Source organism: Triturus cristatus, chromosome 3_2, assembly GCF_964204655.1.
Source record: "Triturus cristatus chromosome 3_2, aTriCri1.1, whole genome shotgun sequence".
Lineage (NCBI taxonomy): Eukaryota > Metazoa > Chordata > Amphibia > Caudata > Salamandridae > Triturus > Triturus cristatus.
The window spans coordinates 203,848,414-203,920,502 of record NC_140584.1 but is presented as its reverse complement, the minus strand read 5'-3'; the positions used below and the strand labels follow the sequence as shown (position 1 = coordinate 203,920,502).

At 45.2% G+C, this 72,089-nt stretch overlaps 1 protein-coding gene across 1 annotated transcript; it reads left to right on the top strand.

Annotated features, from left to right (window-relative positions):
• Positions 1 to 15,998: 15,998 nt before the first annotated feature.
• On the top strand, positions 15,999 to 55,209 carry LOC146857023 (nicotinamide N-methyltransferase-like). The gene is made up of 3 exons (XM_085646789.1): positions 15,999 to 16,203; positions 51,211 to 51,418; positions 53,271 to 55,209. Exons 1-3 carry the CDS (start codon positions 16,056 to 16,058, stop codon positions 53,713 to 53,715), a joined length of 801 nt encoding a protein of 266 aa, XP_085502915.1. The 5' UTR covers positions 15,999 to 16,055; the 3' UTR covers positions 53,716 to 55,209.
• The last annotated feature ends 16,880 nt before the right edge of the window (positions 55,210 to 72,089 follow it).

Genomic DNA, 72,089 nt, shown 5'->3' with positions numbered 1-72,089 from the left:
ACAATTGATGTTAATGCAGCCGCGAACTGTCGCGAGACAGTGCAAAATGGCTACCAACAATCCAACATCTCGTGGAGAACGCGACCGGGTCGGGAAAACTTGTCGGCAAACGCGGGGATTCAGGTAAGGCGATCGCGCGAACGTATTTTTTTACAGCGCGAGCAAGAAACAAATTATCGCTAAGCTGCGGAATGCGGACATTTTGACATTTTCGCGCTTTCCGCGGAACGCGAAAATGCCAAAATATCGCAATTTCCGCGAACGGAACGGAATTTTGGCCCAGGCCTAATGAATACCAACCGTCAGCCAGAGCGAAGCTCTGTGATGTCTCTAGTGTGATGCAATGGCTTATAAGTGGCCTCAGTGGTGAGTGCAGCTGTTCTGCATTTGTACAACACTTGGTTTCTCATGTGTTTAAAACCATGACCCTTGTCATTGACAGATGAGATGTGGCCTTGTGACATATGCTGCAGTATGAGTGTCATAGACATCACCTGGCAGTCAACAACAGTGAGCATTATGTTAGTGTGCATTCATAGATGTGTGCTGTGCACAACAGATACATTTTGACATCTACACAGCTGACACCAATGTACAACTGTAGTTGTGCTTCAAAGCCCAACATGGTGGATATCAGGGGCTTGTAGCCACTGCAAAAGGAAATTTTGGAGTTTGTATCTGTGGTGTCCCCTTAGAGAGACTCCATATGTGACAGAGACAACATGATTTGATGTATAGGTATCTCACCTACAGGCATGTAGGTATGCTTACAGACAATAGTATGTGTGGTTACAGGGAAGTACAGGGCCAGCTCTTTGGCGGTGTCAATGCCCCATGGAGCCTTACTATCAACTATGCATGTTTCCATGCATCATCTGATGTTTGCATAAATGTAGCACATGCTGAATGTACATGGAGGAGTTCAACATGGGAGTATCATTTTCAAGTTTTGTGCTTTGCTTGCATATGATGTTTGTGAGTATGGCACTATACTGAACTCATGTCTCTGTCTCTTTGAGCATCTACCGAGGGCAGGGAAGGACGGGGGACTGACACCAGTTTGGAAAATACTGGCACGACTGCTGCACATGAATTCACTGACACTGAGGGGACCAGCACCTCGGAGGGGAACGGAGTGCCCTAGATGATTCATGCCCGGAAACACCAACCTCCACATCTTCAGACTCCAACAGTGACTCCTCGATGTTGGCTGGCACAGGAAGTTCCAGATCTTCCTCTTCTTCAGCCACACCTCGCCCACTGCCCACCCTCCCGGATGCTCACACAAGTGCTGTCCATGCACGCAGCCCTGGGAAGGGTAGAGTCTTCTTCCCCCAGGCACCTCTGCCCCTGCCCCTGTCTCAACTGCTGGCCTCAGTGTGGAAGCAGAAGACATTTTGCACCAGGTGTGTGTGGGTCAGACTGCTCTCCTGAATGCCTTCCAGGATCATGACAAGAAGTTGGCACAGGTAGTTGCATTCACGGAGGGCATTCATTCGGACGTGGGTGGCCTACACTGAACAGTCCAGTCTTTGTCCTCCACAGTGACGGCAGCCATTTAGCAGTCGCAAGCTCCCAGTCCAGCTCCTGTCCCTTCATCAACCACCCTGCCAGTTGCACCACATGTCGAGAGTGCCCACACTCCAAAGCCCTCAGGCACCAAGTCCTCCACACACAGCACACAACAGCAGCGCTTTAAGCATACCAGACCACAGACACCATCACCACAAAATGGGCACACATGAGGGAAAAACCAAAAGCCCATCATGTGACACTCAGGGGCATCAGACCATAAGATAGGCATCAACATCACATTCATCAAAATCCCCACCATCCAAGGGCACTCCCATCGCCACACCTGCTCCCGAAGACCCACAAACCCTTGCCCTGTCTGCTGTGAACCTGGTGCCTGCAACGTCTAAGCCCAAACACATTTCAAAGGCAGATTAACCTAAAACGTCAACTCCCACCCACACCCCTGTGAAGCAGGGACAAGAGAGGAAAGTGGGGGGTTTACCTCAACAGGGGATGCAGGGGAAGAGGCAAGGCCACCCCAAGCGTACCACCAGGTCCAGCAAATCCCCACGGGAGAGCCACCTACACCTGATACACCTTTGGTGGAGAGTGAGGCTGTTGTGCCCACCTCACTTCCCACTCCAGCCAAGACACTTGTGGGCTATCGGATCCCCAAACAGTTGAGCTCCAGCCCTCAACATTCACCCTCAAACACTGCGCCTCCACGCAGCATGTCTCCACCTACCCGTGCCAACACTCCACCAGGTCCAAGCAGCCCTCAGGCTCCCACAGCCACAGATGCCTCTACCTCAATCCCCGGTCCAGTCCTCAAACTGACCCCGACATTCAGCCCCCTCCCAGGTCAACTTGAACCCAAATTTTAAGCCATGTCCTCCTCCCCACACCATTTCTACCACAGCGGTGCCTGGACTGCCCATATGTAGCCCCTGAGCTGTGGTGATTCTCATGGCAGTGGATGGTGTTACCCATTTGATGTGCAAGTTCTCATGCACACATGTGCGGACTAGAAATATGGACTGGCCAATGGCCTTGTTGTTTGGTACTTTTGATGCCCATTTCCTGTGCAGTTTCTCATGCACACATGTGTGGACTAGAAATATGGACTGGTCAATGGCATTGCTGTTTGATACTTTTGATGCCCATTTCCTGTACAGTTTCTCATGCACACATGTGCAGACTAGAAATATGGACTGGGCAATGGCCTTGTTGTTTGGTACTTTTGATGCCCATTTCCTTTGCAGTTTATCATGCACACATGTACATACTGGAAATTTGTACTGGCCAAAGACCTTGCTGTTTTGTACTTTTGATGCCCATTTCCTGTGCAGTTTCTCATGCACACACGTGTGGACTAGAATTATGGACTTGCCAATGGCCTTGCTGTTTGGTACTTTGATGCCCATTTCTCATGCAGTTTATCATGTACACATGTGCATACTGGGAATTTGTACTGGCCAATGTCCTTGATGTTTTGTGCTTTTGATGCCCATTTCCTGTGCAGTTTATCAGGCACATATGTGCATACTGGGAATTTTAACTGGCCAATGGCCTTGATGTTTTGCACTTTTGATGCCTATCCGGATATTATGTAATAAAGACTGTAACTTGTGTTGTCTGCTTTGTTGCTGCCCTAGCTAAATTAAAGTTTAATGTATGGGTATATGTTCATGTGACACATGCTCTGTATGCCACTTTCACATTGGCAATAACTTGATTGACTTTTTCAGAGGTGACAAGCACTTTTGTTCTTCTTGACTCTGAGGCTTGAGGGTGAAATGATGGTTGTTTGTGATGATCTACTCTTATCCTAATCATCAAAAGGCTAATAGCTAGAACAAAAATATCAACTGCTACCACCCCACCTACCCCCAAAACTTTAATTGAAATTCACATACCACTTGAACTCACTGTAACTCATAATGAAGAGCAATTTCTTCTTTATGACAATAAATCTAACGACAATAGGATTACAATATTTGCAACTCCCACAAACTTACTTAAACTACAGAATTGTGAGACATGGATGATGCACGGAATATTTAAAATATGTCCCTAACCAATTAACCAATCAGACACAATCCATGGACTGTATCACAATACCAACATCCAGGCATGGGCAGTGTGGGCAGCTGCCCAGGGCCCCATCTTCACCCTACCCACATGGTGGCCCGCATCATTGGGTCACAGCCCACAGCACGCTTCCCACATCCATGTCTGCCCATGCTGTGTGCCCTTCTTGTGCCCCCCCAATGTACTATTTAGCAGCCAGGTGTGGCCCGACCTCGTACCTCACACTTCAAAGGGCAAGGTAGATTGAATGTGAAGGTGGTGGTGAAGATGAACACCCCGCACAATAGGTCAGGGACTTGACAACCCTCCTCCTCACACCTACCTTCCACTCATGTGAATCAAACTGAGTAAATGAAGAAATCAAGAGTCACTCTGCATATGAACAACCACTGAATTGTACACACTGCATGTCAAGTTTCTCACACAGATCCCACACTGAAACTCTGCCACATACACATACTATAGGTCAGCATCAATGTATGACAATAAATGGACTAGCCCAAAGTGGAGGGCACAGTGCTGGAAAACCATGGAGCAAGCCACATAGCATTTGTACATGACATGCAGGGGGGACAACATATCACACCAACCTTAGGCCATCAAAGCAGACATGGGTGGCACAGTGATTGGAATTTTAAATAAAGTGACATCTGTGCAATATCTTTGGGATACAGCAATGCAAGCTATGCATAGGCATAGATATGATAGGAAGTGCCAGGAGCCATACAGTGACCAGCCCCACATCTGTTTCAACTACCTTGACATGTGTATGTTGTCACACTCCCTGACTGCCAAACCCAAGTAGGACCTTCACACATACCCATCGCATACCTGCAACACTCAACACCTGTGATAAACACACATAAAGGTGTAAATAAGGTCCTGTGAGTTTCCAGACAACCAATAACACACCCTGGTGTGTAGCTACAAATGTCAGAATCCCACCCAGGGATGTCTGAACCAATGCTGATCAAAAACCAATAGCCAAAAACACATCTCACAAACATCCAAAGAAGTCCAACAAGCTCAGCCATGTGCAAGTAAACAGTGGATAGGCAATGTGACCCTAGACAGAACAGGAATACACAACATTTCACTCTGGACAAATGCACAGGTACCATGCCCCAACCCAATCAAAAATTACAATATCAAATGCCAATCATGAACACTAACTGTGATCAATATGACAAATCAGCTAATACAGGCATATACACCACACCAGTAATCAAGTGAGCATGGTGTCAATGTGTAGCACAAGCATGCACATGCATAATCCTGATAAGTGACTATTCAAATATTCAAGGACATAGCACAAATGTGCACTCAAAATAACCTCATAAATAAGAATCCACATTGCTGCATGTGGCATTCACACAAGAAATGCACACTAGAAATTCAGCACACATCAGGATGTATGACATTGCACAAACCACTCTCACGCAATGTCATGCAAATGTATGTTTGTTTGTTCAAACTTTTATGGTCTTTGAAGCCGAATAAAGTTTATTTGTCTTGACTTGTATAATCTTCAAAATAAAATTGTGTTATTCTAATACTTATTAATATATAAATAATGATGATTTTCAAATGTTATGCTTTTTCACCACACCAATGCAATTACTACTTTTATAAATAATTGAATGCTACAAACAAAACACATACTAGTCCCTTTTCAGTACAAACAATGTAAACACCTTTCTATTACATTAAGGGCCTCATTATGAGTTTGACAGTCCGAGGACCACAAAACTCACAGTGGCACAGCCGAAGTGGTCTGGCCACCGCTACACCAGTGATCCAACTGCCGGATTACAACTTGTACGATCTCTAGTTCCAGGCGGTGGTGCTGCGCTCTGAGGGCCAAATTATGCTTGATGGTGCTCTGCATTGCAACTTTCCTCACCGCCAGGGCTCTCATGGACGTTCTTCTCCATGAGGCTGCTGGCGGTGAGGAAAAAAGAGGGTCCTGTAGGGCAGGGGCCTCTAACCAGTAGCTCATGAGCTACTGTAGCGCTCAAGTTACCTCTTAGTAGCTCACCTGTGTGCAGCCCAGCTTATTTCATTAGAAAGCTTCTGCTTGGATGAATTAATGTACAAGTAACAAAATCGAAATTATACAATACTAATATTATTAGTTGCTCTCAATGCGTTTCATTGGATATAAGTAGCTCTCAGTACAGAAAAGGTTTGAGACCCCTGCTATATGGCCTCTTTTGACCATGTGCATGGGGGTGCATGCACATGTTGTGCCCGTCTGTGTGCCTGCACCCCATTCTTCCACGGCATGGACTACACAGTCCATGCCGTGCATGAACATGCACTGGTGGTGTTCTGGCAATACAGTTGAAGGCTCAAATATGAACCATTAAACTGCACTGCCGTGGGACCGTCATGCTGCCAGCCTGTCAGACCACGATAATACTCGTAATCTGGCAGGCGGGTGGCAGTCCTGTTTGACAGTGTGGGAGAGGAGAGGTGGCGTGGCAGCCCACTCCCACCCAGCTAAACTCATAATTGGGCCCTAAATAGTCAAAGTAGTCTATGTCCACTACATTACAACTTACCACAAAGAAGGTTTAGGACACTAACAGGGGCAAATATATTATTCCTACCCCTATATAAAGTAAGTCAAGGACGGTGTTGGACACTAAAGGGGCAACATTTATTATTCCCACTCCAATCTAACTTAACCCAGGGAAGATGCTGGACACTGAAAAGTGACTTGAACCATTCCCATTGCAATAAACGTATGTCAGGGAAGAACTTGGACACAAAAAGGGTTAAATATACTATTCCCACTAAAATATAAATCAAGGAAGCTGTTGGACACTTAATGGATAACATTTACTAATCACACTCCAAACTAACGAAACTCAGGGAAGGTGCTGGATACTAAAGAGGCAACATTGACCATCCCAACTGCAATAAAACTTACCGTAGGGAGGTTTTGGACATAAAAAGGCTTAAATACACTTTCCCCACTCCAAGATAAAATACATCAGGGAAGGTGTTGGACACTAAAGGGGCAACATTTACTATTCCCACTCTGATTTAACTTACCTCAGGGAAGGTGCTGGACACTAATGAGGAACTATTGTCCATTCCCACTGTAATAAACCTTCTGTCAGGGAAGGTTATGAACACAAAATGTGTTAAATATACTATTCCCACTCCAAAATAAAATAAATCCGGGAAGGGTTTGGACACTAAAGGGGCAACATTTACTATTCTCACTCAAATCTAACTTAACTCAGGGAAGCAGCTGGATAATAAAGAGGCAACATTGACCATTCCAACTGCAATAAATCATCTCAGGGAAGGTTTTGGACACGAAAAGGGATGAAATATACTATTACCACTGCAGGATAAAATAAATCAGGGAATGTGTTGGACACTGAAGGGGCAACATTTACTATTCCCAATACGATATAACTTGTAACAATGAAGGTGTTGGACACTCAAACTAAAATTACAATACCCCCACTACAACCAAAGAAGAACCCAAATCTCAAAGTCCTTTATTCGATCTTACTCATAAGATCATAAAAGTGTTTACAGTAACAGTTTATAAAAGACATAATAAAAATTTTCATAAACCCTGGTATAAAAAAATAATGCAAACATTCATTATATCAAAATCGAATTCATCAATATGACTACAATAAAAACATGATAAGGCATCCTGCTATATCTTAAGGGCCCAGCTGCTTTCTCTTTTTCAGATATGCCTAGAGAAATAAGGCTTGGGAAAACAGACATAAGGGTCCTGCAAGGATTTGAGGAAGAACAGAGCTACACAGCAAAATTTAAAATTATGACTCTTGCAAATTGGTACAATAAATTTGTGTCATTCTTGACAATAAAAACCACAAAAAAAACAAAACGTGGAGATCATGTTGTGGGGACTTGTTGTCATAAGGACATACTGAGAGATCGGAATATTTATATTGCTTCCCTGGAAATCCTATCATCAACGGGATCTTTAAGTGAAATCTCAGTAAAATGTATTTGTGGTGTGAGAGTGTGACATCAGCCAAATCCATCAACACTGGCGTTAGTTCATACAGGCGAGTTGTCTGGGTGTGGGAGCTTTTTTCCTTTCTCAGATATTGTGCCCTCAAAAGGAATATCTCAACCAGTTTTTGCTTAGACATGGACTGACAAGTGGAGGGGTTTTTAAAAAGGCGGCTTAAACCAATGGCAGATAATTCTGACTCCACATACTGTAGTCACTTAATCCTACTGTAATTATCTGACTTTAGAATGAGAGTTATCAAGTTTTGCATGAGGGGAACTGCCACCCTGCTCCAGTTAGAGTGCCACAGTAGGAGTGGTGCCATTTTAATCATGTCAATGATGTATGGTAAAGCCAATTTCATATGTAAAATTGTTCCCTATGGACTGCAGAGTATCGCAGGGAGCCATCCCCATATCGCTGCACCATATACTGCTGCCGCCTTAGTTTTAGCATGGTAAATTGTTTTCATTGGGATCAGAGGTTTGACTCCCAGCCTTTTAGAGAATGTTTTCAGTGCCATAAGGTTTCTCTGCATGCCCAATGCTCTTCCCTCTAGTAATTTAGACCATGATTGGTTTCTATCAAAAAGGACTCTTAAATAGGGGAACGAGTTCACGACCTCAATCTTACAGGAGTCAATAAAAAAAGAAGAGGTCTGTCATGTGTTCCCCCCCCCCCTCCCCCCGCAATGATAATAAAAGATTTGCTCTGGTTGACCTTTAAATCTAATGATTCCATGAAAGTTGCATAGGCAGATATAAGATATTGGAGCCCCCTCCCAGTTCTCGCCATCAATACGGCATAGTCCACATATGATAGCATTGATAAACGCTGATGGTTAGCAAGCTCAGGACATCCAAGGCTGCGCCCTTGAGATGTTTTCCCACACCATTAGTGTAGATGGAAAATAAAAATAGTGCCAGGACGCAGCCTTGTCTTACCCCTATCAAGATCTTAAATGAGATGGTACACTCCCCGTTCCTCCCATAGCGGACTGAGGAGGAGGCATCAGAATACACTGCCTGATGAAGTCAACCAATGCCTGATCTATTCCCATCTCCTCCATTATCTGCCAGAGTCTAGGGTGGGACACGCAGTCGAAAGCTGTGGCTAAGTCCATGAAGGCAAGATAGATCTTCCCACCCTTGGCTCTGACATATCTATCCATGATCAATGACAGATTCAGGTATTGGTCTATTGTTCCTTTTCCCTCTTGGAATCCATATTGGGACTCCATTAAGATGCCTCTAGTCTCGTTAAAAGTAGGCGGCTCATAAGTTTGGCCGTCTATTGGTCGATAATGTTTGGGATTATTTTTGTCTCCCTTTTTATGAATGGGGACAATAAAACTTGTTTTCCAGAACTTAGGGGGGCCCACTATGGTGATTTTATTAAAAACATTAGTTAAAAAGGGAACCCATATATCCATGTTCTCAAAGAAGAAATCCATTGGGACACCATCGGGCCCCGGGGCTTTCCCACTGCTGCATGCCTCAATCCCGTTCCTGACTTCATTATAATTGAATGAAAGATACATTTCTGGGGTAAAGGTTACTGATGGTGATATGTAATCAGTTGGGGAGAAAATGCCTTTGAAATGAGCCACCCAATCCTCCTCCCCCACATTAACATTAAGGACTGAGTCATTTGGAGTTTTAAAATGCTGCCCATTTATTATTCCCCAGAACTCCTTTGAGTTGCCTGAGGCCGAGGCCAGTTCTAAATTTGTCCAGATTTCTAATTTTAATTCCTTTTCCCTGTTGTTCCTCACCGCTTTATATTCCCTTCTAAGTATAGAAATTTCTGAAATATTTCTAGGTTAGAAGAACCCAAAAATCTAGCACAATAAAAAAATAGAAGTTACCCTTAACACCACAATATCAACAAAGTAAACAAACATCTAATAAAAACATTTTTATCACAAATTAAATCAAACATCATCATTTTAAATGTTTATGATCCTTGTAAAATAAAAAATATATTTCATTCAAAATTTTATACAATGGTTATACATAAATATATTTAACTCCTGCATCTGTGATGGGAAAGCCAGAGCCGGGACTTGGAGGCAGTCCCCCCAAGGTTCCCACCGTCCAGATTACTGTCTGCCCTTCCTTCTAGCTTTACCTGACAGGGACACCGCCATGCGTAAGTTGGCAGAAAGGTACAAAAGAGGGGAAAACTCACCTTTTTTCAGGATCCCACTCCGGAATCTGTGTCGGACACCATTGTCCAGGTCCCGCCTGTGCTTCTGCCACCAGATCACGATGCACTGCATCCCGATTGGCGACAGATGCAAAGGCAGGCTTTTTTGTTACTTCTCCTATATAGTGCATTGTGACAGTTTGTTAGAATTAACGTGCAAAAAAACATACAATACACATGGCCCACATATACATTACAACACATACACAAGATATATGTGCTTTCAGATATGCACATATTGCACTTAACTCTCCCTGCAGCAGTGAAATGTCACTCCATCAGGACACCACCACCAAGAGACGGCCAGCCCATCAGGCACATTGTAATACGGTGGGTGGGAGACCACAGAGCTGGCTGTCCCAGTGGTCCGGTGGTGAGACCATCAAACTTGTAATCAGGCCCTATTCCAGATTTGCATCCAAAAAAATGGAATATCCGACTTCCCTCACACACGTCCAGGAAACTTAAACCTTTAACAAATATATAAAACACCCTCCCGCACAAAACACAACATTTGCAAATATATACATACATAATGTTTAACTACACAAAACTAATCACTGTACATGCACTATGTCGTAAGCCACCTACTTGGATCCCAGATGAATCCAATGGGGTGGCAATTCTAGTTCCAGAATCTTCCAGAGACTTGTCCTTGATTTACAGAAGGACACACTATTCCGGTAGCAAATCCCAAGGGAAAGTGGGTTGGGATGGAGAGAGTGGTTAGAGTAAAAGATGCTGTGGCTCGTCTACTCAATTGCAACACCGCAGCAGGTATTCACACCAGTCTGATGAATGGTACTGGCAGATATGGTACCTATAAAGAACAAATAATAAGGCTTTAGTCTAATATTAACTCTATCTCTTAAGGTATAACCTCAGAAACGCTTTTCAAATCTTAACCAACCTTTAGTTTTGTTGTTGTTTTGTTTTCATTTCGATTCTCCGTTGAGGCCCATTCTCCAAAGTTCTCAAAACTGTAGTGAGTATGATTTCAGCATCAAACCCACAAGCAAATTTGGATGGGGTTAGCTTCACCTAAGTCCTTTCTGGCAGAGCCCTGCCAAGAGTATGTACAAGTTGAACAAAAACACTGGTTACCTGGTTTGCAGCACGATGTTGCGACTACGCTCAGTCAAATCCAGTCTGTTCATGCGTCTCTCCTTTTCTTCTTATTCTTTTTTCCATCCAGGTGCGAGACTAATGCGGGACATTCTTTGCAGTGAGGTCAAAGTGGGAGGATCAATGGAGCTGGCAAGACAAGGTCCTGGAAGCTGGGAAACAGGTAAGTGGCAGGTGAAGAGGCTAAGTGAAGGGGAGGAGTGTGGCGGCTTTAAACAAGACTGCTTTAGAACTTCATAAAGGTCACATTCAAATTGTTGTTACCAAGAAACAGGTGCAGATAATCAACTTGATGAGGCTGCCTTCTGGAAGGTGTAGTAGAAGGTTCACAAAGGTCGCATACTAATTGCTTAAATCAAGGAACAGGTGCGGATGATTAATGTGATGAGGCTGCCTTCTAGAAGGTGTTTTAGAATGTTCACAAAGGTCGTGTTCCGATTGCTTTATAGCAAGGAACAGTTGCAGGGGATTCATTTTATCAGGGCTGTCTTCCTGAAGGTTCACATTGAGGTCATCTACGCTGGTTGCTTGATGCTTATTCTGGTGGATTTTCTGTATGTTTCCGTTTGCCTGAAACTTGACCTTGCATATGCATGGTAAACCATTTGTAAAAGCTATTAAGCCTTTTCAAACAAACCGGGGAACACCAGCTGCAGCTAGGTATTACCAACAGCATGTAATATGGTCAAAAGTCAGGGTACAAGACATCTATTCATTCATAAGTGTTGGGAGGAATTATACGAGTCATGGCAGTATATTGTGATAGTCAAGAGAGGTGAGCTGTGGCAGAACTCCTGACAAACTACACATAACTTACATTAAAAAACACATTACTTCCTAAAACACATATTAAAGCTGCGCAACACCAAATAGTATCCCCCAAAAAATAAAGCACACAAAAAACTTACCAATCACTTCACACATATCATATGCACAACCTTCCTACGTCCCCCCACCTTACAAACACCTTAAAATTTGGTAAAAATGAACTTACCTTTACCAATGAACAGCAGCACCCAACCACTACTTCTTTCTTCCACAAACGACCTAAAAATAACACCAATAGACTACTAAATTTACTAAGCGGTAGAAAAAATGGCCGCTTAATAAAAGTAAAATAAAAATGTTGACTAAAATGTTTAGAAATATAACACATGTACAACAATGTTCCAAACATTAACACAAACATTGTAAAATGTATAATAAAAAATATTATAACATATATAAAATTATCTAATATATACTAAACATATTTATATTAGATACACTTTTAAAAATGTATGTAAAACATGTTTACATTTTTTTATATTATTGAAAATATATTCAGAAACATTTGTTCTCAATTTTTTTACCAACTATAAAAAAAGCGTTATATATTCAATACAAAGTTTACAATTTTTATTTCTGATAAATATATAACAAAAATAGGAAAAAGTTGCAATGAGTGAATATTCTTCAAAATAAAATGTTTAAAATAGAATATTGCTTGTGCATTGTGTTATTCTAATACTTATTAATATGAAAATAATATTGACTTACAAATGTTATTTTTTTTAACACAACAATGCAATTACTACTTTACTAATTATTTAATGCTACAAACATAACATATACCAGCCCCACTTCACTAAAAAGTATACACCCATCTATAACACTAAAGGCCTCATTATGAGTTTGACAGTCCGAGGACCGTCAAACTCACAGTGGCTCAGCCGCGGTGGTCCGGCCTCCGCTGCACCGGTGATCTGACTGCCGGATTACAACTTGGGCGGTCGAACCGCCATGGCACCGCCGCAACCGTCGTGGCACTTCGCTCTGAGGGCCAAAATATGCTTGATGGTGCACTATGGCACCACTAAGCGTATTACAACTTTCCTCAAAGCTAACGGTCTCATGGAAGTTCTTCTCCATGATGCTGCTGGCGGTGAGGAAAGAAATGGGTCCTATAGGCCAGGGGTCTCCAACCAGTAGCCCGTGAGCTACTGTAGCGCTCTAGCTACCTCTGAGTAGCTCACCTGTGTGCAGCTCAGCTTATTAAATTAGAAATCTTTTGCTTGGATGAATTAATATACATGTAACAAAATTGAAATTATACAATACTAATAATATTAGTTGCTCCCAATGCATTTGATTGAACATAAGTAGCTCTCAGTACAGAAAAGGTTTTATACCCCTGCTATAGGGACTCTCTTGGCCATGTGCACGGGGTGCATGCAAGGGGGCACATGTTATGCCCATCTGTGTGTATGCATCCCATTCCTCCACAGCATGGATAACACAGCCCATGTCGTGCAGGAACATGCACTGGTGGTCCAGTGGCAGTGCAGATTAAGGCTCAATTATGAGCATTTAAACTGCAATGCCGTGGGACCGCCATGCTGCCCGCCTGTCAGACCATGATAATACTCGTAATCTGGCAGGCGGGTGGCATCCCTGTTTGGCAGTGTGGGAGCGAGGCAGTGGCATGGCGGCCCACTCTCACCCAGCTAAACTCATAATTGGGCCCTAAATAGTCAAAATGATCTAAGCCCACTACATTACAACTTACCTCAAAGACGGTTTAGGACACTAACAGGGGCAAATATATTATTCCCACCCCAATATAAAGTAAGTCAAGGAAGGCCTTGGACACTAAAGGGGCAACATTTACTATTCCCACTCCAATCTAACTTAACCCAGGGAAGATTCTGGACACTGAAAGGTGACTTGAACCATTCCCATTGCAATAAACGTATCTCAGGGAAGGTTTTGGACACAAAAAGGGTTAAATATACTATTCCCACTCAAAAAATAAATAAATCAGGGAAGCTGTTGGACACTAAAGAGGTAACATTTACTATTCCCACTCCAATCTAACATAACTCAGGGAAGGTGCTGGATACTAAAGAGCCAACATTAACCATTCCAACTGCAATAAAACTTATCTGAGGTAGGTTTTGGACACAAAAAGGCTTAAATATACTATTCCTACTCCAAGATAAAATACTTCAGGGAAGGTGCTGGACACTAAAGGGGCAACATTTACTATTCCCACTCTAATCTAACTTACCTCAAGGAAGGTGATGGATACTATTATCCATTCTTACTGCAATAATCTTTATGTCAGGGAAGGTTATGGACTTAAAAAGTGTTAAATATACTATTCCCACTCCAAAATAAAATAAATCCGGGAAGGGTTTGGACACAGCATTTACTATTCCTACTCAAATCTAATTTAACTCAGGGAAGGTGCTGGATACTAAAGAGGCAACACTGACCTTTCCAACTGCAATAAATCTCATCTCAGGGAAGGTATTGGACACTAAAAGGGATGAAATATACTATTCCCACTACAAGATAAAATAAATCAGGGAATGTGGGGACACTAAAGGGGCAACATTTACTATTCCCAATCCAATATAACTTAACTCAGAGAAGATGTTGGACACTAAAGAGGCATTATTCACAATTCCCAATCCAATATAACTTGTAACAATGAAGGTGTTGGACACCCCATAACCTAAAATTACAATAAGAGCATGAAAAGCAGTATTTAGTAGTTTTCCATTTCGGCCTTACTTGCATGGTTAAAAACATCCTGCAAGGTGTGTATTGGACCTATCTGTATCCACAGAGATTGTGTACTCAGGAGCTGCTCCAAGCCCCTCTGCACACCAGTTTCTGCCTTACTGATTGACCCACAGGGCACCTACACAGGCCTCTGCCCACCCCTAACTCCGGCACAGCCCCATACATTTAAGGTCACATGATCTTTTGTTAGATTTCTTATTGGCTGTTGCACATGTATTTTGATTGGCTCCTTGGGCCAGTGTTTATATTCGACCTAAGACTCAGGGTTTGATTACTGATTGGCTGATAGGGTTAGGGCTCTGATTGGTTTCTAGGGCTAGGGTTTCTATTTGACCTGAGGCATAGGGTTTGATTTCTTATTGGCTGATAGGACTAATGTTCTAATTGGTTCCCTGGGCTAGTGTTTCTTTTTCACCTAGGGTTTAGGATTTGAATTCTGATTGGCTGATAGGGGTAGGCTTCTGATTGGCTCCTAGGGCTAGAGTTTCTAGTGGACCTATGGCTTATGGTTTCAGTTTTGATTGGCTACTAGGGCTAGGGCTGTGATTGGTTGATAGGGCAAGGGCTCCCACTGGCTCTAGGGTTTAGGCTAGGGTTTCCATTGGCTAAAGGTCACCTGATCACAATGGCTTTTTTTAGTGCTCGGGCGTCAAGTCTCAGGGCGGAGAGGACACGGGCAGCAGCCTGTTTGGGTCTGTTCGACCCGGGCCAGGCCTAGGGCCAGAGATTATGCCTTTTTTCCATTTACCAGCCACCACCTTAAGCCATCCACATCTTCAAACATACAAACACAATCTCAGCAAACACACACTGCTCATTTACAACAACCAAACTCTAACCACATTTCAATATCTCAGCAGCAAATACAAAACCTCACAAACCAAATCTATACACCTTTCTACCTCACCGCCACATAAAGCTCACAAAACCACCAGTCTGTGCACATACCACTATCATTTCCACACATCCTCAAAACAACACAAACCAAATTATACATAAACCTAATCCCTTCAAACACATGATCCCTGCTCATACAAAACACCAGCCCTACCCTCTACTTACTCATAACAGACCCCTTTCCATCACCACCAACACTATATTCAACCCTTCACTTATATTATCTACCAACAACATCCTCCTCCTCTTTTTACCAAAAACTTACACCCAAACAATCCTCTTCCTGCAACCAAATCTAATAAAAATGCTCATATATTTTACATAAAAAATTTAATTGTATTATATTACCATAATTAGATTCTCCACTTGCCCAGCACAGCACCCATCAGTATGTTTACCACAGTAAAGTGCCCAAGGGTGTAAAACAGCATTATGCAGGTGCCAAAGCTAATATTTAAGCTAACTAAGAGTAGCACAGAAAAGTCATCTGACATGACAATAGAGACAGTAAACTGAAAACGCAATCATCTCAAATTGCACCTGTGGAATATAAGGGGCAAAAATGCTCAGAATACACAGAACTGGCAGAGGGTCATTCAGAGTCACAGCCAACCAACAATCCCCTAGTCAGAACATGGAGCCATCTTTAACATGGACATCTCAATACCAGAAATATTTTGATTCTGAGAAGGGTGTGAAAGAATACCATACAGCAGAATCTGAATTCACGGATGATTCAGTGATACAGCCAATGAGACAACTCGAGCAATTATTTGCTTCTGGTAGGTATTGCACGTATTGCTATAGGATTTACTTGACTTGGATTCTGTGTTGTGAGCCCGATGTCCAAGAGAAGCTATTTTCAATTAAACTAAATTGAGAAAGATGTATGCTGTTTTAAGAAAAGAGCTAAATCCTAGAGGACTGGGTAGTTATGAGAGGAAGGGGCAGTGTGGGTTATAATCTGGTAGAGGATGCGTAAGTGCTGCAAGATACATTAAGTAAGAAAGATATGTGCAAGGAGAGAGAACCAGTAATGTGAGATAGAGAACAGGGAAAGTTAAATGAAAATGAAATGAAAAAATCTTTACTATGTATGTTTTTTTAAATCTTGTACAATACAAAATAAAAATGTTTCCTTTTTTAAATACAAGACAGACAAAATGATAACCAAAGAACTAATTTACTACTCAGAGTCTTCCAAGGTTTAGCATTCCCATGGCATAACTGCTAGATTGATATATTTCGTAATATGTCCGACATGTTTCGGGGTAGTGCCTTGAAGCTAGACAAAATAGCCTGTGTATCTTTAGCAATAGGCACAATAATTTGTATGTCATCAGCATACAATATGGTCTCTGGGCCAAAGGACCTTATAAACGTTGATAGTGGGGAAACATATATGTTAAATTGTGAGGCATCCAACAAATCGTGTTGTACGAGATTTGTCGTCAACTGTGAGGTGCTTTTTAAAGATTTTGGCAGGAGTAGTCAGAAGAGAAATGGGACAGTATTTTTTAAAGTCTATTGGATTCAAATTGTGTTTTTTAGCAGCGGCTTTACCACCATCAGTTTGCAAAGGGGAGGGTAGCAAGCTGCACTGTTATATTATATTAATGTAGTTGTAAGAGGTAGAGCAATAGTCTTGGCAGCCACCTGAAGAAACTTCAGAGGGCAGGATTCAAAAGGAAAACCTGACTTCATGCTGAGGAGGGAAAGCTCTGCTTGCTCAGGTATAGGATGAGTAAAGCAAGTGCTGCTGTCTGATTCTTAGTAGCACCCACAAGTTCTGGCCAAATGTGTTTGGTCTGAACATCCACAGGGGACATACTATGAGGCCCTGTGTTCAGAGAGTCCAATTCTTTATAGATATTAAGGATTTTGGATTGAAAAAAATTGCTAATCGTTTTCAAATGTCCTGAGATCCCTCTATACCACGTGACCCACAAGGTAAGGAAAGTTGATTAACTATTTTGAAGAGTTCTCTCAAGTTGGCAGACTCAAGTCTGTTAGTACAAAAGGGAGATTTATCTTCCTTAATGGCAATTTTATAATCCCGAATAAAGGTCCTATATAGGTGTCTTTTCTGCAAATTATAATGCCAGGCACTTTCATGGCATTGGCATGCCTGTCTTAAATAATCTAAGTCATTCTGTGAACCACAGGGAAGTAGACTTTTTCCTCTGCTTGGTAAGCTAAGAGGAGAACTCTGCTCCTGCCAATTTGGCATTCTCATGGTTCGTCCAATTGCTGTTTCTGAGGGCCTGTGATAAATATTCTTCAGAAAGTCCTCTCCAATTCCTTTTACTGACTTACAGCAGTAAGCATTCAAATCTATGTCAATATAAGGCGCCAAGAGGAGAAAAGACAACAGCATAATGATCAGACCAAATTAGTGGCACTGTTTCGTGAACCTAAGATAAGCATCACCAGAAAAGATACAATCTGATGTGTGTCCCACTGCAGCAGGGAGAGGATGTGGTGCAGTGGCCGGAGCTGTCGACTCCGGAGCTGGTGAGCTGGGTTTGAGTCTCAGCATTGGCTCAACATCCTGTGATTCTGGGTGAATCACTCAATCTCCCCTTGCCCATGGACAGCCTTACACAAGGTACATTTGAAGAATCCAGTTTTGGCATTAAGCCAGGTTTTAACACGCCTGATTTCTGGACTACTACTCACTAATGTATTATGCATCGAGCGAGCTTTCCTAAAAGTTATGTTGGGGGAATTAGTCAGGTGACTACCAAGGATGGGATCATTTTGGATCAGTGGCCAATTTCTATTGATGATCTTACGTGATGATCAGTGATGTCATTAGTGATGTCACTGACCATGTCATGAGTGATGTAATATGCGACGTCATCAGCAGTGCATTGCGGGCGCGCGAGTTATAGTTAGCTGAACTAACTATAACGGGGGAATTTCAATGGTTTTGTACGAGTGAAAAGTCCGGCTAACTATGATGCCCCTGAAACCTATGGTTTTTTCAGTGAATTTCTAAGGTTTTTTTTTTTTTTTTTGTAATGTATATTAAATTTTATCTAAATAATTGAAATTCGAGTCTCTGGTTTAATCAAGCAAATAGATCATCATAGTTACCTGTTCTGGCTAAAAGTCGCCCTTTAAGTCAAAATCTTGGTCATCTGTTCATACTGTCAGAGTCTTAGGAAACAGCTGTCCTGCAGTGTCACCGTCCTCTCCGTCAGCATAACGTCAGGAAATCGAAAATCTTCTGAAGGGTCTCGCTAAACCAACCTCTCTAGTTTACCATTTTTTTTTTTTTTTCAAAAAGTTTATTGTGCAGAGAAAAAATGTACAAGCACGGGCCTACAACCTCCTGGGCCGGCCGCTAGGATTCAGAAATGATCAAGCAGTTCAAAAGACAATGACTGGCCCACAGGGGCTCCGCTAAATTACAGGAGAGCAGACTGCACATAAGGGACGTCAGGATACACCCTTTTTACATAAATAGCAACAAAAGTAAAAGAAAAACAAAAAGCAAGGCGAAAAACATTGAAAGGGCGTCTAACCACGGCAGGGGAACTCCACACCCGACCACCCTCGGGTGGTCAATAAAAAGGGGGTCTGAGAGGGAGGGGGGGGCCTCGGGAAAACCAAATCTATACTCAGATGAACAAATTACGCAAGGAACCCTCAAGGATCAGGGGGACAAGGCAACCTCAGACGTATCCACCAGGGGGGAGAACAGATAGTCCCTCGATACACATTCCACTGACCCCAGATTCTACCCCACGCCCCCGGTTTACCACGAGCCACATACACCGTCTTCTCCCTGAACATGCACCAGTCCATGTTCTCCTTCCATACGGACACGTTGGGAGGCCGTTGGGAACCCCAAAGCTGCGCTATATCTCTCTTTGCAATCATGTTCCCCAGGGCCGCCCACCGAGCCTGGGCCGCATTATAGTCATTGGGCTCCCACACATTCAGAACACATCGGCGCACCTCCGGCAGCAGAGCGACCCCAGTGACTCGTCTCATAACATCATGCACCTGGCGCCAATATTCCGCCACCTCGCGGCACTCCCAGAGGATGTGGAGAAAGGTGGCACTGAGCCCGCAGCCACGCTTACAGAGCCCGTCGTCAGAAAACCCCATCGAGACCAGACGGGGACCCGTCACATAGACACGATGGAGAATCTTAAGCTGGACCAGACGGAGACGGGCCGGGACGGCAACCTCCTTAGGGGATGACAGCGCAGACTGCCAGTCCTCGTCGTCCAACTCAACCCCATCTCCCGTCCATGCCTCCCGAAGACGCACCAAGAGATCTGCCCGATTATTTATTAGTTTTTTATAAATCAGGGAGATAGTACTGTCGGGGACGTGTCCGTCGAGTATGCGGTCCTCGAGAGGCGAAGAAACAGGGACCGTGGTCCCCTCCCCAAAGACCGAGAGTAGGGCGTGCCGAACCTGGGCATAGCGGAAGAACTCCCTTTCACTAAGCTCGTACTCGCTCTGAAGCGCCGCGAAGGATTTTTTTTTTTTTTTTTTTTTTTTTTTTTTTGAAAAACCTTTATTTGTGCATAGTAAAAGAACAAATACGGGCCTACAACCATCAGGCCGGCCACAATACGGTTGAGCACAGAGACAAACAGTACATCCCCTGTGCATCAATGGTCAAGATTAGCAACGATTCAGGATTTATACACTGGAGAGATCATGGACACCAGGGGAAGGAGAAGTGAAGGTTAATTTTAAGGTTTTCAAAATAATTTTGTCGAGAAAAAAGTCAGTAGAGGATAGAACCAAGGAGATTCGAGTCCGCGAAATGGCTTCACTACACGGGAGAGCAGCAGCATCATTAAAACAGCCATAGAAAATCTCATACAGTGAGGCAATGCAGTTAGATAACAGGATAATCACATAAGTAAATACGCACCCCCTCAAAGCCGCCCCCACTCAATCCACCCCACACCCGGACCCCGAATCGAAACAAGTATAGCGCAGAGACATGAAAGAAAGAGGCCCATAGAACTAAAAAGGAAACAGTGAGTTACCCCCCCACCCTACACCAATGCGGAGGCTACGGCCTACCCCCCCCCCAGCATAGTGCCTGTCGCCCAATGAACCCGAAATATAGACGAGAGAGAAAGTAGGAATAGAGTAAAGAAAATAAGAAAACAAGAAAAGAGAAGGCGGGGAGGAGCCCACGTAACCCCGGAGCGCCCGACACCACCGGCCAGCCACGCCTCCACACACTGAAACCCCACTACACCCAAAGGTGGTCGTGTGAAAATAACATGTAAGAACAAATAAATGAAGGCAGACAGATCGCGACGAGTGCGCACAACATATGCAAACAGTTCCAGTCCCAGTCCAGCCCGTCCGTGAAACCATGGTGATATAAATCAAGCTAGCCCTGGCCCGATCGCGGGCTTAAGATTAGACCCGCCCCCTCGTGAAGGCCCCGCATCCCGAGCAGACAAAGACAATATGGCCGCTTGGAAGAAGATGGAGCAGTAGAGTCACAAAATGGCCGCCGATCATCTATTGAGGTCCCCTTGCACACCATATAAAATCCCGACCTGGCCTTTAAAGTACAGGAGTTCCACATAAAAGAAGCCGTAGGCCACCGTAAACGGTTCCTCGAGGACGGCAGGTGTAGCTCAGCTGGATACTCTTGCGGACGCGGTGAGGCAGGCAACAACAAAGCAGGCAGCAATGACCGGGGAAACAAAGTGTCCGCCATTGAGCAGGAGAGCGATTGATACTGGGTGCTGGGAAAGCCAAATGCAGACACCAGTGTAGCACAGTTATACACAGTCGTTGGGTCCCCGCAAGAGGACCGAAGCACTGGCAGACTCACGTCTTGTTGAGCACAAACGGGGCGCTCATGACCCGCAGCAGACAGTATGGAGTCGAACCGCTCACCCAGCGTTTGCAAGCCAACACACAATTGCAGACGAAAGTCCCGCAGGGCAGCCAGAACGGAGCCGTATGTCAGCGGAAGCTGCGCCCCCACAGCGGCAGCAATCCGGGACGGCACTAGGGAGCTGGAGTCTGGTAGAGGGAGGGCGAAGCGGGCAGCGGGCGAGACCGGAGCATCACCCCCCAGCAGCGAGCAGGCAATCAACGCCATGTTTTACCGCTGAACGGTACCGTGGCCAGGGGGGGGTCGTGACAAGGAGGCAATTCCCCTCAGGTCTGCGCCGCAACAGGTGAAAGCCAACAGTCGCTTCCCCTCCCTCGGGCTCTCTTTGCGGCCGACTAGGCAACAGAAGAAGGGGGTCTGCAGCCCTCCGCAGCGCGGTCCACAGAACGGGGCAGGAGACCCGCCACACCGGGGCCTACCCTCTAGCTCCAGCCCTTCAGGTGCAGGGTGCAGGAGGTGTCCGGGCGTCTCTCCCCCGGCTCTTCTGGCGACAGTCCGTGGTGTGAGGCTGGATCGGGACCGCGGGGCTCAGATTTGCACCAGAGGGTCCGGTGACTGCGGGGCTTCCAGGGGGCCGGCCGAGGCCACAATAGAGCAGGGGTCCAGTGCGGAGAACAAGGGCACCAAGAACTCCGGCATCCGGGCGGGCTAAGACTCCGGGAAAGCGGCGGCGCGGTCAGCGCGTCATCGCGCACGTTGCACCTCGAAAATCGGCGAGGATAGGAATCAGGATGATAGTCCGGGGCCAAGGGCCGACGGAGCCGGGCGCTCAAGCGTCTGCTCCGGTCGCCATCTTGGCTCCTCCCCCCCGCGAAGGATTTAACCGCGCCTTTAACCCATAGGTCCCCCACTCTGCTAATGCCGATCGTATCCCAGTGCTCAAAGCCTTTCGTTGTCCAGAGGCTTCCCAAGCGCTCTGAGGCGAATAAAGGAGTAGCACACGTTAAACGCTCACTCCAGCCCACCGCTACATTCGCCGCCTTCCACACACGTACCGCAATCCGGCAGATCGAGAGTAAAGCGCTCTGTTATAGTTACCGCCGGGAAGCAGGAATTTATCCATCTCATATGCCGGGTTCGAACCAGGCGCGTACGTAGCATGGTTAATGGCAGACAGTTGGGAGGCCCAATAGTACCTTCTAATGTCAGGAAGCGCGATGCCCCCGTCATACCAGGGGAGAGTCAGCTTTGCCAAAGCGATACGCGCACGACCGTCCCAAACCAGTCTCCCCTGCAAACTCTCCACTTCCCTAAAGTAGGCCGCCGGAATGATATCGAAGGAGTTCTGGAGTGCATAAAGAAATCTGGGAAGGGACATCATTTTAAACAGTGCTGTGCGACCAAGTGGAGACAAGGGCAACTTACACCACCGAGCCGTATCCACCCTCAAACGCCGGAGGGGAGACAGGAGATTCTGCTCGTAGCGGACCGCCGGATCCAACGAAACGTACACCCCCAAGTATTTAAAGCCGGATTGAGATGTTTGGATCGGAAGCCGAGGCGGCAAGAGAGGAAGGCCACCGGAGATAGGGAACACGCAAGATTTGGACCAGTTAATTATCAAACCCGAATTTCTCCCCAAGGAAGTAAGGACATCAAAAAGCACATTGAGCAACTTCCGCGGCGAGGTGAGGTACAAAAGAATATCATCCGCGTACAACGAGACCCGTTCCTCGAAGCCCGGGGCCCACCGGATCCCTCTGAGCGAGGGCTCCCAGCGGAGCCAGGCAGCGAGCGGCTCCAAGGCGAGAGCAAAGAGCAGAGGGGACAACGGGCACCCCTGCCTAGTACCCCTCCCGAGAGCGAAGGGCCGAGAAACCCGCCCATTGACAACAACCTGAGCCATTGGTCCAGCATAGAGGAGTTTCACCCAACTCATAAATCCCTCCCCAAAGCCAAACTTCGCCAAGACGGCCCAAAGGAATAGCCACTCGATGGTATCAAAGGCCATCGTGGCGTCTAAGGAAACCAATATGGCCGGTTCAGAGAAGTACTCCGCCCTAGCGAGGACACCATGTAGACGCCAAAAGTTGAGAGCGGTATTACGATGAGGGATAAAGCCGCATTGATCCGGATGTATCAAATCACATATAACTCTCAGCAAGCGATTAGCGAGGACCTTGGCAAGGATTTTCGGTTCGGCATTTAGTAGGGAAATAGGCCTATATGAGGCACAGCGGTCTCGTGGCTTACCGTCTTTGGGAATCACAACTATAGTAGCCAGACGCTGGTCGTCGGGAAGGGAACCCCGCTCGAGCGACTCCAGAAACATACGACGGAGGAAGGGCGCGATTTTATCCGGGCGCAGTTTATACAGTTCAATCGGCAGTCCGTTGGGGCCCATAGCCCTGCCCGATCGAAGGGAACGAATCGCGGTAGCAATCTCGTCGACAGACAGGGAGGCATCCATCTGCTCACGGTCCTCGACGGATAAGCCGGGCAAGGCAATATCCCGCAGCAAGAGACGAGAGTCATCCTCATCTCTATCAGACACCGGGGAGTACACCGCCCGGAGGTGGTCAGCAAAACACTCCACAATCTCACCAGGGTCAGTCACACACACTCCATCCGAAACCCGAAGCTCCGGGACCACACGATTCACTCTCTCCTTCTTATCCAACCAAGCGATCAGTTTACCCGCCTTGTCCCCGGCATCATGCAACCTACCCTGCTGCTCCCTATACATGGTCTTGGCAGCGTCAGTAACAAGAGACTTATATTCAAACTGCTTCAAGCTGAGGGCATGAAGCCCAGCCTGAGTGACACCCGTCTCCAAAGCTGCCTCCAGCCCCGATATTTCAGTCTCCAGCTTCACCACCGCCTCATTCTTAACCCTCTTAGCCTCCACTATCTGGGATAGGGCATGCCCGCGGAGCACTGCTTTGAAGGCTTCCCACAGGGACACTGAGGACAACACCGACCCCTCATTCTCGAGAAAATACTGATCAATCGACTTAACAAGGCTATCACGAATCTTGGGGTCTCGCAAGTACCAAGGGTTAATAGGGGCGATCCGCCCAGCGGACCGAGTCCCGGTGTCGAAAAGCAACCACAGTGGGGAATGATCAGAGATACCCCGGGCCAGGTGCTTAACCTCTCGAATCCGGGCAGTCTGGGCCGCGGGCATAAGAAAATAATCCAATCTGGAGAGACTCCCATGGGCCCCAGAGTGAAATGTGTACTGACACTGTGTCGGATGCATTAACCTCCAACAATCCACCAGACCGAAGGTATCCAAGAGTCCGCCGAGCCATGCCTGGGCAGCAGGGAGGGCCCTGGGCGGGTGGCGATCCAGATCACCCGAAACAACCGAATTAAAATCCCCACCCATAAGCAAAAGACTGTCAGGAAGCTCAAGCAGCATACGACCCAAGTCTGAGAAAGTGGAGTTCTGGAGGCCCGGGGGAACATAAACCGAAACCAAGGAAAGGGACTGTCCCTCCCACCTCCCAATCAGAGCCACATAGCGCCCTCTATCGTCTAGGACAACCCTGGTGATCTCTAGCGGAAGTGAAGATCGTAGGAGAATGCCCACCCCTCTAGAGCCAGTGGTGAAACCGGAATGGGCCACGAGTCGGTATCCCCCCCTGTTCATGGCATGACAAACATTACCAACCAGATGCGTCTCCTGTAAGAATACCACATCAGGAGTCAAACGACGCAAATATTGCAGCACAACACCCCGTTTGATACGATCCCCCAATCCGTTGACGTTCCAAGACATCAATCTCAACCCGTCCCCCCCCATCCCCTCCAGTAGATCAAGGATCCCCCAGCAAATAGCGCGACACCTGAAACTGAAACAGAGCCAATACCTCGCCTTGAAACCAAAAAACACAAATCCAAACAACCCCTCCCACCCACCAACCCCCCCCCGAACTCAACTCCCCCCACCTTGCACCCCTGCGGTCCAAAAAACCACCCCAACTTGCAGTGTGCCTGTCGCCCTACAAACCCCATTCTACGAAAAGACCCCGGAGGAGGAAAGGGACCCGTCCCTGCCCGCCCCCCACACAGATCATAATGAAACAAAATGTACAAAAGAAGTAGAACCCAGCCGAACAAAGCAAAATGTCAAAGTCAAGGACCAAAAGTCACTCCGTAAGAGGCCCGCCACCCTCGGTACCACCGGAAGGCCCAGGCCGGTCACCCCGGTCCGGCAGAGAATCCAGCCAGTCACTCACAGTAGCAGGACAGTCAAAAAAGGTAGTCCGGTCTTCGTATTCCACTCGGAGCCTAGCAGGAAAAAGCATAGAGTACTTAAGACCCAGGTCCCGGAGACGGCGCTTCACCCCCTGGAAGCCCATCCGCTGTTTCTGGACAAGTTGGGTGAAGTCCGGGAAAAAGTTAACGGATGAGTTCTCATATCGGACCGGGCCATGTACCCGTGAGGCCTGCAGAATCGCATCTCGGTCTCTGTAGTGAAAAAGTTTTGCAACAATAGGCCTCGGGGGAGCTCCCGGTCGCGGCCGACCGCCTGGGACTCGATGGGCCCGCTCCACGGCAAAGAACTTACTCAAGCCAGCGGGGGCAAGCTGTTTGAGGATGAGATCCTCAACCATAAGATCAACCGGGCGATTGTCGAAGGTCTCTGGAACACCTATGACGCGGATGTTATTGCGTCGAGCCCGTCCCTCGAAGTCCTCCAGCCGCCGGGCCATCAGGTCGTTGGCCGACTTGAGGTCGCCAAGAGCAGTCTGCAGGTCCGACACATCCGTACCAAGGGTGGACGTCCGCAAATCCAGCGATTGGACCCTCTCATTGGTCTTAGAGAGATCCGCCCGAATTAGCGTAACATCAATGGCCACCGTGTCGATTTTACGGGCCAAGGCCTCGTACTGCTTAGCGATGGTCTCCTTGATGCCGTCAATGGCGCCCATGATGTCCTGCAATGACAAATCCGGAGGGACGGACGGAACGCCACCAGCGTCATCCGGGAGAACACTGGCCGTCCCAGGGGACCCTTTACCTTGAGTGTAGCGGTCCATGTTGTTAGTCTGGACCGGTCCCCCGCGTAGGGATGTCTTGGTCTTACGCCTCTCGGGATCCCCCCTGCCTCCCATGTTGAACCACGCTCGCCGAAGGGGACCACCGAGCAAGCGTCGAAGGGGCACAGGCGAAGCAGACGCGAGCCGCACCAGAGACCGCAATGTGGCGGTGCGAGGGGATCAAAGTCAATGGGCACACTGGTATCAGGCGGAGGCAAAGGCACCAAGCGAAGGCCGAGTGAAAACCCAGCCGCACAAAGCAACTCCACTGTCCAGCCACTCAGAGATCCAAAAGTGAAACCGAAAGTGATGGGACGGCCGCTGGCACAGCCCCGATGCCGTTGTTGTTCAACTATGCCCCGGCTCCACAGTTCACCTTCGCACCGGGCACAGCCATCAGTTGGGCCTCAAAAGTTCAAACCACCATAGATCAGGTCTCCCAGGTCCGATTTGGTTTCTGAAAAGAGTTCAGGGTTCAGCCAACGTTCATCTTCCAGAATCCGTCAACCAAGTCAGGATAAAGTCAGGATAAGTTCCGAGGAGCAGCGACGGTCCGGGGAGCCCTGTGCTCACGCGACCATCTTGGATGCGTGCTAGGCTCCTCCTCCTTCTAAGGTTTTTTAAATGCTAATTCCTAACTATAACGTGCCAGAAACCAATGTTTTTTTCAGTGAATTTCAAAGGTTTTTAAATGCTAATTTCTAACTATGCCTACAGAGATAGGACATGTGAAGAAAGAAGAAAAAACGCACAGAAAGAAAAAAAAGAAATGAAGAAAGAAGCAACAGAAGTCCTCAAAGACGAAGAAAAATGCAGAAAGAAGGATAACGTGCAGAAAGAACAAACAGAAGAGCAGAAAGAAGCCTTGTTGCAAAATCATCCTGTACCCTCAATTTTTCAGACGGATACTGGTGGTAACTGAGTCTGACTAACCAGTCCTAGAGCCAGTGCTATTTTAAAAGACACTCAGAATACAGTGAAAACACCTACATACACTAGGGAACACTATGCGTTGGGGTCCCCCTGTGATCAGCATGACCTCCTCTGTAAGCCCCTAGTATATAATAGGGCACTGGATTAAAACTACCTCTTAAAACGCGCCACAGGGCGTGTTTGCACATGTCACCTCAGGCCCCGTCCCCTCACTTCCCCACTGTGTAAACACGCCCTGTGGACGTTTTAAGTTGGGAGATTAAGTCCCCTTGAATCCTGAGGGTCCCTAGGGTCCAACTAGACCACTAGGTATCTCCAGTAAGCGCCACAGAGCTGCATTGCAGAGAGATGTAAAAAGGGGCACGGCCTAGACCACCTCTCTGCAACGCAGCGGAGTGGTGCTTACTGGAAGCACCTGGTGGGCTAGTTGGCCCCCAGGGTCCCTCAGGATTGAAGGGGAATTATTTCTCCAACTTAAAACGCGCCACAGGGCTTGTTTGCACACGTTAACTCAGGCCCCGTCCCCTCCCTTCACCACTGTGTAAACACGCCCTGTGGCCGTTTTTAGTTGGGAGATTAAGTTCATTTGAATCCTGAGGGTCCCTAGGGTCCAACTAGCCCACTAGGTACCTCCAGCATGCGCCAGAGAGCTGCGTTGCAGAGAGGTGTAAAAAGTGGCAAGGCCTGGACCACCTCTCTGCAACGCAGCTCAGTGGCGCTTACTGGAAGCACCTGGTGGGCTAGTTAGCCCCCAGGGGCCCTCAGGATTGAAGGGGAATTATTTCCCCAACTTAAAACGCGCCACAGGGCTTGTTTACACACGATAACTCAGGCCCCGTCCCCTCCCTTCACCACTGTGTAAACACGCCCTGTGGCCGTTTTTAGTTGGGAGATTAAGTTCATTTGAATCCTGAGGGTCCCTAGGGTCCAATTAGCCCACTAGGTACCTCCAGCATGCGCCAGAGAGCTGCGTTGCAGAGAGGTGTAAAAAGTGGCACGGCCTGGACCACCTCTCTGCAACGCAGCTCAGTGGCGCTTACTGGAAGCACCTGGTGGGCTAGTTAGCCCCCAGGGGCCCTCAGGATTGAAGGGGAATTATTTCCCCAACTTAAAACGCGCCACAGGGCTTGTTTACACACGATAACTCAGGCCCCGTCCCCTCCCTTCACTACTGTGTAAACACGCCCTGTGGCCATTTTTATTTGGGAGATTAAGTTAATTTGAATCCTGAGGGTGCCTAGGGTCCAACTAGCCCACTAGGTACCTCCAGTATGCGCCACAGAGCTGCGTTGCAGAGAGGTGTAAAAAGTGGCACGGCCTGGACCACCTCTCTGCAACGCAGAGCAGTGGCACTTACTGGAAGCACCTGGTGGGATAGTTGGCCCCCAGGGTCCCTCAGGATTGAAAGGGAATTATTTCCCCAACTTAAAACGCGCCACAGGGCATGTTTGCACAAGTCACCTCAGGCCCCGTCCCTTCCCTTCACCACTGTGTAAACGCACCCTGTGGCTGTTCTAAGTAGAGAGATTAAGTCCCCTTGAATCCTAAGGGTCCCTAGGGTCAAACTAGCCCACTAGGTACCTCCAGTAAGCGCCACAGAGCTGCGTTGCATAGAGGTGTAAAAAAGGGGCGTGGCCTCAGAACACCTGTCTGCAACGCAGCTCCCTGGCGCACACTGGAGATACCTGTTGGGTTAGTTGGCCCTCAGGGACCCTCAGTATTGAAGGGGAATTAATTCCCCAACTTACAACTGGCCAGGGGACGCATTTGCAGAGCGCTGCAAGGAGGGGGCATGGCCTCCAGCGCGATGCCGGTCTTTTATTTATTTTATTTTTTTAAGAAGGATGGCTGTGTGGCCCCCCTTCTTTTTCTAATTTATTGGCCCTGGGGACCCCATCCCCCGGGGCCTGCACCCTAATTTTTTTTGTTGAAAAAAATAAATTTGGCCCTCCCAAGGCCTTAATCGGCCCCGGGGACCCCAACCCCCGGGTCATGGCCTTTTTTTATTTAAATTCTTTAGGAGGGGGCTGCGTTGCCCCCCTCCTCAGGCCACTTATGGCTCCGGGGACCCCATGCCCCGGGGCCAGCCTTTGTTTTTTATTATTTTAAAAATATATATATTTATAGAAACACCTAGGACATGCTGGACAAACGGTATGTACCTATCACCATGACGATTTGCGTGATATTCATTAAAAGGCGACTATGCATAGAATGAATCCACATGGAATGTATTTACACGGCTAGTGAAGCTCTGACGTGTCTGACGCCCTACCGTGCCTAATCCCGGCGCCCCCGCCGGTGGGTACTCTCCAAGTAGACACCCTTGTCGTTTATTTATACAAACATGGGTAGCTATTGACGGGCACATTTAATATACACGCACACCAAGCCATTCAAAGGGGATTCGACAAAAATTCGACCAAACTATGCAAGAAACCCCCCTCACGGTTAATAAAAAACACATCCACCACCGGATGTGTAATACTTTTTATTTTACTCTCTGGAAAGGAGATGAACCTCACTTGAGAGTCACAGCGTGCTCCTGGCTGAGCCCAATGCTGTGTTACACCCACCAGTACCCGCCGATTGCCTCACACCTCTGTGTTGTATTCCACCAGCTAGTGCGTATGCTATGACACTCTCTAGCCCATGTGCACTGTAACACCACCCCGTGAATATGTCATGCCACACTTGCCTTCGCACAGGTTATATTGCCCCATCTAACGTGCCTTCCTCGATGTGTATGTTATAACGCACAGCGCTATGCCATACATATTACAATCTGGGATCCATATCTTTGTCACAGTGCATATGCAACGTTACACTACCCAGCACATATTTTATATTACAACTTTAGAGACTAGTTATGTTACACAACACTGCCCTGTGCATATTACACTCCAAGGCGCATATCGCATAGCACGCGCTAGTGCCTGTGCTATCTCGCGCTCTCCAATGAATCTGTCATTGCGCACAATGTATTGCATATTATATTTCATGCCCCGGTTCATCTTATATCACACTTTTTGGTGCATAGTTTATACCATATACTACATCTAGTTGTCATTTTCAATCGTGCTCTCAGGACTATGTTCTATATAACACTGCGTCCACCTACCCTTTTCACGGGCATTACATTTTGCGATGGGGGTGGAGGGTCAGGGGGTGTTTCTGCCAAGTGAGCCCGGAGTCACAGTCACAAACGTCCTCTTCTTCCTGAATAAAAGTGAGATTATGCTGCATACTTGTTCATATTTTAAGTAGTTCGCACATTTTAAAAACAATAATGTTCCTAATACCCACCTTCTCTGAACAGTTAGCTTGCTGCCCCATTCACCTCCTCCCTATCCTCTGTTGTCTGAATCCATGGACTAGCCTCCTCCCTCCTGCCATGCATGGTCTGATGTGCTGCCACTGCCCTCCATTTAGCATGATGTACCAGTCCTGTCCTCCTGCCCTCCATTTCCCAATTCTATGGCCCATCATTGACCTCCTGCTTAGCCTCTGTGCTTAGCTTGCTGCCCTTATTCTCCTTCCCCCTGCCCTCCGATGTCTTTGTGCATGCCCCTGCTCCATCCTTTTTGCCCACTATGTTCCATGGACCTGCCACTCCTATCTACTCTGAGTGTTCTGTTGAGGTGCCACTTCCCTCCCACCTACCTAGCATTGTCAGATGACTGTAACCTGTCCCTGCCACCTCCACCCTGCCTGTCCACATGCCATGCCCCTATCCCCTTCCTCCTGTCCTCCATGGTCCATTTTACTGCCACACCCTTCTGCCCTCCCTGATCTGTTGTGCTGCAACTGCTCCTCCTGCCTGCCCCGCGCGGTCTGTTGTGAGGCCCCTTCCCCTGAACTCTCTTGTCTGTGCCCAGGTCCTGACCCTCCCTTCTATCCTCCATGGTCCTTTGTGCATGCCCCTGCACCCTCCTTCTTGCCCATCATAGCCATTGTGCTGCCACTAACCCTCCCGCTTGCCATGCATGGTCTTCTGTGCTGCCATGGCCCCTCCCACCTTCCCTGTGTGGTCAGCTAGCTGCCCCTGACCCTCCATGGTCTGTGTGTATGCCACCATAGTCTCATTGTTGCTCTCCATGGTGTGTCTTGTTTCTAGTGCCCATCCTGCCTGACCTCCATGGTCATCTTGCTGCTCCTGCCCTGCCACATTGCCCCCAGCTCTCTGTTTCCATGTGCAGACCCCCTATTCCCTCCCTCCTGGCTTGTCTGTTCCATTGTAATGCCCCTGATCCGTCCCTCCTGCCCTTTATGGTCTGTTATGCTGCAGCTTTCTCTCCTGTCTGTCCATTATGGTCAGCTAGCTACCATTGCCTCTTTCCTATCTGTTCTCTGTTGTCCATGTGCATGGTCCTGTCCCCTCCCTATTGCTTTCTATGGATTGTTGTGCTGCACTCCTGTCCCGCATGCGCTGTATGGTGTATTGTGCTGCTGCAAACCCTGATGCCTGCCCTGTAGGGTCAGTTTGGTGCACCTCTCCATGTCCCTCCTGTCCTCTGTTATCCGAGTCCATGTCCCTACCCCAATTCCTCCTGCCCACCATGATTCAATGTACCATACTTGCGAACATTTTGAACTTGATAAGAGGGAGATTTTGAAAAAAAACTGGGGTATTGATTTTCCCCTTTGAGTTACATTGAAAAAGAGGAGATTGTAGACAGGAGACAGATCAAATGAAGCCCATTTGAGCTTAAAAACATTGGACGTTTCCTGGCTGAAACGGGTCTTTTGGCATGTATGGTTGTACTACCACTGCCTCTTCCTTCTGCCCACAATGGTCTATTATATTGCCACAGCCTCTCTTGCCAGTCCTGTATTGTTGGTTTGTTGCCCCTGCCCCCCTTTCCACTGCCCTCCATAGTCTGTTGTGCTGCCACTGCCCTTCCTGCCTGCCCAGTGTGGTCAAATTGTTGCCTCTGCACTCTCCTACCTGCCTTAAATTTTCAGAGTCCGTGCCCCTGGCCTCTGCCTCTCAACAGTATCCCAATGAACAACTAGATTGCTAACATTCTATATTTATTACAAAAGTGTGGAACGCCTGACGTCATCTTGATGTAATCAAAACTGTAATACCTAGAGTATTTCCTTTAGAAATTACATATATGAGAGGGTCTTATTTGCATCAAAATTATGGTTAGTGCTCTAAAAAACTAAAATGAGGACATATTTTCTGAGTTTTCAAATAGCGACAAAGAACTTTTAAATTATTTGTAATCTTTATGTTTTTTTATCCAGTTGACCACTTGATTAAATGTTGCACCTCGGCGAGAGGATGTGGTGTTACTTCCAGAGCTGCAGACTTTGCAACTGGGGAACGAGGTTTGAGTTTCTGCTTCAGCTCAACATTCTGTGATTGTGGTCAAATCACTTAATCTCCCCATGTCTACAACCAAAATGAATTTGATCTTGTGTGATGTAACCAATGCTCATGTAAAGCATTCCAATACCCGACAAGTCTGCACTATATAAAACTGCAAATACACAAAAAATAAGTGTTTTGCACACTTCTGTCATTGGGCAACATGTGGGCTACATCTGGGTGATATTTGTGCTGCATTTAGGCTCTTTTGTGTCTGGTGGTCATCTTGGGAGATTTATTTGTTATGAAGTTTCCTAATTTCCTCATGTACTGCAGTCTCCTCAGTAGGAAATGCTTTCAGTTTTTTACTTTGATTCCATCAAGAAGGTATTCAGATATGTCACACATTTGCCATAAATTCTGAATGTTAGCACTCTAGTTGCTCATTAGATCACTGTAGTAAAGCTACTGCTCACCACGGAAGTCTGCTGCTAGTATTAAAAGTGCATGTTTCAGTCTGCATATCAGAATATTTTAATGAAATAGAAGAGGATTTGAGAAGTCACTCAAAATGTGCCCTAATTTTTCTTTCTTCAGCACTAATCATAATTTCTATGGCAAAATGAACCCCCTCATTGTGTTCCTTTTTAAATTAAATGTTTTAAGTGTTACCAGTTTATTCCAATCAAGATGGCTTCAGGTGTTTAATACTTTTGTAATAAGTAAGACTGTTACCGCTCTAGTTGTTCGTTAGAACACTCTGGGACATTCTGTCATTGGGCTATACTTGGGCTACATCTGGGTGATATTTGGGCTACATTTGGGCTCTTTTGTCTCTAGTGGCCATCTTGGGAGATTTATTTGTTATGAAGTTTCCTAATTTCCTCATTTACTGCAGTCTCCTCAGTGGGAATACTTTCAGTTTTTTATTTTGGTTCCATCAAGAAGGCATTCAGATGTGTCACACATTTGCCATAAATTCTGAATGTTAGCACTCTAGTTGCTCATTAGATCACTGTAGTAAAACTACTGCTCACCAGGGAAGTCTGCTGCTGGTATTCAAAGTGCATGTTTCAGTCTGCATGTCAGAATTTGTTTATGAAATAGAAGAGGATTTGAGAAGTCAAAATGTGCCCTAATTTTTCTTTCTGCAGAACTAATCATAATTTCTATGGCAAAATGAACCCCCTCATTTTGTTCCTTTGTAAATTAAATGTTTTAAGTGTTACCACTTTATTCTAATCAAGATGGCTTCAGGTGTGCCATACTTTTGTCATAAGTAAGACTGTTAGCGCTCTAGTTGTTCGTTAGAACACTCTGGGACATTCTATCATTGGGCTATACTTGGGCTACATCTGGGTGATATTTGGGCTACATTTGGGCTCTTTTGTCTCTGGTGGCCATTTTAAGAGACTTATTTATTATGATGTTTCCTAATTTCCTCATTTACTACAGTCTCCTCAGTAGGAAATACTTTCAGTTTTTTACTTTGATTCCATCAAGAAGGCATTCAGATGTGTCACAAATTTGCCATAAATTCAGAATGTTAGCACTCTAGTTGCTTATTAGATCACTGTAGTAAAGCTACTGCTCACCAGGGAAGTCTGCTGCTGGTATTGAAAGTGCATGTTTCAGTCTGCATGTTAGAATTTTTTAATGAAATAGAAGAGGATTTGAGAAGTCACTCAAAATGTGCCCTAATTTTTCTTTCTGCAGCCCTAATCATACTTTCTATGGCAAAATGAACCCCCTCATTTTGTTCCTTTTTAAATTAAATGTTTTAAGAAGTACCACTTTATTCCAACCAAGATGGCTTCAGGTGTGCCATACGTTTGTCATAAGTAGGACTGTTAGCGCTCTAGTTGTTCTTTAGATCACTCTGGGAAGCTGCAGTAGAACACAAAGGAATCAACTGACAGTCTCTGCCCTTGTTGGATGTACATGTTTTACTGAGAATGTCAGACTTCATTCTCACATGACTAAGAAAGATAATGTGAATTTACAGGAAATATGCTCTCAGTTAGCTTATAGATCACCTTCCAAACCTCTGTGGGAAAAGCATGAGAAAATAGTTTTCTCTCAAACATGATTCATGATATCACAGCAGAAGGCTTTTTCACATGGTAAAATCACCTTAGAACACACCACAATTCCTAAAATGAGTATGGTACCATCAACAAATGATTTATATTGTAACTAGAGTCTTAAAACCTTCTATTAACTGCAATGATTTTTAATGAGGTGCTATCATGTATATTGGTCCCAAGATGGCTGCCAACACTTCTTGGATGAAGTGCTGACAGCCAATCAGATCTCACAATGAGATGTGTGGTTAGGCTCCGCCCAGATATATATGTGATTTTACTTTTGATTTTCTCAGGAACTACTGAACGGATTTACACCATTTAAGCAAAAGGCACATGCCTGACCTGAGGACTACCTCTTTGCCAAATTTCAAGTAATTCTGTTCAGCCGTTCGGGCTGTACCTTCGACTAAAGGTCCAATGAGAAAATGCATGGGGAAAACGCGTTTTGGGACCCCCTTTTTTCTCAGCCCCCGCTTGACGAATCACCCCGAGACTTTCAGGGTAGGAGCTGAGCTGAGCGCCCCATTAGTTTTGAAAATTTTGCGAAGATAAGTCAACCGGCGCCAAAGTTATTCAAAATAGAATTTTCAGATTTCCTATGGGAACTCGGTCCTAACTATAACTATCTACTGGCGACCGCCAGTAGATAATATATATGTTTGTGTGTGAATATAAATATAGGGTAATTACTAGAAGGCACTGTTCCAGGGTCGGTAAGGTTGACAAACAACCAAGACCGTACCTCAACAAGAGGAAAGTAAAGAGAAAGAGATGGATCTATGTGTTAGAGGTCTAGGATGGGGTACTCAGGATGGGGGGGAGACAACATAAGTGTCTCTTGTTGCCCTCACACACCCCGAGGGATGTCATGCTTCATCATCGGGCGGTGCTCCTCGTCGGGCCGGCGGTGCAATGCCCTACGGGTCCCCCGAAGGGTCTCTTTAGCGGAGATCTTCTAAGAGAGCTGCCGATTGGTGCATGCGGGTATGTGGAGGGGGAGTACCAGGGTCAGTGGTGACGGTAGTGTGTGCAGGAATAAAAATACCTAAGGGTTACCTGGGAAGCTAATTTAATAAGAAGGTACCCTTGGTACATTAAAAAACGTGAAAAAATGTTACTAATCAAAACGTAATGTGTCAGTAGTAACTGAAGATACAGGTCAAGTGGTCGACATGTTTCGCGCCTTTTAGTGGTCAGAATGATCCATGGCGCTTCATCAGGACCAGTAGAGGTGAAGAGTGTGGGGAGAGGTGCCCAGACTATGTGTAGTGGGGGGGGTAAAATATCACCCTCCCACTCGGCAATAAAGGGGGGGGGGGAAATACAGTGTCTCCTAAACAGGTAGTGTGTGAAAAAAAGGAGTCTGTTGTGCCCCCTTTGCGTAGGACCTAGACCAAAAGAGAGATAACACAAAGAAAAATGCAGAAGTTAAAATACATATGCGGACGTGCCTTGTCGATCCGCATAAGTACACAGTGATTCAAGAAATCACATATTTACAATGAGACAGTCATAGTATCATGCACCTGGAGGCCCAGGCTACTCTCAGAGTTCTGGAGGAGCGGGCAGGCGTGGGTGTGGTCCCATGCCAGTCAGAAGATGGTTGGTCCCGGGTCCCGGTGGCGGTCACAGAACCCAGCTGGAGACTCGCTAGGTAAACTGCTATACCCCGCGGGGCCCGGACACCTCCACTTGGCTGTGCAGCGGGCTCACCTGGCGTGTCGTCTACCGGGCCAGTCAAAGAGACTCGTGTGTTGTGTCTGTAACTAGATTCGTAGGTTCAACACGAATAAAGTGCACTTAGAGTAGTCTTACCTATAATAAGAGTTGGAATTACTCCTTGAGTTAAAAAGCGGCGTAGGAGGCCCACACCATCTAGGGCTGTAAGTCGGAAATAATGCGTATCAGCAGGGAAAACCCAGAGGGTAAGGGAAACAAAATGGAGCGTTAGATTTACTTACATCGTTGCCATAATGTAGAGCAGGATAAATGCTTACGTTGTGATCTCGGTAGCTGGATCGCCTCGAGTCATACTCACGGGTTGCTCAGGTGACGGCACTGGAAACCTGCCCGGTCCAGACGCCTGCTCGAAGGTGATTGACTTTGCCTAGCCCATGATATTTAAAGACTGAGCCCCGTGATTGAAGGAGGTACCTATTTCCGGTTTCGACGGCGTGATAAGTCATGGGAGGCCGGAGCTGCGCATGTGCGGTGAAACAGAGTGTTCCAGTGTTCTCTTGTGCATGCGTGATTAGGTGTTTTGGCGCATGCGTGGTGTCTGTGAGGTGTGTTACTACGCGCATGCGGGCCGTGAAGTGCTTGCGATGTGTAAATACCGGAATAGCAGACTAGACCGCACAAGTAGGTGTGTCACTGTCAGCCTATGGCCGGTCTACCCTGTATGTTGCCAAGTTCGAGGGTGTGGCGGAGTATGGGCGGGGCCAAGTGATAACTCGCTAACGTGTGCTGAAGGTGTAAATGTCCCATCCTTTACCGGTATAGCAGTATCTCCGCATAGTTGGTACGGCCCAAACAGGCCCGGGAGGTACACCTAAGAGCTATTGAGACGAGCGTTGGTCTAATCATACAGTTGTTTGGCTCCTAGCCGGAGGGGCGATGTACGATGGATTACGCATTATACATGCATACAAAAATGACAGTATTAGAGCTCGGTCCATGGGATATCGTCGTTGAGCCCTTGGGTGTCTGTGTGCAGGCGGTGCACCCAGCGTTGTTCGCGCCTAAAGAGCGACTCGCTGGTCCAGTTAGTATTGGATTCCAGGATGGTCCATTGGATCGCTTCACAGGGGTGCCCTTTTTCCAGAAAATGGTTCGTCAATTTAGTGGCTGCGCGGGCTCGCCTGATGGTACTTTTGTGTTCACTGATCCTTGTTTTGATGGGTCTGGTGGTCATGCCTACGTAGTAGAGTTCGCATGGGCACGAGATCAAGTATACACAATTAGTGGTGTTGCAGTTCGTGTGCTTCCTTTGTTCCCATTTTAGCTCACCGATTTCCACGACTTTCGTGTGTCGTGTTGTGGTGCAGGCACTACACGAGCCACACGGGTAATGCCCCTTCACTGCTGGCAGGTCCCAGAGAGTGTTCTCTCTTCTCGCTTGTTTCTGGCGTGGCCGTGTATTAATCAGTTGGTCTCTTAAATTACTGGTTCTTTTAAAGGCAAACCGAGGTGCTGGGATGTTTAGTGCATCACTGTTTATGATTTTCCAGTTACGGTTGATGATTCTTTTGATTTGGTTGGAGAGGGGGGTGAAGGTTGTGCCGCAGGTGATCACGTTATTGGTATCGGGCTCTCTCGTTTCCAGGAGGCCTTCACGAGTGTTGTTCCTAGCCCGTTTTTTAGCTTGATTGATTACTTTAGCTGGATAGTGCCTCTTCGCCAAGTTCTCAGATAGGGTGTTAGCTTGTCTGTCAAAATCCTGTAGTTTGCTGCAATTGCGCCTAATCCTGAGAAACTGGCCGTAGGGTAAGTTTTCCCGTAGAGCTTTTGGGTGGTGGCTCTTAAAACTCAGGAGGCTGTTGCAGTCTGTCTCTTTTTTGTACGTGCTGGTGTGAAGTATCCCATTTTCTAGTTGGATAGATAAATCCAGGAAAGGGATTTTCTCGTCACTGGAGGTCATGGTGAAGCGTAAAATGGGGGTCCTGATTGTTGATCCACTCAAAGAATTCCAGTGTCTTGGATGCCTGTCCTCTCCATAGGATCAGCACATCGTCTATGTACCGTTTCCAAGTGACCAGGTGTCGATGAAACGGGTTGGCGTCTGTGAAGATGTGGTTGGTCTCAAAATGTGACATGTACAATCCAGCCAGGCTCGGCGCAAAGGTGCTCCCCATGCTGGTGCCTTGTACCTGGTGGTAGATAGTGGTTTTGTACATAAAATAGTTGTTGGTGAGAGCAAGGGCAATGAGGGCCGAGATGAAGCTTGCCGGTGTAGACGTTGGAAGTTCAGAGTTTTGTAACAAGTTGCTTACCACTTCGATGGTTGCCTCCTGCGGAATATTCGTATAGAGTGCTTCCACGTCCCCCTTATGGATCTTAGGTAGAAGATAGAAGTAGGGCATCCTCGGAGATGGGTTCACCAGAAAAGCTGCTTCTTTAGATGTAATCCATCCCTCTGTTGCTGCTTCATTGACCAAGGTTCTGATCTGGTTCAGTAGCCTTGAAGTTGGATCGGTCTCCAGAATCTCATAGTACTCAGATCCATAAGGGGGTAACCCTGTGCCCTGGCCGTCCGATCGTATCTGGGATAGGCTCCCTTCTGGAACCTTTGAGCCAGTTCAGTGACTTCTTTTTGCGTCCTTTGGTCCAGGCTACTCCAGCTTACCTCAAAGACACCAGAGATGTGCTCAACCTCATCCGAACCATCAATGATGAAAACACCGAGGAAATCAACTTACTGCTCACACTGGACGTGGAAGCACTCTATACGAATATTCCGCAGGAGGCAACCATCGAAGTGGTAAGCAACTTGTTACAAAACTCTGAACTTCCAACGTCTACACCGGCAAGCTTCATCTCGGCCCTCATTGCCCTTGCTCTCACCAACAACTATTTTATGTACAAAACCACCATCTACCACCAGGTACAAGGCACCAGCATGGGGAGCACCTTTGCGCCGAGCCTGGCTGGATTGTACATGTCACATTTTGAGACCAACCACATCTTCACAGACGCCAACCCGTTTCATCGACACCTGGTCACTTGGAAACGGTACATAGACGATGTGCTGATCCTATGGAGAGGACAGGCATCCAAGACACTGGAATTCTTTGAGTGGATCAACAATCAGGACCCCCATTTACGCTTCACCATGACCTCCAGTGACGAGAAAATCCCTTTCCTGGATTTATCTATCCAACTAGAAAATGGGATACTTCACACCAGCACGTACAAAAAAGAGACAGACTGCAACAGCCTCCTGAGTTTTAAGAGCCACCACCCAAAAGCTCTACGGGAAAACTTACCCTACGGCCAGTTTCTCAGGATTAGGCGCAATTGCAGCAAACTACAGGATTTTGACAGACAAGCTAACACCCTATCTGAGAACTTGGCGAAGAGGCACTATCCAGCTAAAGTAATCAATCAAGCTAAAAAACGGGCTAGGAACAACACTCGTGAAGGCCTCCTGGAAACGAGAGAGCCCGATACCAATAACGTGATCACCTGCGTCACAACCTTCACCCCCCTCTCCAACCAAATCAAAAGAATCATCAACCGTAACTGGAAAATCATAAACAGTGATGCACTAAACATCCCAGCACCTCGGTTTGCCTTTAAAAGAACCAGTAATTTAAGAGACCAACTGATTAATACACGGCCACGCCAGAAACAAGCGAGAAGAGAGAACACTCTCTGGGACCTGCCAGCAGTGAAGGGGCATTACCCGTGTGGCTCGTGTAGTGCCTGCACCACAACACGACACACGAAAGTCGTGGAAATCGGTGAGCTAAAATGGGAACAAAGGAAGCACACGAACTGCAACACCACTAATTGTGTATACTTGATCTCGTGCCCATGCGAACTCTACTACGTAGGCATGACCACCAGACCCATCAAAACAAGGATCAGTGAACACAAAAGTACCATCAGGCGAGCCCGCGCAGCCACTAAATTGACGAACCATTTTCTGGAAAAAGGGCACCCCTGTGAAGCGATCCAATGGACCATCCTGGAATCCAATACTAACTGGACCAGCGAGTCGCTCTTTAGGCGCGAACAACGCTGGGTGCACCGCCTGCACACAGACACCCAAGGGCTCAACGACGATATCCCATGGACCGAGCTCTAATACTGTCATTTTTGTATGCATGTATAATGCGTAATCCATCGTACATCGCCCCTCCGGCTAGGAGCCAAACAACTGTATGATTAGACCAACGCTCGTCTCAATAGCTCTTAGGTGTACCTCCCGGGCCTGTTTGGGCCGTACCAACTGTGCGGAGATACTGCTATACCGGTAAAGGATGGGACATTTACACCTTCAGCACACGTTAGCGAGTTATCACTTGGCCCCGCCCATACTCCGCCACACCCTCGAACTTGGCAACATACAGGGTAGACCGGCCATAGGCTGACAGTGACACACCTACTTGTGCGGTCTAGTCTGCTATTCCGGTATTTACACATCGCAAGCACTTCACGGCCCGCATGCGCGTAGTAACACACCTCACAGACACCACGCATGCGCCAAAACACCTAATCACGCATGCACAAGAGAACACTGGAACACTCTGTTTCACCGCACATGCGCAGCTCCGGCCTCCCATGACTTATCACGCCGTCGAAACCGGAAATAGGTACCTCCTTCAATCACGGGGCTCAGTCTTTAAATATCATGGGCTAGGCAAAGTCAATCACCTTCGAGCAGGCGTCTGGACCGGGCAGGTTTCCAGTGCCGTCACCTGAGCAACCCGTGAGTATGACTCGAGGCGATCCAGCTACCGAGATCACAACGTAAGCATTTATCCTGCTCTACATTATGGCAACGATGTAAGTAAATCTAACGCTCCATTTTGTTTCCCTTACCCTCTGGGTTTTCCCTGCTGATACGCATTATTTCCGACTTACAGCCCTAGATGGTGTGGGCCTCCTACGCCGCTTTTTAACTCAAGGAGTAATTCCAACTCTTATTATAGGTAAGACTACTCTAAGTGCACTTTATTCGTGTTGAACCTACGAATCTAGTTACAGACACAACACACGAGTCTCTTTGACTGGCCCGGTAGACGACACGCCAGGTGAGCCCGCTGCACAGCCAAGTGGAGGTGTCCGGGCCCCGCGGGGTATAGCAGTTTACCTAGCGAGTCTCCAGCTGGGTTCTGTGACCGCCACCGGGACCCGGGACCAACCATCTTCTGACTGGCATGGGACCACACCCACGCCTGCCCGCTCCTCCAGAACTCTGAGAGTAGCCTGGGCCTCCAGGTGCATGATACTATGACTGTCTCATTGTAAATATGTGATTTCTTGAATCACTGTGTACTTATGCGGATCGACAAGGCACGTCCGCATATGTATTTTAACTTCTGCATTTTTCTTTGTGTTATCTCTCTTTTGGTCTAGGTCCTACGCAAAGGGGGCACAACAGACTCCTTTTTTTCACACACTACCTGTTTAGGAGACACTGTATTTCCCCCCCCCCTTTATTGCCGAGTGGGAGGGTGATATTTTACCCCCCCCACTACACATAGTCTGGGCACCTCTCCCCACACTCTTCACCTCTACTGGTCCTGATGAAGCGCCATGGATCATTCTGACCACTAAAAGGCGCGAAACATGTCGACCACTTGACCTGTATCTTGAGTTACTACTGACACATTACGTTTTGATTAGTAACATTTTTTCACGTTTTTTAATGTACCAAGGGTACCTTCTTATTAAATTAGCTTCCCAGGTAACCCTTAGGTATTTTTATTCCTGCACACACTACCGTCACCACTGACCCTGGTACTCCCCCTCCACATACCCGCATGCACCAATCGGCAGCTCTCTTAGAAGATCTCCGCTAAAGAGACCCTTCGGGGGACCCGTAGGGCATTGCACCGCCGGCCCGACGAGGAGCACCGCCCGATGATGAAGCATGACATCCCTCGGGGTGTGTGAGGGCAACAAGAGACACTTATGTTGTCTCCCCCCCATCCTGAGTACCCCATCCTAGACCTCTAACACATAGATCCATCTCTTTCTCTTTACTTTCCTCTTGTTGAGGTACGGTCTTGGTTGTTTGTCAACCTTACCGACCCTGGAACAGTGCCTTCTAGTAATTACCCTATTGACTTCTCGGAGCACAGGCACTGGACCATTAACCAGCTCCTGGTCCCCCCCTCCCCCTTTTTTGGATACTGAATATAAATATATACATACGTACACACACATAAACTTACCTGTGAGGCAATGCTACCTGAAAAGCAATAACTATAATATTAAAGCAAATTATGACAAAATATCGCTTTCCTGGCCCTGGCACTACTGCAAGGTCCTGCTCTTGGGTGATAATGTTGTGCCAGTGGTGCGTCACTTGCTGCTGGGTGTGGGAAACCCCATTCTTGTGCCACGTTCAGGGCTGCAATCTGCCACACCCCAGCAAACGCTCCACTAGGCTGTAGCCTGACAGGCCCCCCCACCTGCTGTCAGCATAAGGGAGTAGTGGAGGTGAATTTAAAAAGCTAGCGCTGCCACCTCTGCCTCACTGAAAATGTGGGAGGCCATCACTCCCTCGCGCCTGTGTTGGCCTCAGGGTGTTCGTGACTCATTGGCATTGTCTGCCTCTGCCATAGTTAGGGTGGAGTTGGGTGGGATGTGTACAAAACACAATAATTTAATAACTTGAGAAAAAAATGTAAAGTAAATGCAACAGAAGAATATAAAACTAATAAAAAAAATGTGAAAATATATTTAAAAAAGGGTCCCAAATGTAGCACAATGGGGTTGATTAGGTTAGATGGGGCCTGGGGATCTAGAAACACTAGAGGATAACTGGGTAGAAGGAGGCCTTAAAAACACAAAATGTCTGCATGTTTTCGCAGCACAACATGATGCTTGTGTTGTTTTTAGCGCAAACAGCGTCACCAGCTTCATTTTTTTGTCCCAATGTGCATGAGTTATTAATATAGGCAAGTTTTTAATGGATTCGACCACAGTTTCAATTTGCAATGTAACTCTTGTTAATTTCTTCCTCTTTTTTATCAGCATAGGGGGAATGTGCACATTAATTATGCAGATCTCAAATTTACTACCAAACGTAATGTGAGATGCAATAATGTTTTGTGATTTAAAAAGAAGGCAATAATAACCCAATCCTTCATTGCTTTTGAGTAATAGTGAGAGACACCCACCCCAATGTGAGTTAGGGTAGCTTTACTATTTTGCGTACCATGTTTCTTATACTCATTTCTTAAAAAGTGTGGGTATTTCATGCTGATTACTGTTTTTTTTATAATTCCCCAATCTGCTATGGTCACAACTTTACTTAATATTTTACTGAAGTGGTTTCCTGGAGACCAACTAGTTTTAGTCAATTCCATTTGCATTTTTTTATTCAGCTGTAAGCGTACACTTAGTAGATCATAGGTTGGGAAGACATCTCTTTGCCTTGTGGATGATAGCCCCTCTATGTTTAAGGGTTCTGTACTAATACTGTATCTAATTTGGGCCTCAGGGAACCTCAAGATGTTGGGGGTGAAAACTTTTTTTTTTATCTCCCATTGATCATTCTATATTGTTTCCGGGGCCAGCTTTAGGGTTAGTGGCACCCAGTCTGACAATCTTTTTTGCCGCCCCCATCACCTCCTTCTTCATCTATTCCCTCATTACCCGCCTCCAACAGTGCTCCTCATCTCTCCATAGCCCTTTCTCACATGCATTTCATTTGTTGTATAGCACTACTCATACCAGGGAAGGGTGTCAGAGCACTTTACATTGCACACACATTATACAGAGACAATGAAACATACGTGTGTAAAGTAGTCAACATGGAATGTTACAAAGAGGCCACTATACAATAATATCAATTACATCTTCTTCAGCATTAAACTATGGCCTTAGGAGGTGGAGATCGAGATAGTGTTAAGGATGGCCAATGATTACAATGCGCTTAGTGCCCAAATTCATCATTGTCCCTACTCTAACTTACACCAGAAGCATAGTGCGTCCACAACTGCTATCATTAGCATAAGCAATCGAAGGAATGTGAAATGGTCTATGGTTTGCAGAAATGGCACACTCATGAGCCAAATTTATCAAACTTATGTAGAAATTCTTGAACAATACAAACAAATTGGCATAAACTTGATCAATTTTGTCAGTCTCCATTGCGAACCATCAGATCGATTAAAGCAATATTTCACCAGCGAGGGGTCAAAGGGCCAAACCCAGGGCAGATGTTCTAGTTGGTTTTCCGGAGAGTGTAGTCTAGTTAAGGCAGGGCTACTAAGTGCAATTAAAATGGAGGAGGAGGATGGATGGAAGTTACGTTTTGCAAGATGACGGCAGGCAGCAACAAGCAGGCAACCAGCAAAGGGATTTGTGAGCTTCAAGAGACGCCTGGATGCCAAGCTACTGAGTTACCGAGTTAAGCCATGTAGTGGCTACAGAGAGAGCTTGAGCCCCGCCCGTGCCCTACCACTGCTACTGGCCCCAAATGTTGAGCGTTGAGCACTGAGTCAAGCACTGAGTCCAAAGAGGGCCAGGGGAGAGGAGATGAGACGTGGTGCTGAGTGCACAGGGTGAAAAAAGGACATTGTAGAGCAGTGCTGCACGTGGTGATAGGCAGACTTGCTGCTTGTGGCTCTCCAGATGGGTGGGCCCCTGCTGTTTGCTGACTGCTGCTTGGGATTGCAGAGGGCTCCCGACTAAAAAGTCTCAAGAATAAATCGGAAGAAGCCGGGAACAGGAGTCTGAGGTCCATACTATCATGCAGTGCTCGGGAAAGCTGCCTGGGTGCATGTGCCCGGCGAGTGTGGTGTCTGCTCCCTCTTGGCCTCCTTGTCTTCTTGCAGTAGGTGCTACCCTCAATGCCAGACCGCACTGTCCCTTCTCGCAGGTTTTTGTTTTGTTTGAAGACTTGTGTGAACTCGACCCGAAGATATTGGAGCACTTTACATGAGCACCAGTTAGGTTACACAAGGACGCATTCATTTTTTGGTGGGCACGGAGAGATTAAGTGATTTGCCCAGAATCACCGAAAGCTGAGCCGATGCCAAGGCTCAAACCTGGTTCCCGAGCTCCAAGATCGGCAGCTCTGTCCGTAAGGCCACAACATCTCCCCAAGGTTTTTTGCACCCTCTGCTCTCATTGCATAGGCAGGGAGTGTCCCAGCGGTGGGGTTTTGTTGTGGCAGGCTGTGCAGTGCTGGGTACGCTAGGAGTTACTAAAGGCAATTTTGGAGGGTGGTAGTGAGGGAATCCATGGAGAAGAAGGGGGGTGGCAAAAAAGATTGTTGAACCGGGCACCACCAGCACTAGAGCAAGACGTGTGTCAAGCAGTGAGCTATGGCTGTACCTCAACATGGAGAAGCTCAACAATAACTCTGAATTGATTGACAAGGACTGTGGATTACGGTCTGCCAATCTCTGAGCTATGTGAGGAGACATAATCCAGGGAAATGAGGACCACTTGCCCTGGAGCGTGGAGCACCAGTGTCTACCTATCTGCCCAGACCAGAGGACCCAGTATGGAGGAGGAGAGAGCCTGGAGGAAGCATGGTCTGGTGAGGGATCTTGGTGAGTGGATCACCAAAGCGAGGTGTGAGATAATCCCTATCTCTAAAGATCAGCTACTATAAAGGCTTCACTGCTGTGGCATAGATAAGACCACCCTCCTGTGTGCTAACCAAAGGTTTGCAACCCCGTATGCCAGAGGGAACTGCTGTGAAGATATTGCTTATGTAGCACCGATCAAGCTGTTCGCCCATGTGATGACTGAAAGTTGGTGACCAAGTATGCCAGAGGGGACCACCGTAAAGAGCAAGAGTGATCTCCTTAGCGCATCATATGCCGGGCAGGCAGTCTCCTGGACAGCTTGTGACCGAGAGCAATAGGTGTTGACCGGTGTGCCCAGAACTCCTTCTGAAGCATCAAAAGCTGAGTGACTACCAGGTGGGATCAGAGGGACTTACTACATCATCCGAGGAGCGTCACTGATGATCAGTCATCTTGCTTGCAGCGATGAGACTACTGCTCATCTCTGGTGACTGTGCTAGTTCATTGTAATGTTTGAGGTGCTGAATACCCCTGGTGTCTGGATTGAAACATCAGTGAGAGTCAGCAAGACTAATCACAGGGCCGTCAAGCCCAGGGAGAAATTTCTCTGCCTCATAGTGCTACAACTCTGAAACACTTTCACTCCTAGAAAGCCATTGTGAGGCCTCTAAGACTCCCATATTTAATCCCATTCTGTGGACCATTTAATTTGGAAATTGTAGGTGATTTCTTTAAACAGTTTAAGGGGGCTGGAGGTTTTGATACAGGTTTGGGAACAACTAAGTACTCATTGCAGTATAGCTGCATCACTGTGATGAATTTATTCAGGGAGTAGATTAGTTAATTGTTTAATAAGAGCTGCACTATTGACTTTTTACTGTTAATTCTAATGTAGAGTATTTTCTACATCACTCTCTAAAGGATATAATCATTTCTCACACTGCATCTTTGTTGGTATGGTAATGCTCTTCTGAAACCGTCTTCTAAGAGTTTTGATTATTATTCCTGAGGGATAAAAGAAGTCTGGCTTACCAACAGGACTTGAACAGAGGTAACAAATATTTCTGTATCTCTATATCAAAAGAATGAAGACATGAATAAATCCTTCTGAGTTGGACACCAGAAGGGGTTATTGTGCTATCTGGTCTGATTGTTCCTCATCACTCCCCTTGAGCCACAGAATTGAATTGATTATGTGAAGTAGGCAAAGGGTTATTGCCAAAGCTCCTTCTCCATTGAAAAGCCTACAAATATAATGGATATTAGCATGAAAATATTTCCAATTGCTGATGTGGAACCTCTAGGGATCAGCTGAAAGCGAGGTGGCTCACATCCCACATTGCATGTGAAAAATTGGAGTCTCAATATTTGCATCGTTTCATTTGTTCTATGTCTCCATTGGCTAGTTACTCTAAGAAGAGGCAACCTTGTTACTTCTGCCCACGTGCTTGAAAATCAGAGTTACAATTGTGCCTGAAGTGCTGTAATGAATGTATTATACTTCATGAACTATTAAAAACATTTGTGAGTATTTAGAGTATTTATACTGTAAAATTATTATAGTCTCATAATAATAAACAATTGTTAGATTGTTGACAGGTGTGAAGGGTTGTAAGACCTGTCTTTTTATGTGTGAAGACTCTGCACTTGTAAAGATACTCCTTTGTGAATAATATACAAATGTAAAGTTACTCAAACGTGTAAATTTACCTTTGTGAATCAGGCCACTATTGTGAACCTCTAACCATTCATTAGGTGTTGGACACAAATGCTGAGCAATCACCAGGAGGTAAGACAGACCTGGACTTGTGACACACACTGAGGCAGTCACAGATCAGATGCTCTTGACCTATCATCTCAAACAATTAATGGGTGTCACTCAGAATAGAGATATGTCACTTAATTCTTACCCATGATATACAGTTCAACAGATGGATTCTGAGCTTAATCCCAAATAAAGCACTTCTTGTGTATCTGGCAGCATCTTAGCAGTCTACGAGATGGCAGGAAGGCTTCCCACTACAGGGGGAGCATCCATGCAGCTTTTTACTCTGAAAGGTGCTGATATTGAACAAATAAACATATTCTGGTTGCCTCCTACACACCTGTCCAGCCCATGCACAGGTACAGTTTATGATGCCAGGTATTAGTCTAGTGGAAAGAGGGGAGAGAGGAGGGATGTAACCACATCATCTATGCAATATTTATGTAGGAGAACAAGCTAACCAAGCATAGCTACTGTTAACTTAACCATTATTCAGCAGTGGTTTAGCAAATTAGCAAAGATAAACAACCACTGATCTGCCTTAGTTTACTTTCTTTCGAAAGAAACATGCAGTCTAAGAATTGGTGGCCATGAAGCGTGTCAGCTGCTCCTAGTCCTAAGGCAGCGCCCCTCAAAACAGAAGATGAAGAATGCAGGCATACTCAATCTTACCTCAGGCAATAACAAACCAGCTTCTTCACATCCTCAATGCCTTGGAGAAAAAGTTAATAGGAGATGTGAGGACAGCACATGTAAAACTGGCAATGAAATGTGAACTGATTAGTATTTGAAAAATGGTGATGATGTGTAACATGTGTGTTAGTAATTCAATCTATATTGGTTATAGATACAATTGACAATTCTGCCTTAAATCAATTTCATGGGAAATGAAAGTGATATATTAATTGAGCTTGGTGGAAACTATGGATTATGGGTTAACTTGGCAGAATGGAAACCGAGATGTTTATTCCCCATAGTAGAAATTGACAATGATTTTGTAAGAGAGGTTAGATATTGGAGCTTTATATAGTAACTGGACATAATGTCAATTGGCAATGGTGGTTCAGCTTGTGTAACTACTGACCATTATTGTGCAATTTTGGACAATGGAAAAATGGCATTATGCCTAATGGAAACTAATGCATACATGCCAATTTACTAAATTGGTAACAGGTCAAAATGTGCTGAATGAGCATTTTGCAAATGTATATGATGTGCTGTACAGGTATACAGAAAACAAATGCTAATATAGCATAAATGAAACTGGCAATGATATACTACCTGGTCAAAACCAAAAATGGCAATGTGATACTGGGTGGAATTTCAACTACACCAGAATAATCGGAGTAATTTTGGTAATTCCGTGTTACTCTTTTACTCGGAATTACTGATAGTAATGTGATTACACCAAACCCATGCCGTTCACAGACAAAAGCTCTCATAAAATATCAGATATTTTTTTTGATTAAAGGTTGCCAAGTGAATTTTGAGTCTACTAAAACACCTAACTATGTACAATTGTCAACCATGCTCAAAGTTTGATCCTGAACTGAAAAGGTTGCACTTTTAGTATTTCTTGGTCCCATGATCATTACATGTGGCTTGTTAAAATTTGTACACAAATCAAGGCTGCTCCTAAACTCAACAAAATGATGTAGAAGCTGCTGTAGACTTCTAGCAGTGCAAGCAATTAAAATAGCATCATCACCTACACACTGTACAATAAGAGCCCTTTCAAAGCATTTAACACGCATTATAACAAGAACGGGAGCCAATATTCAGCCCTGTTGGACCCCAGTTCTAAGTGCAAAGCTCTTAGTACATTCACCGTTGCTGCCAAACGCACTGAGGCTGTCAGTCCACAGTGAAGATCCCTGAAAAAGCTAACCAAACACACATCTACCCACATGGATCCCAGCTCTGCCCAGAGTTTGTGCCTTTTATTCCTAAAAGTGCTCTTTGAGCATAAATGAAAAAGGGGCCCCCTGCTACTAATAGGGAGTTCCTCTAGGCAGGTAAATGATACACAATGTAAATTCCTAGGGCAACACAAGCTTACTGCAACACACAATTATAACAATTCTGTTGTGTGGAGAGACAAAGGCAATGATATGTATATTGAAAAATACAAAATTGATTATTTATTAAAGATTTAACAATAACTATATACACAAAACAAATCTAAAACAATACACAAACACACCACATCCATGTCATCATTCATACTGAACAATCATAATATGTACATCAAAGGCAAAATAAGCACATGAAACAGATATCATTAGGTCCATCAAGTTTATATTCAGAAATATATTGCCATTATGATAATTAATGATTTGAACATTCTTTACAGATAAATCATGGATTCAGGCTAATAAATCAATCATAAATTGATGTCTTTGTTACAGAGTGGCTGTAACTCCGGATTGTATCCTACGCGTGTTTCGGCACAGAAGTGCCTTCTTCAAGAAAAGCCACAGCAGATAAAATGCAATATCCTTTGAAACGGAGAATGTTCGCCCGGGTTCTAGAGGAGCTGAACGATATACAGCATTAATGTGGAAATACCCCTTATCTTCATTTGAATGAACAAGGCCCACATAGGAGATCTTCAATATGAAAATTTAAAATCAAGATGACGGTTCTATGAAGGATTCCATATCTCCCAATGGCTAATGATGCTGTGTGAGTTCGGGCGACTTCAATTCGATATGCCTCGAACCGATTAGGTGCTGTGTTGAATGCATGCAACACGCGCAATAAGACCACCGTCATCTTGATTTTAAATTTACATATTGAACATCTCAAAAGTGGACAGAGGGCGCTTTAGTGCCAGTCAGGCTGGCCACACCCCCTACAGAGGATGCGGTACAGGTGCGACTCCTGGTGCAAGATTCGGTGCGGGATGTAGTCCCCAAGTATATGGTGAGTCTGTTGGGGCCAGATAAGCCCTTTGCTGCCACCAAGGAGGAAATTACGAAAAGGTATCCAATATAGATCCAGGAGTATCATTTCCAAGCCAGATGTAAATGTTAACCACTGGCAACATAAATGAGAATCCTGTAGTTTGATTGGATGTAAATTTATCTCATAGGAATATTCTGACAATCAAGCATGGATTTTCCCTACCTGAACCTACACTAGACATTACTGATGTATGACCTCTCGCTTCTCGTAATAAGCATCATATCATCTGCATAAACCAATAGGCAAACAGGACCAGCAGCAATGATAGGAATAGCAGCAGATACATTAATTAGTTGCTAATACAGATTAATTATATAGTTCTTATGTCTAGAGAGGAGAAGCATGCACCCTTGCTTACCAACGATAGTAATGACTGCAGATTAAGTTAACAAGGACCATTTACCATAACAAATTGTGGTGATGTTTTTAGAAACTTGTCAGTTTAGGCTAGAGCATGTTTCAACTAGAACTACAAAGAAGTTACATGAAAATGTGTTTATACTGCAGCTGTCAGAAATACTATTTTTACTATTATATCCATCAATTGTCTTTTTTAAAGAATAATCTTGAATTTACAACTAACCCAAGTGTTACAATTTTGCTCACTTCTTTAATAGGGTCTGTGAAGGGAGACACACTGGCCCTCTATGGGTTTGCCACAAATATTCATCTGCTTTTTCCAGCATGTGCCTACTTTAAGGAGATCACTATCATGGATTTTTTAGATACCGGCCTGCAATATGCTGAACATTGGCTGAAAAATCACCCAAAAGCATTTGACTGGACCCAGTGCTTCAAATCTATTCAAGGGGATGAGGATCAGAGGTTTGACATTTACAACTTAGTCTTACCACACCATATGACCACCAATTTACAGTAGTATATTAATTAATTACGTTCCATAACTTTAACCGTTTAATACGAAAAATACCGCCTAACCACATCTTTTAGAGCTTTAGTGTTCATTATACATCCATATTTTGTACTAGCTGCATTTATGTTGCCAAATATTAAGATCTAGGGGAAGACGTACTAAGGGTTTGCGTTGCCCTAGCTGATGCAAGTCGCTACAAGGCAGCACGAGTCCTTAAGTGGGATTTGCTGAGCCACGTAAAGCCACCTTGAATGGCTCTGTGTGGTTTAGTATCACTGCCCTTTGCTATCTTTTGGCACAGAGGAATTCCACAGGTGGAGTATAGGTATTCCTCTGCATCCACCCATGGTTTTTACAGCAAACCCAGATTTACAAGGGTCTGTAAACCCGGGTTTGTGCCAAAAAGGTGCTTCTACCCGATCTAGGCGTAATGAGGAGAAATATATTTTTTTCCTCGTTACTTCCTCTTTATATGCATGTGGCATGTCTTTAAGGATTGTTTTTGTGCAGGAAGTTGTTCCTTCCAGAACAAAAACAATCCTGTCCTTAACGCAGGGACCCCGGCAGTATGACGCAAGGGTATCTGCATTGGAGCTAGGCAGCACACAGTGCATCAGCACAAGAAGGGAGCAGAAGTGTGCCATATCTTAGTAGACCTGGTGCATTTTTGCTCTCTCTGTTTCACGCAGCGCAGTAAGTTGCCTTGCTGGGTTGCGTTGCACAAAATGTAGTAAATCTGCCCTCCAGTCTTATTTGGAACTGCTTTTGCCAAAGTTTCAACTTCCAGACATCCACACACTTATTTAAAGTTCTGTGGTATCAGAAGAAATAAATGTACAGTGTTGGTATTGGCAAACATTTCTTTTTCACTTCAGATTTAGGAAAATCTGGTAATATCACAAGGCGTGATGTTAGAAATGTGCAGAAAAATGTGGTAAATATTGGTAATGTTGTCACTATATATATTGTTTATCTCTTTGCACAAACAATACACCTTGGGGTATTAGTAACAGATTTCGCACAGGACTCTAAGGGGCTTATTAGGATGGCAGGCGAACTTGAGTCTGCCCGCCATCCCCGCAGTGTCAGGACCAGCCGCCAGACATGCGGCTGTCCGGCACCGTGAATCAGGATGCAACCGCCACGATGGCGGTCGCATTCCGCATTTCAACATTGCGGCAGGTGCTGCTTACAGCAGTACCCGCCGCGATGCTGAAGTCGCCCATAGTGCATGTCACTGCACCACATGGCAGGCACCACACAGCGCCTGCCACTTGGTGCAGTGATATGTTGGGGGGTACCATGGGTGCTCCCCAAGTGCACCCTACCTCCCGCAACGGGCCCCCGTAGCATAACTCTGCATGCCTTTCCATGGCGGCATCGCCCCCATGGAAGTGCCGGTTTTTCTCCTGATCTGGTGGATGGTGCCTGCTAGGCACCGCCATCATTTTGGGCACCCTGCACCGCCCGCCAGGCAATCGGAATGATTGCTGGCGGCGGACGGTCTTTGCGTCCGCTGGGGACGCAGTCAAGTTCCCACCGCCATCCTAATCTGGTGGTGGGAAAAATCTGTTTGATGGCGGAAGGACTGCCACTGCAGGGACGGCGGTTGCCACCGCCGGCCCTGCGGTGGCGGTCCTTTCGCCATCCTAATCACCCCCTAAGTGAGCATGTTATTACATTGAATTGAAATAACTACATTAAACCTACTTGTTAAATGAAATAAAAATCGAATGATTATGCTAATATGATTGTTTTTGGCCCAGCTGTGAGGTCAATATAATACTTTTGATACTTTTGCAGGGAAAAGTGGATTGCAAATGAAGAAAAACTGAGAAGAGCCATTACCATCAAAAACATCATAAAATTAGAACTCTCGGAGAGTGGTCCAGTAGCACCTAAATCATTTCCTCAGGTCGATTGCCTGCTAAGCCCATACGCTTTGGCCGTGGTGTGCAAGGACCAGGCATCCTTTATCAGCACTTTGAAAAATATGTCATCGTTGTTGAAGGTTGGGGGTCACTTAATACTGTTTCTATTTATTCAATGCACATACGCTTACATAGGTGGTTTTAAGCTTCCGGTCCTATGCATCCAAGAAGATTTTGTGAAAAATGTTTTGAATGAGCAAGGATTTGTGATTAAAGAGGCTCGGCTGAACCCTAGGGTCAACCAAACAAAGGTTTCAGTCATGGACTTTTCACATATTTTGTTCCTCGTTGCTCTTAAAGTGAAAAATGTGAAATAATCGAAACGATCAACAATTAATAGCTGCATGTGTGAATGATTTTTTTCAGTAACAAAGAAACATGTTAGTCTATAAAAATGTATACATTTGGATTTTCAAGCTTGTGATCCCTTTTGTTGTCGGGGATAGATATATTTTTTTGCTTTCTACACATTCTGTCTAGCTTCGTTGTCAGTTATTTACTTATATTAAAATCTTTATAATGCAAGACTATGATATTTGAATTGACCTTGTGGGAAGAAAAAAGGGAGAGAAAAAGAAGCAACATATTTTTATTTGGTAACAAAGAATGAAGGGTACTCTCCATTTTCTGAGCAGGAAAAGATTGGTGTGTTCCATTTAATTTTGATGCATTATATCTAAATAGGCTCTTAAGAAGAGATCCCCTACATATTTTGGTTGTTTTGGGTTGCAGTTTGTCTTGTAATATAGGCCCTCATTACGATGGTGGTAGGTTGGACTGCCGACCACCATCGTATCGGGCAGGTGACCATATGACAATGAGTCGGTGGTCCCACCTGGCCTATTACAATCAAGCCACTGTGCAGGCGGTCGGAAAGTCCCTTCTTCTACTGGGGCTTGTGCTGTAGCCCAGTAAAGGGCCGCAACACAAGCCGCAGTAGAATAAAAGCACTTTGTGCACATCCATGCACCGTGTGCCGGGAATCCTGGCACATGCTGCGTGGATGTGAGAGGGGGCACTACATGTACCCCCAGGGCCACTTAGCAGTGGCTGACAGGGGATGGAGGCCCTGGCAGGGGGCCCCAAAGTCAATTTCTGTCTGCCTTTTCATGACGATCGGACCATCATGAAAATGCAGTCGAAAAGAGTCATACATCATAATCCCTACGATGGTGCCTGCGCAGGCACTGCCTCCATTGTAGGGATAGGATTCTGACTGCTGCCCCGACTGGATCTTGGATCCTGTCGGAGGTAGCGGTCTTTCCCCCCGACTCCTGTAGTATGACTGGCTGCATCAAAATACATTGGTCGGTCAGATGCCCTGGATTTCGGGCAGACCGCCTCTGACAGCCTGTCGGTGGCGGTCCGCCTGACTTCGTGATTAAGGCCATAGTCTTGAATGTGTCACTATGAATGTTGGGAGTATCTGAGCTGAGCTGGTAATGTTGTATGTAATATTAATAAATAACCAAGCTCCCAACCACAACCTCATGACATCCAGATTTAGGTCTTTCAACCTGTTGAGTCTAGTCTAGTAAGATCACTGTCAGATAGCCTGAGAGCAATCAGCTCCATTCCAGCATTTGTGACTGACATTGACAAGTGCGGGACCAAATTCACGACATCTTATTTGAATTATTCCTAAATCTACATAGGCAGTGGTGACTTTCTCACTGATTGTGATGTTACTTTTGATTTTTGGAAATTAATAAACATGTGGAATAAGTGATTGCCATTAACTACTTGCACCACATCTAATTTGTTTAATCAATCCAGACGTTGTCTGATATTTTACTTCTGTAGAATCAGTGTAGACCTTTTAGTAACAATTATACTGTTTACTAGATCATTAATAAACAATAAAATACTTTGCTGTCTGTTGAATAATTGAAAGCTTCAAATTTCTTTGTTATTAGCTGAGTTTTTTAGATTTAGAGCATGATCTCTTACATATGTTGGATGTGTGGACCACTGTAGGACTTCATGAAGTATATATTTTTTAGCTGATTGTCATTGAACTATCATTAATGTTTCAGGATTGTTTAAACCCCCTAAAGTAGTGTAGCACCAGTGAAACAAATACACTGTTATTCGAAGTGAATGTTATGACCCTGTAGTTTGATTGTAGATCAGCTGCACAGATTTGTAAGGGGAAATATGACAGGAAATCAATCTGAACACAAAGCCACATTATTTTCTAAATGAGGGCAAGGCGTTATTCATTTTTGTTTGGTCTTGTGCATCAGGGACCGGGACTTCAAAAAAGAAGTGTTTGTGGTAGGAGGTAGTGAAAATCTAGAGATAATCCTAGATTAGAATTCTGTATTTTCGGAAGTGTAGGCAGAATTATAGCTGATTTTCATGCAGTTTTATATCTGGGGAATTTAGTGCAGCATGTTTTAATGGTGACAGGGTAAATGTATGTTCTAGGATGATACATTTCCACTGTGTGCATTGCAGCAATATGTAAGAGAAATTACTTTCTGCTGCACGTTATAGGGCTATTGAAGGTCACTGAGGAGTTCCATACCATTTATAGGAATAAGGCCAAAGGCTGAGTTCCATTTAAAGGTTATGGATCTCTAAGGTGACTTGCAATAGCCTGTTAATGTATGACCCAGGGTATTTTTTCCTTACACTAGATAAGCACACCATCAGCCTTTGCATAAATCACCTAGATGTACAAAGCTTTTTTACGTTCATAAATGGCCCGATTTGCAGAATTGTGCCCTTTATGAATGAAAAAGGCATTTTTCAATGTACAAAGGTCCAATTTACGATTTGGTAACGTATGACCTGTCGGACCCCTTGCCCTTTGTGAATGTGTGTAAAAACATTTTTAAAGAGCAGGCAGTTGTTCAACTTACAACTGCCCACTCTTAAAAATGAAAAGAAAACTTGACATGTTTCTTTTTGAAACGCATCCTGTTTTCCATGAAGGAAACCGGCTGCATTAAAAAAAATGACTTTATTGAAAAGCAATCACAGACATGGGAGTCTGCGGAGCCCAGAAGGCCACCAACCCTGTGATTTTTGCGATTCCCAATGGGTTGCAAACCGAGACCTACATTATGAATATTAATGAGGTAGGTCTATTTATGAACCACTGAGAATCGCAAAATGTATTAAAAAAAACACACAATTCAATTCACTAAAACTTTATTTGGAGGCATTATAGCATCCATAAAAGCTTTAAACACATAGTTGTACATTGCTGTATGTGATTACCAAACAGCGAATCGCAAAAAATCACTATTTGATAATCTCAAACACTTACCTTAGTACATCTGGCCCTCTGTGTCTTGGTCTTTTATGTCCATTGAAGATGAGAAGAATTAAATCACAATCTGTAGAGCAAATGTACACACACAAAAAGCAATTAGTAGTTTTTACAAAAAGATATTAGAATCAGCTTAATTTTCGTTAGGTTAAACATATGTTGTGGTTCAGACTGTAATGAAACATGCAGCAATTCTATCTTTCCTGTAATTAGTTATAGCATAAAAAAAATAAACTTGCTGCCATGAATATGTCCTTTTACCTGTCATACTTACTTATTTTGAAAAAGAGAATGAACAGAAGAATGAAAAGTCATTATGTTTTTCTTGTTGAAATTGCAGATGTACTTATTGATCTGTAACATGCCTTTCACCCTGGCTGCTCATTCTGGCAGCAGGCATTGTGATGTCAGAATAACTTATTAAAGTTGAGCAGCTATGTAATTTCTTTTTATTACCGGTGATTAGAGATGTAACAATTGTCCAAAAATAATGAAATGAGAGATTGGTTTTTATACAGGATTACAGGCTCCAATGTATTTTATGATTGTTTGATGGAGTACGTAGTATCAATCTAATTTAATGTGAAAATTCAAAGGAATAGTTACTGACTGACTGTCTGAATTATTTATTAAGCGCACTATTGCCGAGGCGTCTTGGCTCTGAGCGAGGATAAGGAGTGGCTGCTCCTAAACTAGGACTTTATGAAAAGCCAGGTTTTTAGTGCCTTTCTAAACAGGATCTTGTCAGCTTGCAAGCGTAGCTCTGTGGGGAGGGAGTTCCATAGCTTTGCCGCTTGGAATGAAAAAGCCCTTGCCTCCACATCGGGCTCTTCTTATCTTAGGGAGGCATAACAGCTCCAGACTGCCAGACCTTAATGCGCGGGTCGGTACATACCGTGGAAAAAGAGATTTGATATCAGCTGCACCTCCTCCGTATACAGCTTTGTGTACTAGGCATAACGCCTTGAAGTCCACCCGTCATCAGACTGGGAGCCAATGTAGCTGCCTTATGCCACTCGACGTCGGGTGATGTTTAGGAAGATCCAGCAGTATTCTTACGGCAGCATTCTGCAATGACTGAAGTTACAATATAGATCAATGTAAAACACACTTCTAAAAATATTATGGTATGATAATAGTAACATGTGTAGGCTGGCTGTTTATCACACAGAGGTAAAAGAGGAGTTAATCACATTCTAACCCACTGCAATTAAAAATCTATCTTCAGATCAGATATATTCATAATAGCAGCTCACCAACTACAAATTAATATGCTACTTTTCTGTTTTACTTAGCCACTGATCAGTCAAACTCATAAATGTAGTTACAAAGACAAAAAGCAGTACTGCCAATAATATTGTTCAAACAAACTCATCTCTAAATAGCAGCTTCAGGGCCGGACTGGCCGTAGCGGGCACCGGGCAATTCCCCGGTGCGCCGCACGGGTGGGGGCCGGTTTTGGGCCCCTGGGGCCGTTTTTGTTACAGGGCCGTTTTTGCAGCATAGCTGCAAAATCGTCCCTCTAACAAAATCGGCTGAAAACCGGCCCTGGCAAAGAGCTGGGCGGCACCCCCAATCCGGGGGGGAGTGGGGGGAGGGGCGTGGAGAACTTCGCCAGGGCCGGTTTTGGTTCCCAGTCCGGCCCTGAGCAGCTTTAATAACTTTAGTCCAGTGGTGTAAGACAAAATGATGAGACTGCCTCAGAATGTTGTGAGGGGTCATTGAGACTCCCATGTTTCCCAAATATTCATAAGCCATACACTTAGGGCCTGATTCACAAAGTTAAATGAAAAATGTTGGTCTACGTTTAGACCAAAAGTCTAACTTTACAACTTTTCTGTATTCACAAAGTCCACACTCTAGCGCAATCTCCGCACTCGGATGCAGACATTCCGTCCCGATTCGGGAAATTCCTCCCAGAGTGCAGGATGTAAAGATACTACTTGTAACGTACCTTTGTGAATATCGAAAGTCATAAACTTAGACGTTTGCTCTAAGTTTACCTTTGTGATTCGGGCCCTTAATTGGGAGTCCCCAGAAGGGTAGGGGACCTCCCTGCACCACATGGGCTGCTGGGTACTGAGGTATAGTACTGCTCAAGTCTGAACTCAAAACCAACTGGACAAATACACTAAATATGGTCAATATTTTAAGTTTTAGACTTAATTTGAAACCCCTTAAGCATAGGTGACACTCTGCATTGCAGGGGCTGGAGGGGCCTGTGGTTCACCCTGCTTAACTTCTAAGTCTAAAACTGCTAGGCAAATACACAAAATACGGTTGGTCCTTTAATTCACTATCAAACATCGACTGCATTTATGTTGATGGTTCCTTAATAGATTCCCCGATTGCTCAAATAGATATAATGTCAAGTACAGCATTCTAAAATGAAGGAACTTCATATAATGTTGGATATATGTCTTGGATCAATGTGAACGGCTTTTGTGTAAAGAGTTGATTACAAAATGAGAGTATTTTTTCAGCTTAGGCAAGTCCCAATCCTAGTTAAAAGAACGTTATTTTTGTCAGTGCGGATTACATATAATTGTTACTCTGACTACATAACGTTTTTATAATTATTTTACAATTATAATTGAAAATTATAAAAATAGAGTTGAAAGTTTCATACAATATGACTTTAGACATTTCTCCGCCACAGGGGTAGGTGCTTTAGATGTATCTAATGTTGCGGCTTCCTCGGTTTCCCCATCACCACCGGTTGTGTTTACTAACTACGTCACAGGTCCCGGCTGAACACCACCCGGAGCAATCAAGGGGACATTGACAGGGTGGGCAAGCCGAGAGCCAACATGTAGCTCTGGCCCTCCACTGTAGCTGGGTATAGGTGATGGCGTTTGACTTTACCAGCCAGCAATCAAATCCGCTTGAGTGTTGAGGTCCGCAGCTTTGGGCATGCCGACATTTACATTGCTGGTGCAGAGCTGTAGATGAGGCTGCTCTTGCACTGCTTGTATTACTGAGGTGGTTTGAGCAATAGATAGCACGGGGGGCAATGATCACTTCATTCTAGGATGCCTGTATGCACTTGTATTGGATGACTCTCACTTTCTCCCTCTCTACCATTCTTAACAAGGGCTCCGGTGCCATTGGGATCCACAGACCTATTGCAGGGGAGCCACTCCTCTGCTATGCAGAAGAAGATGTTGCCATACCCATGGATGTGTCAGGCAAGGAGTCGCCTTTTCCTCCCCAGCCATCCTGCAATGCAGAAATCAGGGCTTCGACCATCTCAAGCCCAGGGATGGAGTTTTCTGATCCGCAGAACCAGAGCAGCCCTCCGGCCCTGCCAGACTGTAGTAGCCATAGGATTAGCCACCCGAGCTGGGAACAGGTATCCCGATCTACTGCAGTATCCAGGCGCTCATTCCTGCTGCCAGTGCCGCTCTTGGCCATTATGGAGCTGCTTCCTGCTTCTCCCGCTGCTCCTAGTACTGTGCTGTTATCCCCTGCATGCCCCGTCCTTTGGAGGCCGTGGTTCGTGGAGGAGCAATCGCCTTGCCAGATACTGCTGGCGTCCCCTGTGCTCCACTGATTGCCACTAGGGCTCCAGATGCAGTTGCAGAAGCGGAGGGGAGGCACAGCCCGACGTGAATCCACCATGCCGCTCTGCTCGCGTACGCGGAGTTTCATGTTACAGCTGAGCCAAGCTGCCACATCGATGAGTCTGTGAGCAGCCTGATTCACAATGCCTGCTTCCTGGCCACCAACACCACCGTGGCTGTGGGATGCTCCACTTTGCAGAAAAGTAGGAAGCCTGGGTGTTTGTTTTTTAATGTCCCCATGCTCTCATGCCAGTATCGCAGTCTGTAGGATGGGGGAGAGCCAGGGGGGCCACGGAGTCAAATGGGGAGGTCAGCGAGTGGCGTTTACCATAGCAGACTCACTCCGCCATCTTCCTTTCACTAATATTCTCCCCCCTGGTATGATTTCTACGGTGTCGCCAGTAGTCAACAATCAACTGGACAGTCTCGAGGGGATTATGGGCCAAAAGTCTGAGGTGCACAGGTCTGCATCTGCTTCCGCAATTTCAGCAATGGGTAAGAACCCCATGGTAGGATCAGTAACGGGACACTCAGAGTCTTTTGAGCAGGGTATGCCCTCTCTGTCTATAATCTTGCAGGCGCTGTCTACTCAGAGGGCTGAGGCTCAGGAATATTATATTCAAGCAAAAGCAGACGGCCGGGACATTAAACAAGCTTTAAGAGAAGCCACCAGCAAGGTTGCCTCTCTGTCTGCAGACTTCACAGAACTGCAAGAACGGGTTTCAGTAGTCAAATAAGTTAACACCCACTCAGCAAGTGTTGCCAAAACGTGCAAAACCAAAGTGGCATTTTTGCAATTTGAGGTAGGGGACCATGAGAACTGCCAACGGCGGCATAACCTAAGGGTTTTTGGTATACCAGAGGGGAGAGAAGGCTCAGACCCATGGGCGTACATCGTCAAGCTGTTTCAGCAATCATTTCCAGAGTTGGCAGATTGGAACATGGACTCACATGTTCAACGGGCCACCAAATACCCTTTATTATTCCTCAAGGGAATCAAGGCAATGCATCACAACCACGTCCAGTTCTGGTATTCGTGGGTAACTTCGTGCTACGCCAAGCAATCTACTTTAAAGTATGTCGCTCTACTCCAGTCAAACTAGATACTATCACTATGTTCTTGCGCTCGTACCTGTGCAAGTCCACAACGGACAGGCATTGGAAGATGCGGCAGTTAAAGCTGTCAGTCAGCGACAGCTAGGGGAGGGGGGATTCCTTTCTATAGGCACTGGGGGGGCTTAGGGGGGAGGTTCTCTCAGGGACAGGAAGAATGGCTCACGTGTCGGATAGCGGTTTATCACCGGGTGATTTTGGAGTTTGGGGGTCAAATAGCCATTTAATAGTTAGAGGTGTAGATGCTAAAATTAAGACACTAGAAGCTGGAACCCTGAGGGAGGGGAGCAAATTAAAATGATGCAATGTCTGACTTAAAATGTATGTGCTGGAACATTGCAGGGCTGAATCAATCTCGTAAACGATGCCTAATCAGGAAGGAACTCCGCATTTTAAAACCACACCTACTAGGCTTAACTGAGACTCACCCAGCATACAAAGATAGGTCACTGTTGGCACAACATGGTTATGATACACTAATATGCACTTCGCAAACAGTCTCCATACATGGGGTTGCCATATTGAAATCTAGGACCTTAACAACCACTGTATTGCGTACATTGTTGGATACTAAGGGAAAATGGGCAATAGTTCATTTGTTGATAGCGGGTCGCACGGCTATGATTTGTGTTTTATATGGTCCCAATTCGGACTCCCCCGACATTTTCGATTATTTAAGTGCTGAAATATTGGGTTGGGATGGGGATCTGATGATCCTGGGGGAGTTCACTTGCATTATGGACAGCAAAATAGACACCACTAGCAGCAAGGTACGAGCGAGAATGGTTAAGAGCAGAGCAGCACTGCAGGCATTGTTGCATATCCATCAGCTCAACGACGCCTGGAGGGTGCTGTTTCTAGCACTGCCAGGATATACATTTTATTCACACTTGCATAAACACTACTCCCGCGCTGCTGGAAAATGCTCGAGTGGAGGTCTACCCTAAGGTCACATCTGACCACAATCCAGTTATGCTGTCCCTGCAGAAACAATTTGGAGAAAGAAAAGCGCCCCAGGCTTTCTCATCTCCCAGACACTTATTTAGCAATCCTGAATACCAAGTATATATTAGAAGGGCACTGAAGGAGTACCTGAATAACAATCTTGGCACAGCTAATATTGCAAGTGTATGGGACTGTATGAAAGCATTTGTTAGAGGGGGAGACTCTGCAGTTTATTCTAGTACAAAACCAGCGGACAGCAGAGGAGGTAGAACAGGCCTGGCATGAGTACTTAGACTTAGAAAGCCAACATGCTGGGGCAATCGCAGTCAGGTACCCAGGGGCTCAGTCAATATATCTTTGGCCTTTATAAACTTGGTCTAAAATCAATAGAGGGCTATTGGATAAAATCGCTATTAATTTTCATAAGCATAAAACTCTGCAATATGAATATGGGGAGAGAGTGGGACGGGTGCTGGCTCTTCAGATTGCCGACCAAAAGGCCAGGTCTTATATGAAAATCATTAAAGGGGAGGATTCAACCACAGGATATAGTGGAGCAGTTCAGATTGTTTTATGCCAATTTATATTCTTCTGCTTCCCCATGTTATGAGTATCTGCAGGAGAGCTGCCTGCCTCGTCTAGACTCTTTAGATGCCGAAGAATTACAGAAAGATATTGCGCTAACTGAGGTTGAAGAGGCTATTAAGTCCCTACCTTCTGGAAAGGCGGCTGGCGAGGATGCTATCACACTCGAATTCTATAAGGCTTTCAGAGATTATTGGCACCAGTATCTATGCAATTGAGTACTGATATTACCAATTGGGGCGATGCTCCCGCCTCATGGAGTGTAACTAATATTGTGGTATTCCCTAATAAGGGAAAGCCGATCAACGACAGAAGTTCATATCGTCCGATATCTTTAATCAATGCAGATGCCAAAATCTTCTCTAAGATTCTGTCCTCCTGTCTTGCTCCTCATATTTATAAGCTAGTATCAAAGCAACAGCATGGCTTGGTTCCTGGCAGAGACACAATGGCCCATATAGGCTCTGCTATAGCTGCCCTTGACGTCTTTTGCAAACTTAACAAACAGATTGGCATGGTTATGCTAGACGCAGAAAAGGCATTTGACGGAGTGGCCTGGGAGGCCTTGTGGCTTACCATGACGTATTTTGGTCTTGGCCCCAGGTTTATCTCTTCTGTACAGAAGCAGTATAAGAAGCCAGTTGCCACAATTAAATTGAATGGTATGACATCTGCCATCTTTGACGTCCAACGGGGGACACAGCAGGGATGACCATTGTCCCCCCTGCTGTTTGCCCTCTATATCGAGCCATATATAAGTCATTTGTTGCTCTATGGAGGGATTTCCCCTGTATGCCTTAATGGTATGAAACGTAAGGTTACTGGATATGCTGATGATATTGCAGTCTTCTCTGCCAACCCTGGAGAAGCTATTACACACATTATGCAAGAGGCCGAGTTATTCTGCTCCTTTTCGGGTTACAAGTTGAATTTAGACAAAACTCAGACAACTTTCAATCGGAAACCTTGCCTTCAGCATTAGGGGTATACACAAACAGCAACTTATCTCAGGGTATGTCTTAGTAGCCAGGTTGATGATATTGTAACTCTGAACTACGAACACCTTCTAAAGACAGTATCGGTCAAACTGTGCAGCTGGCATCGGTTCCCGCTAAGCATATACATGAGGTGTAACGTCATAAGAATGAACATCCTCCCTAAATTTTTATATTTGTTTTGCTCAATACCCTTGTGGGTGCCTTGGTCTTTAGACAGTGTCATAGGCAGTTTCATTTGGGCTTATAGGTGTGCCAGGAAGGCTCTCAAGTTTATGAAATTGCCATATGTAAGAGGGGGTTTTAAGCTCCCTGATTTTAAGCTTTATTACTGGGCTTCCTTTGTTGGTCGGATTTGTGGTTTGCTCTGCGGGCTGGACGCTGGCCCAACCTTGCTGTGTTATCAGTTAGCCTGCCGCCCATCGGTCGGGTTTATGCTGTATAAAACGTTTGATCCTAACTACTACAAGCAAGTGAAGTTGAAGGTAGTTAAAGACATTATTCGGATATGGCAAGATGTCTGTAAGCAATATTCCCTTCCGGTGCTGCATCAATGTACGGTGTTATGGGGTAATCCTATGCTGCCCAATATATTTCAGGACCCAATTGGGAAAGACTGGCAATGTAAGGGCATTGCCCTGTTGGGTCATTTATATGATGAACGGGGTTTCCGCATGTTTGCTGAGCTTGAAGACGAGTTTGGCCTTTTGAAAAATACGTTCTTCAAGTATTTACAGGTTAGGGACTTTTTCACACGAGGCAAAAAGGTAATATCAATGCCAAACCTGTTGGGAATACTGTCTGGAATATATACGTGCTCTGGCCGAGGGGCTATTGGTCTAGCCTATCAGAAATTTCTGGCTAGCGCTAGTGACAATAGCTTACAGATCGTGGCTAAAGTAAGTCGGGCCCTCAGGGCCGAAATAATGGCAGAGGATATACAGGAGTCCATTGGCATATTAGACTGAAGGGTAACATCGGTCAATTTAAAGCTGCAACAGCATCGGGTGGTATATATGCTGTACTATACACCAGAGATTATATCTAAATGGGCCTCTCGATCTTCTGAAAAATCATTGTGTCTGAAATGTCAACTGTATGCTGCAGACCTCAGGCACATGTTTGTCGACTGTCCAAGGCTGAATACGTTTTGGAGTGGGGTCTCCAGTATTCGTAGCTCGCTTCTCTGACCAAATTTTCAGTTTACTGAGAAATAAATATTTCTGGGGATTAAAAGTGAGCTGGCTGGCTATGTGAACTTGTTGGCTACTATTATTATAGCATGTGCCCGGTTATGTGTCGCTAGAGTTTGGATTGATAATGTCAGCCCTAGTGTTAATGAGTTCTGGGTTTTACTCAGACAGGTCTACGAGATGGAACTTGCCTTGGCTAAAGCTAGAGGGCCGCGCTCTTGTCTTAAATTTAATCGGATCTGGACCGGTCTCCAATGAGAGTAACAAGGCACTGCTACTTTATAATATGCTCTATTACGGCCTTATGTCAGATGCTTCTTCTATTTTCTTTTTGTATTTTTCTTTTTGGGAAAAACTTTGTTGTTTCTTAAATTATGGATAGGATTGTTTTTTCCCACACATGATTTTTTTGTCGCCTCCTTTTCTTGACTACTTTGTAAGTTAAAAACACAGATTCATGTATTGTTAACACTTCTAACATATTTACATAATGCATGTATTTCTTTTGGCTAAATAAAAATAAATTAATTAATAAATCTTTAAACACTAATGTTTATGTTATTTAATATATTTTAAATTAAATATTCTCTTCACAATTAAGTTAATAGTGCTGCAACTTTTTTACATTTCAACTAAATCAATAAATCATTTGCAATAATAGTTATTATAAATATATTTTTACATGCTTTTCAATAAACATTTTTATTTTTCCCATTAATAATTTTTTATTAATCAAAAATACATTTTAAAGAGATAAGAATAAAATAATAAAATACAAAGATATTTTGTATCTTGATTATGTGGACCGAAAAATAACACCTAGGTATGACTAATGGACTAAAAGATGAAGTGGCCACTCAGATACATTTCAGATACAGTTCTACATTTGAACTGAATATAAAAATCATTTATATTGATATAAATATATTTTTACAGGTTTTTCAATAAACATTTTTACTTTTCCCATTGATAAGAAATGTATTCATCTTGAAAAGAAAATCTGAAAATATTTTTTATCTTGATAATGTGGACAGAAAATCACACCTTGGTATATCTAAGGGACCAAGCGGCTGTGCAGATAAGCTGTTTTATTTCTTGACCAAATAAAGCTGCTCTTCTCTTGAAAAGACAATAGTTTTAGTTTTCTTAATGTTTATTTTAAGTTGGCTTACACTCTTTTACACATTTGCATATGCATCCGCAATTACTATTTTTCTTTCTATCCTTGGAAAAACAACTTGAAGTGAGTCCAATTTAGGTCAGGAAAATAAACTTAAATAGAAGTGGAGTTAGGATGCGACCCTGCTTTAAGCCAGTTTCTCTAGTGTCTTCTCTCTTTGTCTACGGTGCCCATCAGGTAATTTAGGGGCACATTTACAAAGAATTGGAGTAGGGCAGTGCCGCAAGTCATTGCGCTGACCTATGCCAATTCAAAAGGACAGAAATGCATGGTATTTACAAGATACAGTGCATTCCTGTCCTATCACCCAGAACCAGTGCAAAAATTGCATCCATGCACCAATGCAGGCACCCTTGCACCACGGTGCAAGGGTGTCTGTGTTATTGACCTGATTGTTTTTGTGCAGGACGAGCCACAAAAACAATCACAAGAGGTGTTTTCCTCGTTCTGTGTGTGCTGCAAAATGCAGCACATGTGGAAGGAGGAAAAGATGAGGAGAAATGTAAACATTTCCTCTAGTTACGCCTGCTCTGGGGAGGCATAGGTTTTTGGCTCTGCCCGAGAGTCACACCATGTTGTAAATCTGGGGCAGTGTCAAAATCTATGGGTGTTACATAGGAACACACACAGCAACACCCACGGCACGCCTCCCTGCCACAATGTAAGGCAACGCAGCGACTTGTGCGGTGTGGCCTTACACCATATCTACAGAGCCATGAAAAGCCATGCTGGGTGACTTTGCATGGCCTTCTAGATATGGGCCTGCACTGTGCGCCACCAGAGCATCAAAATGGTGATGCTCTGGTGGCGCAAGGGGCTTATAAATATAGCCCTATGTGTGTAGTTCAGTGGAAGAGCTCAGAAGCCCTAGGACTGAGCTTGTTTCAACATCCTCCCGGTACGGTGGTATTACATGTAACTTCAATAAAATTACTTAAGGCAGTTTCTACTCTTGAAACTCCTTGCATTGTAAAAATGGCATCAAGTTAGCTTCAAACAAAACCCTAAGGTTTTCCTCTATGCACAGAGAAACTCAAATAGAAATAAGTATATCAAGAAAAAGAAAACTGTCAGTTTTGCCTTAAAATGGCTTCTCTGTTTCTATTTTGCCATTGATCTCAGCTTGGAAAGATGAAGTTGTTGATTTTTAAACTTATGGTTGATTCGTGCTAATATTTGCTCCTATGTTATTCAAATGCTCTTGATGCTCTGCTCAATGATTTATTTATTTTTTAAACAAAAGAAAATAGAATATAAGTGCACCCCACTGCCAAGAATCATGTGGATGCCCAAGAGAGCAGTTTCAAGCAGGACACGAGAAAGTAAAGCACTAGGAAGAGGTTCAACCTGATTCGGAAGAAACTTAAAGAAGAGTAGCAAGAAGAAAAATATATGTGTTGTTGTTCTGCAAACTGACGAAGCATATATATGGACTGACTGGCACTGTTGTGTTGTTATCTTGCCATCAAAATTTGCCTGGGTCCCTATTCCCTGGCACTTGAGCACAGAGGGATTGTGTATCCCATGCTCTTTGACAGTCTTCGAAGGTCTTGCCTATTGGACAGCTAAGGGGACTGCACAACAGCCCCAGTCACAGAAGAAGAGGGAAACCTCTTCCTTACCCCGTCTTCAGTAGGCAGAAGCCGCAGCCTCCGAGCTGTGCTTTCTGCTACAAATTCCCTCTGCGTACAGGGAAACCCACAAAGGGTCTCGATAAAGTGCTTAACTGTTCAATTTGTTTATCCTGCCGTGATCTGTGACTATTTGCACTGACAGCCTCAAGATATTAATTAAATGGAGCAAAACAAACAGAGATCTCGAATGCTAAACGAAAAGAAAATATTAGTTTAAGGAAATGGAACTAAATGAACACCAGCATAAGCGAATACAAAAAGGGAGGGAAAACCGTCACAATAATGGAAAAAGCACGAAAATAATGCAAAAACAAAAGAGGGAAACAAGGAATAGTTGCAGGATTGAAAAATACCGAGAGAATGGAGAAAGTAAATATTCAAACAAAGGAGAAAAATAAACTGAGATCTTGAATGCTAAACGAAACGGAGAGATTAGTTTAGTAGGTTGGACAATATGATCACGAGGAAAAGAGAATAAAAAAATGGAGGGGAACCATCACAGTAATGGTAAAATAAAGGAAAGAAATCAAAAACAAAAGGTAAGCATGGAATGATTGCAGGATAGAATAAGAACGAGAAAGAGCGCATGAGGTGAAAATGGAGAAAGAAAACATTTTGGTGCCGATTCCGATCCGTTAAAAATATTCCCCGTACGAATCGTATCCGGAGTTTTTTACGTAAGAATCGTACAAGTCCCGTACAAACTGGCAAGTACGATTCATATGTTAAAAAATCCATACGAATCGCATTGGGAAAATTCCCCGACACGTCCTCGGGTCGGAAAAAGTGTCCGACACGTCCCCGGACAGTTTTACGTACGAATCGGTAAACTGAAGTCCGAGCGCGCAAGTACGATCCGTCCCGTCCGTCCGAATGCACAACCGTATGGAAAAAACACCGTACGTAGCGAACTCCCATGGCAACCATGGAGACGTCCAAACATGTGCCCGCATACGTGCCGAACACCCCCCCAGCCCACCCCCCCCAAGTACGCGCCGTACCCCCAGACCCCCCCAAGTACGCGCCGTACCCCACCCCACCCCCGTATGTACGGAGCGTACCCACACCCCCATAGGTACGAAGCGTACCCCCAGCCCCCCGTAGGTACGGAGCATACCCCCAGCCCCCCCATAGGTACGGAGCGTACCCCCAGCCCCCCTGTAGGTACGGAGCGTAACCCCAGCCCCGTAGGTACGGAGCGTACCCCCAGCCCCCCCGTAGGGCTGGGGGTACGCACCATACCTACGGGGGTGGGGGTACGCTCCGTACCTACGGGGGTGTGGGTACGCTCCGTACCTACGGGGGGCTGGGGGTACGCTCCATACCTACGGGGGTGTGGGTACGCTCCGTACCTACGGGGGGGCTGGGGGTACGCTCCGTCCCTACGGGGGTGGGGGTACGCTCCGTACCTACGGGGGTGTTGGTACGCTCCGTACCTACGGGGGGGGCTGGGGGTACACTCCATACCTATGGGGGTGGGGGTATGCTCCGTACCTACGGGGGTGGGGGTACGCTCCGTACCTACGGGGGTGGACGTACACTCCGTACCTACGGGGGTGGGGGTACGCACCGTCCATATGGGGGGGCTGGGGGTACGGTGCGTACATGGGGGGGCTGTGGGTACGGTGCGGACATGTAGGGATGGGGGTACGGTGCGTACCGGGCCCCCTTTTCGTCGTGCATCGCAGCGTACTTAGCTTTTCCGGCACTTTTTGGGTCCCGTAAAAAGTTTGCCGTGCGAAGTGCTGTGGGTACGAATCGTACTTGCTGATCCGTAAAACGCTGCCTGACTCCGTGCGAATGTCGCGTACGCGGTGTCCCGGATCCGATTTGTGGGTATCTTTTAGCCGGTCGGTGTTTTTCCCGGGTACGAGTCGGACGGAGAAAACGCTCCGTCCGACGGTTCGTACCCGGGTTTTACAGGATCGGAATCGGCACCTTAGTTTTTTTAACAATATGGCATATTCAAAACTTTAGAGGTACTACATGGACAGAAGCAGCACTAGACTTCCTTATGTGCAAGTAAACATGTGCCATGTGCGTGATATCTTATATGACACCTCTTGAACTACCTATTCAACCAAGATGCAGGAGCGGCCAGCACAGGTAAGAGCTATGGGGGAAGTCAACACACGAGAGAATAGGGAAAATAAAATTAAAAAAGAAATAAAACCACTTACCTTGTGCTCGCCGCATCGCTCGGCTATTGCTATTCTGTTTTCCCTATTCAATCGTGTGTCGACTTCCACCCCCACCCTGACCCACCGCTCTTACCTGGGCTGGCCACACCTGCCCACAAGTTAACAGAGAGGCTATTAGAGCCCCTGCATAAGCCAATCCGAGCCAAGCCCTGAAATAGTTTGCCATGTAAATCACATTAAAACATCATGTAAAATATGCTAAAGTCTGATGAAAATTCAAAGAAGTGCTTTTAATTAACATGTGGAAGCTTTGATATTAATAAGTCATATTATAGCGCTGCACTGAGAAGTACTTATTAAAATGTTATGAGGCCATTGTGCCGCCGTAGCTTTACTTTTTATGATCCTCCGGCAGGGCAAATCTTTAAGTCATATCTATGAGTTCACATAAAGCCACCTTAAATGGCTTTGAAGGGCCTAATAGAAATGGAATAAGGCAAGGCAGAGCAAATCGCTTTGTTGCCTTACTCCACGCCAGGGAGGCATTCAATGGGCTTTGCAGTGGGTTTTCCCACGCAACACCCATTGATTTTGATGCTGCCCCAAATTTTAAAGACCAAGGGCCCAATTCACTGAACTAACTTAAGACATTTTGGACCATTTTGGTATTCACAGAAGGCACTTACTCATTGATGGGTAAGTGCCTTCTGTGAATACCAAAATGAGTAAGTGCCTCAGAAGGCACTTACTCATTGATGAGTAAGTAAGTTAACCTGGCGATGTGCCAAGGAGTAACAAGGAGAAATAACTTTATTTCTCCTCGTTTATTCCTCTTTTTACACATAGAAAGAGGAGCATGCCTTCATGGATTGTTTCTGTGCAGAAAGGTACCCCTTTCTGCACTTAAACAATCCTACCAACAACACAGACACCCTTGCACCGAGCAAGATTGCCTGCATTGGTGCTAGGCTGCCAAAATGGCACCAGCGCAGGGGGAAAAGGCAGGAATGCACCGCATTGGATAAATACGGTATATTCCTCCCCTTTCACTTTGACGTAGGGCAGCGCAGCAAGGGTGACATGTTGACCTGCCCAATGCCAAAACCCCTTAAATGAGGCCCTGAGTTTATAAACATCGACGTAGAATCATTCCTGGCCCGCACCCACACTGGTGACAGTGCCATTAGTAAACTAAGAGGCAAGACAGTAGTCAGGTGAACACGGTATGCATCCTAGATCATTATCAAGCAACATTATGGTCTATTAAATCACACTATTCAATCGAAGAAGCTGCAATTTATCCAAGCTCTCTGGTTTCACTTTGCAAAAAAAACAGCCACTAAATGGGTGTGTATTTGTCTCCTTTTTAATTTAAGGCTTTGTTTTTACCTCTTTGTGCATTTTTCTACAGTTTTTATATAGCACAAACTCAAATCAAAAGCAACTTTATTTGAATTCATCAGAAAACATAAAAACATACTTTATAAAAAAGACTTCAGTAAACCATTCTCATCATCAGATAATCATTTTATAAAATCATTTTTTTTCTACATTGTAAAACTGCACATGTAAGTTGCCACGGAGTAGCAAATTAGAAAGGAATGTAACATATGCAGACATAGGAATGCAGGTCAACATTGTTTAAAATTCTAATTGTGTAAAATCGATATAATATAAAAATGTTCTCAGAACCTTATCACATTTTCAAAAAAAGGGTAGGTATAGTGCTTTGGGAAGAAATGTTGTTACATTGTGCATTTGGGTAAGGTTTTAGACCAATCATTCATAGTCGGGAAGGAAACAAGACAGTGGAAGGAATCCAGTGTGAAATGGCTCAATACAAACTTATGTTGAGGATTGGAAGGAAAAGATAACCAGTTTTAAATGATTTCTAAGAACACAAGAACAGTCACTTTAGGAAGTTCCTATCAACAACCTTGCTTCCTCATACAGTGTGAGGCACATCTTATTTACATCTTTCCATGAAACAGACTGCAATGTTTCGGGGCACTAAATAAATTCTGGATGCCTCTATTCATAGCAAATCCATTGGACATTATTC

Excerpts from the sequence above, each read along its gene's own strand:
- LOC146857023 (XM_085646789.1), top strand. The coding sequence starts at position 16,056 with ATGGAGCCATCTTTAACATGGACATCTCAATACCAGAAATATTTTGAT. Across the intron at positions 16,204-51,210 it reads CGAGCAATTATTTGCTTCTG|GGTCTGTGAAGGGAGACACA; the intron begins GTAGGTATTGCA and ends CTTCTTTAATAG. Across the intron at positions 51,419-53,270 it reads CAAGGGGATGAGGATCAGAG|GGAAAAGTGGATTGCAAATG; the intron begins GTTTGACATTTA and ends ATACTTTTGCAG.